The 68,133-nt window shown below is 44.7% G+C and overlaps 2 protein-coding genes across 2 annotated transcripts; one reads left to right on the top strand and one right to left on the bottom strand.

Moving 5' to 3' along the window:
• The first annotated feature begins 10,763 nt into the window (after window positions 1–10,763).
• Window positions 10,764–34,689, top strand: LOC142214615 (NACHT, LRR and PYD domains-containing protein 6-like). Its single transcript, XM_075283553.1, has 11 exons — window positions 10,764–10,819; window positions 14,511–14,605; window positions 15,938–16,393; window positions 22,342–22,505; window positions 23,329–23,500; window positions 25,476–25,541; window positions 27,503–29,201; window positions 29,922–30,092; window positions 31,302–31,472; window positions 32,690–32,860; window positions 34,602–34,689. Exons 1-11 carry the CDS (start codon window positions 10,764–10,766, stop codon window positions 34,687–34,689), a joined length of 3,309 nt encoding a protein of 1,102 aa, XP_075139654.1.
• Window positions 34,690–46,058: 11,369 nt separating this feature from the next.
• Window positions 46,059–62,652, bottom strand: LOC142214613 (high affinity immunoglobulin gamma Fc receptor I-like). The gene is made up of 7 exons (XM_075283552.1): window positions 62,622–62,652; window positions 60,405–60,425; window positions 59,865–60,122; window positions 59,492–59,752; window positions 57,414–57,698; window positions 50,398–50,679; window positions 46,059–46,198 (listed from the first exon to the last, which is right to left on the bottom strand). The coding sequence occupies exons 1-7, from the start codon at window positions 62,650–62,652 to the stop codon at window positions 46,059–46,061; spliced, it is 1,278 nt and encodes a 425-aa protein (XP_075139653.1).
• Between the last annotated feature and the right edge of the window lie 5,481 nt (window positions 62,653–68,133).

The following is a 68,133-nucleotide window of genomic DNA, read 5'->3' as shown; positions in this document are numbered from 1 at the left end:
GAAATGGCAGATGCTGCAGTATTTCTAACACCTGTTCCTGGTGCTCGGGCCTGGTCTGTGTTGTACCCTGCACCCTGCTTAACGCATCTGCCATATCCGAAGTTGTGCTGAGCGCATGCTAATGTTTCGTGTCCAGTGCAATGGATGGGATGGGATTTCACATAAGTCTGCCACCCATGGCCACTCATGGTTGAGCAACTGAGGGAGTTGACTTTGACGAACCCGAGGGTTTTGGAGTTGGAACTACATCAAAGGTCTGTGCTGCTCACACACTCTGCTCAACACATGATATGTTTAGTGCCAGCAGTGTGGAGACGTCGCACAACAGCCGTTGTTCCAGCAGGTACAGGCGTTGTAGGAGTGCATAGAGGCTAGCAGCGGCAACTATACACTTTAAAAACTATCCGCACAAGCGCCACACTTTCACCAGTAGCTCAGGAACATTGGGGTACCTTTTTCAAAAGATTAGCAGCAATGAGTTAAAAACGTGGCCCAGGCATGGAATATGTTGCAGGCTGCCAAGCTACAGAGCCAATCCCAGGTTACGGCCATTATCACACATGACAACATGCCTGGGCCCAGGTGCAGTGGCAAAAACCACATTGCCGTCTCATCGAGGATGGCATGACTCACTTTGTAGGCAGTGTGCTGTCTGGCCCCCAAGCTGATGAGCTTCAGCACGGCCCGCTGACGTCTCCCCACACCAGTGTTGCAGCGTTTCCAGCTCGTAGCTGGGGTCAATTTAACAGCGGAGGAGGGTGGTGTTTCAGCCCTCCTCCCAGGAATGTTGTGTGGGGAGACAAGTCAGGCCACCACATTTTGCGACCCGGTCCACGCCTCAACTACATTCAACCACTGTGCCCAAATTGAAAGTTAGCGTCCCTGTCCGCATGCACTTGTCCATTCGTAACTGGTCACATGGAACTTTAGGGCTAAGCGCTGAATTTAGGGACCGCCTCATGTTTGGGGGAAAGTGCTGGTGTGGACGGCACAGTGCGGTGGCGCAGTAGACACTCTGCCCAAAAAGGGCAGAGTGTCCCCCAGCCGGGATTCCAACATCTCCTGGGCCAGATTTCTTGAGATGAGGCCGTTGAAGCCTTGGGCATGTGGGTGGGTTGCGCTGTACTTTAGCATGAAATGAAAGGCTTGGGAGATGGGGAGTTGCTGGGAAGAGGCGCATGATGGCGCGGGCAAAAGGAGAAATGGCAGGAAAAGGTGAGGATAAGGGTGAACTCCCCAAAGTGTCAGAGGCAGATGTGGAGGTGTCCTGGCTCCTGGTCTGGACTGCAGCGCCAGCCCTGTCAACAGTGGAAGAGGCAGTGGCCGCCAGGCCAAACGACGATTATCCTGCGCTTGCTCTCACCCACTGAGCCCAGGGCTTGCCTTCCAAATGATGGCACCCGCAAGAGGTGGTGAGATTCCTCTCCGCAGATCTCCAAACCATCTTGGACTTGCAAATTGCACTAAATTTGTCATGTAACTGACATGTATATGATGAGTCTATCCATTGTCTGTTCATTTTGGTGAAAGTCAGCCTGTCAGCTGACAGACAGCTGTGCTTGTCAGTGATGATGTCACCGGCTGCTTGTACCCCCAGTTTTTGCTGCTTAGCTTGCCTCCACATCCACACTGCTTTTGCCCCTACACATCACCCCTATCCATGCCTGTGCCTCTAGCCATAAGTCTGCCACCCATGGAAACTCATGGTGCAGAAAGTGAGGGAGCTGACTCTGAGGAACCCTTGGGTTTTGTAGCTGGTACTCCATCAAAGGTCTCTGCTGCTCACACACCCTGCTGAACATACGGTATCTAGGGTTAGAGCGTGTGGTGACCTCGCACAACAGTAGGTGCTTCAGGCAGATGTAGGCCTTGCTGGAGTGTATTGCGGCTAGCTCCAGGTACTGTAGACTTGGGAAAGTGGGTGTCCAAGTGCCGCACTTTCACCCTTAGCTCAGCTAATTTGGGGTATGTTTTTAAAAATCATTGCACCACTACATTGAACATGTGGGCCAGGCATGGAACGTGTTGGAGGCTGGCAAGCTCCAGAGCCCTCCAACAAGCTAAAAAACCTGGCCCCAGGGGCAGCGGGGATAAACAAATTGCCATCTCATCCAGGATGGCATCCCTGACCTCAGAGGCAGTGTGCTGTCCGTCTCCCAAGCTGATGAGCTTCAGCCCAGCCTGCTGACGTCTCCCCACACCAGTGTTGCAGCGTTTTCAGCTCGTAGCTGGGGTAAATCTAACAGCGGAGGAGGAGGAGGGTGGTGTTTCAGCCCTCCTCCCAGGAATGTTTTGTGGGGAAACAAGTCAGGAAAATTCTTGAAACGGGAGAGTTTTGCATCTTTGCCCTTGCTGCCTATGGACATCCCTTTGCCTCTAGCCACCATTTTCCCTGCTTTGCTTGCCTCCACATCCACACTGCTTTTGCCCCTAGACATCACCCCAGTCCATGCCTTAGCTTGTACCCCCAGTTTTTCCTGCTTAGCTTGCCTCCACATCCACACTGCTTTTGCCCCTAGACATCACCCCAGTCCATGCCTTAGCTTGTACCCCCAGTTTTTCCTGCTTAGCTTGCCTCCACATCCACACTGCTTTTGCCCCTAGACATCACCCCAGTCCATGCCTTAGCTTGTACCCCCAGTTTTTCCTGCTTAGCTTGCCTCCACATCCACACTGCTTTTGCCCCTAGACATCACCCCAGTCCATGCCTTAGCTTGTATCCCCAGTTTTTCCTGCTTAGCTTGCCTCCACATCCACACTGCTTTTGCCCCTAGACATCACCCCAGTCCATGCCTTAGCTTGTACCCCCAGTTTTTCCTGCTTAGCTTGCCTCCACATCCACACTGCTTTTGCCCCTAGACATCATCCCTATCCATGCCTCTTCCCCTAGCCATAACTCTGCCACCCCTGGAAACTCATGGTGCAGAAACTTTGGTTGCTGACTTTGAGGAACCCTTGGGTTTTGTAGATGGAACTCCATCAAAGGTCTGTGCAGCTCACACACCCTGCTCAAGATATGGTATTGTAGGGTTTCAGCGTGTGTGAATGACGGACAACAGCCTGTGTTTGGACAGATGTAGGCCTTGCTAGAGTGTTTTTAGGCTAGCAGCGACTCCTGTGCACTTGCAAAAGTGGGCGCACAAGCGCCGCATTTTCAACAGTAGCTTCGGTACATTTGGGTATGTTTTAAAAAACTTTGCACCACTAGGTTAGACGTGGGCCAAACATGGAACGTGTTGGAGGCTGGCAAGCTCCAGAGCCGCTACCAGGTTCCAGCCATTATCACAGGCGTAAAAATGCCAGGCCCCAGGTGTAGCAGGGAAAAAAAAATGCCATCTCAGCCAGGATGGCATCCCTGACCTCGGAGGCACTGTGCTGTCTGTCCCCCAAGCTGATGAGCTTCAGCACCGCCTGCTGACGTCTCCCCACACCAGTGTTTTAGCGTTTGCCGCTAGTAGCTGTGGTGGAGGTTGCAGCGTCGTAGGGTTTCAGTCTACTCCTGCCATGAATTTTGGCCTGGGAGAGGAGATAGGCCACCCCAGTTTGCACCCGGGGAACAGACTCCACCACATTCACCCTGCCTGTCATTAAAGATAAGCACTGCAGCATCCCTGACCACAGGCGCTTGTCCAAGTGTCGGTGGTCAAGTGGACCTTGCAGCAAAGCGCGGAACTAAGGGCCCACCTGATGTTGAGTGACACGTGCTGGTGCAAGGCGGGGACGCCACACCGGGAGAAGTTGAGACGGCTAGGGACGGCATAGTGAGGTGCCACAGTTGCCATCAGGTCCGGGAAGGCGGGAGTTTCAACAAGCCGGAACGCCAACCTCTCCTGGGCCAGCAGTTTAGCGATGTTGGCGTTCTAGGCTTGCGTGGGTGGGTGGTTAGCGGTGTATTTCTGCCGGCGCTCCAATGTCTGAGAGATGGTGGGTTGTTGTAAAGAAGCGCCTGATGGTGCCTTTGATGGTGCAGGAGAAGGAGATAAGACAGAAACAGGGGAGGATGAGGGAGAAGTCAACAAAGTGGCGGAGGCAGATGAAGTGATGTCCTGGCTCGTCCTCTGGAGTGCATCGCCAGCACTGTGAGCAGAGGCAGTGGCATGAACGGCGGGCGACGTTTGTCCTGCCGTTGCTGCCTGCCACTGATTCCATTGCTTGGATTCCAAATGACGGTGCATTGAAGTGGTGGACAGGTTGCTCTTCTCAGGGCCCCTACTCGATTTCGAGAGGCAAATTGTGTAGACGACACTATATCTGTCCTCGGCGCATTCCTTGAAAAAACTCTACACCTTCAAGAAACGTGCCCTCGATGGGGGAGTTTTTCTGGGCTGGGTACAAAAGGGAACATCTTCGGACATTCCGGGTCTGGCCTGGCTTCGGCAAAGCAGCTGACCTCTGCCTCTGGACATGTCTCTGCCTCTAGCTACCCTTTTTGGTGCTGCACCTGCCTCAACATCCACACTACTTTCCCAGCTTGACATCTGCCTTGTCCAGGTGGGGTCGGTGTCCTCGTCGTCCACCACCTCCTCTTCCAACTCCTGTCTCGCCTCCTCCTCCTGCACAATGCGCATGTCAACTGGCTGCCCTGACAGCAACTGCGTCTCATCGTCGTCGATGAGGGTGGGTTGCTGGTCATCCGCCACCAAATCGACCGGAGATGGAATGGAGGAGACTCTAGTGTTTGAGCATCTGGACACAGATACTCGTCTGTTAGGTCCGTGGAATCGCGAAATGGAGGGGCAGGTTGCGGTACAGTCAAAGGAAGGGAGAACAGCTCTGGGGAGCAGGGACAGTTGGGGTTATTGTTCTGAGAAGATTGGGAATTTTGGGTGGAAGGAGGACAAGACTGTTGGGTAAGAGGAGGTAGAGGCTGACTGGCTGGTGGACAATGTGCTTTAAGCGTTATCCGACAGCCATTGCAAGACCTGTTCCTGGTTCTCGGGCCTACTAATCTTTGTACCATTCAGCCTAGTTAATGTGGAACTTTTGTGCAAAGCGCAGAACTTAGGGCCCGCCTGATGTTAAGGGACACACGCTGGTACAAGGCTCAACTCACCCTAAGTGCCAAAAACACTGCTGGTGCAAGGCTCTACTCATGCCAAGGGCCTCAATCTCTGCTGGTAGCTCAGCTTAAGGTCATGTAACTTTGTTTGGAAGGGCTCATGTTAAGGGCTAGAAAAGTGAATTTTGGAAGGTCTTACCACATCACACACACACACACACACACACACACACACACACACACACACACACACACACACACACTCAAAATGACAGTTAAGGGTGAGGGCTTTTGGAATTCCCATTGCCTATTCCATTTGTGGTTGTCATGGGGAACGTGATTTAAAGGGGTGGTTGTTACTGTTTGTTGAGCTTAAATTGGGGTTTGTGTCCATCCATTTGGGGAGTAAAGAAGGTTTCCAGGTATTTTCCCACTTTGATAGAGGTTTTTTTGAATGTGGAAAGTGTGTAGTTGTTAGGCAGTGATGTTGGGGTAATAGAGGGTCTTTGGTGTGTTAGATGCCCCCAGGCATGCTTCCCCTGCTGTCCCAGTGTCATTCCAGAGGTGTTGGCATCATTTCCTGGGGTGTCATAGTGGACTTGGTGACCCTCCAGACACGGATTTGGGCTTCCCCCTTAACGAGTATCTGTTCCCCATAGACTATAATGGGGTTCGAAACCCGTTTGAACACACGAACATTGAGCGGCTGTTCGAATCGAATTTCGAACCTCGAACATTTTAGTGTTCGCTCATCTCTAATAACTAGTAATTGCCGGGCAAAGCCATATAATGTGGAATAGCGATCCCTCCTGACCTCTCCAACACATGGCCGAAGAAGATGGGTACATAAATTTAAGTGTCGAGGGTGTATAATACCAGCGCAAGGCCACTTTAGTGGCTGTTTCTACATGTGAACTACATTTAAGGGATCTATGAATGAGGCGAAAAGCTTGACACCATTCATCCGACGAAAATTGAGTACGAAGATCCCGCTCCCAACACCTAAATGGAGGAGATTTATAAAAAGTAGTAGTATTCCCCAAGTTATCATATAAAAAGCGTAGACCTTTCATGTTAGTTGAAATAAATGTTAGTATTTTCTTGCAATATGGAATGGGGGGGACAGGGGATTTAGATAACAAATGCGAAATCCTAAGAAATTTGTAAAAATGAGAGGCCGGAAGCTGAAATTTCAACTGTAGTTCAGCAAAGGACAAAAGACGGCCAGTCGAAGAGTACAAGTGGGAGAGAAAAGTGATACCAGATGTTTCCCAGGAGGACAGATTAAGGTCGGGCATCATCCAAGATAGCAGTGAAATAGGAGTAGTTGCTGGAGTCCACTGCGACCTTAGGGATGATACGGCATGTGCATGGGACCAGGCTATCAATGAGGCAGTCATGGTAGGGGACAATGTAGGGGGATACTCATTAGTCCAGAAAGTGGACAATAGTAGTTCTTTTAAGGTCCCACATGGAATACAAGAATGTTCAAGGTGAATCCAGGGGACAGAGAAATCTGCGGTCCACCATCCGGCACACTGGGCAACCAAAGTAGCTATATAATAATTATATATCATTGGAACGCCTAAACCTCCACATAGTTTATGTTTAGACAGAGGACCTCTATTTATCCTAGGTCGTTTACCCTGCCAAATGTAGCGAGAAATTAGTCTTTGTAGAGATTCAAAGTAAGAAGCAGGAACAGTAATCGGCACAGTAAGAAACAAATATAGCAGCTTGGGCAGGAGAAGCATTTTAAAAGCAGCGACACGGCCCAGCCATGAAACTTCTACAGGCATCATCTTATCACAGTCGTCTTGTAACGTTTTAAGTAATGGGATATAATTGCTACCAAAGAGCGACCTGGGAGAGGGGGTGATATGAACACCTAAGTATTGAATTGAGTCTTGTCGCCAGTCAAAGCCATACAGCGAACGTAGGGTCTGGAGAGAAGTGGGTGAAACATTGAAGGAAAGGGCTTGGGATTTCGAGAGGTTCAATTTGTAGTAGGATAATGTTCCAAAGATATCAATCAAATGCATAAGGCGAGGAAGGGAGGAGTGTGGGTCTGTGAGCGTAAGAATAACATCATCTGCATAAAGAGATATCAGATGGGAGCGATCTCCCACCATGGCACCCCGCACCATCAAATCGTCTCTAATCAACTGGGCTAGAGGTTCCATAGATAAAACGAAAATTAAGGATGACAATGGACAATCTTGGCGGGTTCCATTCGTTATATCGAAAGCATCTGAAAAGGTGCCATTAGTAAATACTTTGGCTGAAGGATTGGAATACAAAGCTCGGATCGCTCCATCAATAGTCCCAGAGAAGCCCATTTTTCGCAGTACCGAAAAGGCATACGACCAACAAATGCGGTCGAACGCCTTTTCGGCATCCAGAGCCAGCATAAGTGCTTCACATTTGTTTCGAGTGAGAAAGTGGGTTAAATTAATGATACATCTAGTATTCTCGTAGGATTGGCGTCCCTTCACAAAACCCACTTGGTCATAATTAATCAGAGTAGGGAGACATTCAGCTAGTCTTGTCGCTATGAGCTTAGCATAGATCTTTAAATCCACATTCAAAAGGGAAATTGGGCGAAAGTTCTGGGGAGTAGATGGTTCTTTTCCCGGTTTGGGCAGAGTAACTATAAGGGCTTCCTGGTTTTCCCTAGGGAATTGAGCGGTGAGCATTGCAGAGGATAAAAAGGCCAATAAAGGGGCTGACAGAAGAGGGGAAAACGTTTTATAGTATTCATTTGTCAGACCATCAGGACCTGGAGATTTCCGAATTGGTAAGGAATTAATTACTTTAGTCAATTCCTCCGGAGAAATCGGGGCGTTAAGACTATCAAGTTGTATGGGGGACAGGGTGGGTAGAGCCATAGATTCAAGGAAGGAGTCAATCTTGTCTTGGGTGGGGACAGATTGAGAGGGGTCTTCAGCTAAATTGTATAGTTCTTCATAAAAGGACCGAAATCTATTAGCTATTCCTTTCGGATCATATAGTTTATGAGAACCCGTTTTATCCCATAAGTAGGGAATTCTAGACTTATCGTGTTTTCGTTTCAAACGGGACGCTAAAAGTTTACCAGCCTTATTAGATTGGGAGTAATACAAAGCTTTAGTTTTGCGCAAATTTTTCTCATATTGAAACAAAAGGCATTCGTTCAATTTCCTGCGGAGAGTCGACAGTTCATCCGCATTGGAAGCCGAAGGAAGGCGCTTATTAGCAGTGTCAAGAACTTTAATTGTTGCAATAAAGAATTGATGTCAGAAAGTCTGCGTTTTTTTTTCGATATGGCCCAGGCGAATCAAAGTACCTCTAATAAATGCTTTATGAGCATTCCACAAAATCGCAGGATTAGATACAGATGGGACATTAAATTTAAAAAATTCTCCCAAGTCGCTCTCCAGCTGCTTCCTAGTATGAGGGTTAGACAAAAGGTAGTCGCTACATCTCCAAACGTAATCCCTGCTCCCGCTATGCTTTTCCGCTAAAGTAAGAAGAATAGCCGCATGATCTGACCAAGTGATCTGTGATATTTCTGATTTCATTGCCAAAGGCAAGGTCGCTTGATCAACAAGGAAGAGGTCAATGCGGGAGTAGCTATTATGCACTGAGGAAAAACACGTATAATCCCTTTCAGATGTATGGTGAATACGCCAGACATCATATACGTTATGACGCCATAGTGAATGTGTGAAATTTGGATGACGGGATGCACAGCGGGAAGAGGTGTCAACCTGAGGGTCAGGAGCGATGTTAAAATCGCCCATAAGAAGTAAACAACCCTGTTTCTTCCTCATCACTATTCTCATAAGTTTATTAAAAAAGGCTATTTGATGCTGATTGGGGGCATATGCTGAGACCAGGGTATACGCTACACAGTTTAGGAGACAAACAACCACCACAAACCGGCCTTGAGGATCAGAATAAGTATCCAAAAGTTGAAATGCCACAGTATTCCTAATCCCCAATAATACACCCCTGCTTTTAGAAGAGTAGTGAGAATAAAAAATATGGGGGTAATCGGGACGTTTGATGCGCAGGGCATCTTGCTCCAATAAGTGTGTTTCTTGAATGGCAATAATGTCACAGTGTTGGTCTCGTACCTCACGTCACATCGAGGCCCGTTTTTGAGGGGAGTTCAACCCTCTGACATTCATGGATAACAGCTTAAGAACCATGGTAAATAAAAGGATTCGCTACATACGCCATCTCACCTGTGCCACAACCTGCAAAATAGCGTGACCTGCAGTCCTCCCACCTTCCATCCAGAGTCGCTACAGAGTTAGTGCCTAGATAGGGGAATATAACAAAAGAACAGGGGTAAAACATGTAAACAAGACCTATATGGTCGCGGTGAGAACAAAGCATCGCTATGTTTCTAAACTTAAACACAGCGGACCAGCAGCTGTTGCAAGAATAGGGGGAAATAGTCCAAACAGCAGCGTGAAACGAAAAGACACACAGAGTCAAGCAGACCCAGCCTTAAGTATGCGAGTCCGTGACAATATTATTGTGTGGTTTACGTACAGAGGTCCATCCATCAGATAAGGGATTCAGTGAGGACTTCTTCAAAAAGTCAGACAGTGGGATGTTCCATTGATGCAATAGGGATTTACCCTCTTCCAGCGAGCGGATCACATGGGTAACATCATTTTTAACAATCACAAGGTGAACAGGAAAGCCCCATTTATATGGAATATGGTGTTGTCGCAGGGCGAGAGTGACCGGCAAAAGTTGGCGTCTAAGTTGTAGGGTAGTAGCAGACAAGTCTGAAAAAATAGATATATCCTGGAAGGGATCAGGCAAAGAATCCAGGTTGCGGGAGGATTGGATTATGAGTTCCTTTGTGCGGTAAAAATGAATCCTAGCCAGTACATCCCTAGGGACAGTGTCAGGAAGATGTGTCGGTCTAGGAACCCTATGGGCTCTATCAATAGTCACATCCAGGAAGTCTTGATCTGGGAGTAGCGTAGTAATCAATTTCTGCAAAAAAGGAGTTAAGTCCTTTTGGGTGATAGATTCCGGTATGCCCCTAAATTTCAGGTTATTTCTACGGGACCTATCTTCCAGATCTGCCACTTTAGCACGTAAAAAGGTCACTTCCTTCTCCACATCGTAATGGGCATCAATTAGGTCGTTGTGAGAGGCGGCGAATTCCGCCATTTTAGTTTCCATATGCAAAGTACGCTCTTTCATCTCACTTAAGTCATGGTTGAGAGGGGCTACCATACGAGACATGTCAGCCCGCAAAGATTTGTAAAAGGCAGTTAACATTAATTTCATGGAGGCCTCAGTGAGTGAGTTGGTAGAAGCAGGGATATCAGCCAATAAGTCTCCATGATCATAGGATTCCTCTTGCCCTCCAGCAACATGAGCTTGGGAGTGAGGTTTGTGTCGCAGCTTAAAGGGACTGCCAGGGGGAGAGGTCTGGTGAGCAGCGCCCCGCGGTGAGGAAGGAGAGGCGCCATTTTGTGAGGCCGACCGTCTCCTATCGTCGGTATTACCTGCTGGGTTTTCCTCCAAAGACGGCTCAGATGAAGGCAACAGCTGAGGAAGAGCAGTCTCCGGCAACGCCCCCCGAGGAGGAGAGGAAGGATGCTGTATGACCGAAGTCGAGCCCTGAGGAGACGAGGCCTTGGAGTTCCCGCCAGAGTGAGAGCCTGCGCCATCTTGGATAGCATCCCCTCCATGGGTGAAATAGAAGTCCGTCAGTTTTCGCGGTCTAACACCAGTTTTCCTCCTCTTAGGCATGTCAGAGGTGAAACCCGTTACCCAAGCCAGGATGGATTCGGAAGAAAAGCACGGGTAAGTCGCTGTGAAAGTCGCTAAACAGGCTGTAGTCACGGAGCTCAAAACCTATGCGGCCATCCCGCTTCACCGCCAAGCTCCGCCCCCCCCCCCCCAAATTCACTTTTAAGGTCCTTAACATGAGCCCTTCCAAATTAAGTTCAAGGCCCTTAAGCTGAGCTCCCAGCAGAGATTGAGACCCTTCAGGTGACTTCAGCCTCTACCTGCAGAGTTTTTAACTTAGTTCAGCCTTGCACCAGCAGAGATTTGTTGGTTCTTTGGGTGAGTTGAGCCTTTAAACATCAGAGATTCAGATTTTGTCCCTTAGAGTGAGTAGAACCTTTAAAAAGCAGTGTTTTTGGCCTTTGAAGTGAGTAGAGCTTTTAAAATACAGTGCTTTTGGCCATTGGGGTGACTAGTAGAGATGAGCGAACACTAAAATGTTCGAGGTTCGAAATTCGATTCGAACAGCCGCTCACTGTTCGAGTGTTCGAATGGGTTTCGAACCCCATTATAGTCTATGGGGAACATAAACTCGTTAAGGGGGAAACCCAAATTTGTGTCTGGAGGGTCACCAAGTCCACTATGACACCCCAGGAAATGATACCAACACCCTGGAATGACACTGGGACAGCAGGGGAAGCATGTCTGGGGGCATAAAAGTCACTTTATTTCATGGAAATCCCTGTCAGTTTGCGATTTTCGCAAGCTAACTTTTCCCCATAGAAATGCATTGGCCAGTGCTGATTGGCCAGAGTACGGAACTCGACCAATCAGCGCTGGCTCTGCTGGAGGAGGCGGAGTCTAAGATAGCTCCACACCAGTCTCCATTCAGGTCCGACCTTAGACTCCGCCTCCTCCGGCAGAGCCAGCGCTGATTGGCCGAAGGCTGGCCAATGCATTCCTATGCGAATGCAGACTTAGCAGTGCTGAGTCAGTTTTGCTCAACTACACATCTGATGCACACTCGGCACTGCTACATCAGATGTAGCAATCTGATGTAGCAGAGCCGAGGGTGCACTAGAACCCCTGTGCAAACTCAGTTCACGCTAATAGAATGCATTGGCCAGCGCTGATTGGCCAATGCATTCTATTAGCCCGATGAAGTAGAGCTGAATGTGTGTGCTAAGCACACACATTCAGCACTGCTTCATCAAGCCAATACAATGCATTAGCCAGTGCTGATTGGCCAGAGTACGGAATTCGGCCAATCAGCGCTGGCCAATGCATTCTATTAGCCCGATGAAGTAGAGCTGAATGTGTGTGCTAAGCACACACATTCAGCACTGCTTCATCAAGCCAATACAATGCATTAGCCAGTGCTGATTGGCCAGAGTACGGAATTCGGCCAATCAGCGCTGGCTCTGCTGGAGGAGGCGGAGTCTAAGGTCGGACCTGAATGGAGACTGGTGTGGAGCGATCTTAGACTCCGCCTCCTCCAGCAGAGCCAGCGCTGATTGGCCGAATTCCGTACTCTGGCCAATCAGCACTGGCTAATGCATTGTATTGGCGTGATGAAGCAGTGCTGAATGTGTGTGCTTAGCACACACATTCAGCTCTACTTCATCAGGCTAATAGAATGCATTGGCCAGCGCTGATTGGCCGAATTCCGTACTCTGGCCAATCAGTGCTGGCCAATGCATTCTATTAGCTTGATGAAGCAGAGTGTGCACAAGGGTTCAAGCGCACCCTCGGCTCTGATGTAGCAGAGCCGAGGCTGCACAAGGGTTCAAGCGCACCCTCGGCTCTGATGTAGGAGAGCCGAGGGTGCACTTGAACCCTTGTGCACCCTCAGCTCTGCTACATCAGAGCCGAGGGTGCGCTTGAACCCTTGTGCACACTCTGCTTCATCAAGCTAATAGAATGCATTGGCCAGCGCTGATTGGCCAATGTATTCTATTAGCCTGATGAAGTAGAGCTGAATGTGTGTGCTAAGCACACACATTCAGCTCTACTTCATCGGGCTAATAGAATGCATTGGCCAGCGCTGATTGGCCAGAGTACGGAACTCGACCAATCAGCGCTGGCTCTGCTGGAGGAGGCGGAGTCTAAGATCGCTCCACACCAGTCTCCATTCAGGTCCGACCTTAGACTCCGCCTCCTCCAGCAGAGCCAGCGCTGATTGGCCGAATTCCGTACTCTGGCCAATCAGCACTGGCTAATGCATTGTATTGGCGTGATGAAGCAGTGCTGAATGTGTGTGCTTAGCACACACATTCAGCTCTACTTCATCGGGCTGATAGAATGCATTGGCCAATCAGCGCTGGCCAATGCATTCTATTAGCGTGAACTGAGTTTGCACAGGGGTTCTAGTGCACCCTCGGCTCTGCTACATCAGATTGCTACATCTGATGTAGCAGTGCCGAGTGTGCATCAGATGTGTAGTTGAGCAAAACTGACTCAGCACTGCTAAGTCTCTGCATTCGCATAGGAATGCATTGGCCAGCCTTCGGCCAATCAGCGCTGGCTCTGCCGGAGGAGGCGGAGTCTAAGGTCGGACCTGAATGGAGACTGGTGTGGAGCGATCTTAGACTCCGCCTCCTCCAGCAGAGCCAGCGCTGATTGGTCGAGTTCCGTACTCTGGCCAATCAGCGCTGGCCAATGCATTCTATTAGCTTGATGAAGCAGAGTGTGCACAAGGGTTCAAGCGCACCCTCGGCTCTGATGTAGCAGAGCTGAGGGTGCACAAGGGTTCAAGTGCACCCTCGGCTCTCCTACATCAGAGCCGAGGGTGCGCTTGAACCCTTGTGCAGCCTCGGCTCTGCTACATCAGAGCCGAGGGTGCGCTTGAACCCTTGTGCACACTCTGCTTCATCAAGCTAATAGAATGCATTGGCCAGCACTGATTGGCCAGAGTACGGAATTCGGCCAATCAGCGCTGGCCAATGCATCCCTATGGGAAAAAGTTTATCTCACAAAAATCACAATTACACACCCGATAGAGCCCCAAAAAGTTATTTTTAATAACATTCCCCCCTAAATAAAGGTTATCCCTAGCTATCCCTGCCTGTACAGCTATCCCTGTCTCATAGTCACAAAGTTCACATTCTCATATGACCCGGATTTGAAATCCACTATTCGTCTAAAATGGAGGTCACCTGATTTCGGCAGCCAATGACTTTTTCCAATTTTTTTCAATGCCCCCAGTGTCGTAGTTCCTGTCCCACCTCCCCTGCGCTGTTATTGGTGCAAAAAAGGCGCCAGGGAAGGTGGGAGGGGGAATCGAATTTTGGCGCACTTTACCACGTGGTGTTCGATTCGATTCGAACATGGCGAACACCCTGATATCCGATCGAACATGTGTTCGATAGAACACTGTTCGCTCATCTCTAGTGACTAGAGGACTATATAAGAGGAATATAAGGAGGAGTATCAGAGAAGTATAAGAGAAGTATAAGAAGAGTTTCAGAGGAATATAAGAGAAATATAAGAGGAATTCAAAAGAAATGTAAATAAACTAAAATATCTGCCTGACTATATGCCTGTCATTCTAAAGACACCTCTATTAGTCAAATATTACAAAATCGAGCTATGCCAGTCTATTGTCAATCTAGACAAAAATGGTGACCATTACAGGCTACCTTTGTGTATATTTAAGAAAATCAAAGGAAAAAAATGGGGTTTGTTTGAGCGCTGCTTGGAAGATCAAAGAGTAATGAACTCGGCGATTAAAAAGATACATTTTATTCCACATAAAGACTCCACTCAGTTACAATGCAGATAAGGCAACGCATTTCGACATTGAACCTACGTCTTTGTCAGGCCAACAGGCAGGAAAAATAGGGGAGCAAATGACACATATAGGTACAGTCCTATGAAAAAGTTTGGGCGCCCCTATCAATCTTAATCATTTATTACTATTTATTCATGCTCGGCGACCATCAAACTTAACTGAACTTGAATTGTTTTGTAAAGAGGAATGGTCCAAAATCCTTTCATCCAGGATCCAGGAACTGATTAATAGCTACAGGAAGTGACTAGAAGCAAAAGGAGGATCTACTAAATATTAATGTCACTTTTCTGTTGAGGTGCCCAGACTTTTGCACTGGTCAAATTTTGGTTTAATGCATATTGCACATTTTCTGTTAGTACAATAAACCTCATTTCAATCCTGAAATATTACTGTGTCCATCAGTTATTAGATATATCAAACTGAAATGGCTGCTGCAAACACCAAAATAGTTAGAACTAACAATGATTAAGATTAATAGGGGGGCCCAAACTTTTTCATAGGACTGTATACCTAGGCTACTAGATATACGTCTGTGATGAACCAAATAGCTGGCTGGATAGTACAGTAATTCGTAAATCACCCCTGAGTGAATCGTATTACTGCTCTATTTCACACCTATATTGGCTTTATAATGCCGCCTTAATGCCTTGTGTGCTGAATAGGTATTTCCTTGTTTGCTCAAGGTTGGTGTTATTGTTGCCTATGAAGCTACTATGGTTATTTACTAAGTAACCTCTTTAGCATTTTTAATTCCTTCTCTAAACAGAGGAAATTCCCATATATACACTTGAAGTATATATAAGATGTCTATACTTCTGAGATGAAGGTGCTAGGGTGGAGGATCACTGATATAGCAGGGCGACTGAACGACAGTTCTGAACTGACTAGGGGGAAGAGTGGTCGTCAGACACATGCGGTTATAACAGCGATAACGCTCCCCCACTAATACTGCAATTCATGGGAATCAATAGCCCTCAGGGGCTGGAGAATATCTACTATCATGCTGTTTTAAGAACAGGGAGTGGCGCTGAAGTACAGGAGAGGTAAGTAACATTTTTATATGTGTTCACCTCTACTAGACCTCTGCTAATTATACTCTGTGGTTTGACAAGAGTGTACCCTAAATATTTCGAGTTACTTCCGAACCCCAAATTTTTGCAATATTTGCAAATAACACCATAGAGGCCACTATGGAACATTATACTGTGTGTAGGGGTCTGCCTTAACAGTGAGGAGGATTAGCAGTCCAATGATCGCCAATTTTATACAATGGTAGAACCCATTCCAGGATAGGAGGAAATGGAGATTGCCACAAAATAAAAGTGTTTAGAACCAATTAAGTAGAAACTGAAATCTTCTTCTGCCTTAAAGATTATGAATTTTTTTTTATACTATCTCCCCAGGCTCAGGAATGGGTGATAAAGTTTCCAAAGATCATAAGCATTTTTCCAAAGATGCTAAGGACTCTTCCAAAAGTGGCAATGACTCCTTCAGAGATGGTGAGGATTCATCCAAAGAGGGTGAACATTCTTCCAAAGATTATAAGGACTCCTTAAGAGATGATAAGGATCCCTTCAAAGATGGTCAGGATCCCTTCAGAGATAGTCAGGATCCCTTCAGAGATGGTCAGGATTCCTTCAGAGATGATAAGGATTCTGCCAGAGATGATAAGGATTCTTCCAGAGATGGTCATGATCCCTTCAGAGATGGTCATGATCCCTTCAGAGATGGTCAGGATCCCTTCAGAGATGGTCAGGATTCCTTCAGAGATGATAAGGATTCTTCCAGTGATGGTCAGGATTCCTCCAGTGATGGTCAGGAGGAGTCTTCTAGAGTTGATAAGGATTCTTTCAGATATGGTAAGAATGTTTCCTCTTCTTCCGTCTTACAACAATCTTAATCATGTTAACCCGAATCAACCATAACATTAAACCCACCTATTTTGTAGTTTCCCGTCACACCATCAATATACGTCTGACCCATTGAGTCCTGGACTCCACAAGACCTCTGCAGGTGTCCTGTCATATCTGGCAGCCAGACATTAGCAGCAGATCCTGTGAGTCCATTTGTGACCATTTTTTGCAGTGTGACCGGGCGCTGAAGTCTGAGACATCTCACATCTGCTGTGACAGATGCTGGTGCTGTCTATACTGGAATATGAAGTCCTCAGGTTGTCACCCTTTAATAGACATCTGAAGATTTCCAGGTCACTTCTCCAGAATAGTTGATGACTGGAGGGAGAAAGCAAGTGCTGAAAAGTAGCCAGGTAGGAAGGTGACTAGAATAAGCACTACAAATCCCAGGTGTCACATCTAAAGGTGAAGGCAGTGGTCACTAATATCCCGGAGCTCAAGTATGGACAAATACCAGTATCAGACACAGAATCTAGAGGTCACAGCAGGAGAATAGTCAGGAATATACAGGGGTCAGGCTCAGGATCACTACAAATATCAGATATTTGACAGATTACCTGAAACTTTTATATATTTTTCAGTGGATGTCCTAATTTAGCATTAATAAAAGCTAAGTATTATCACTTTTTGTAAGGAACTGTGAAACTTTGTTCATCTGAAGCAAATCGACATTTGTTCGGTTTAGTTAAAGACTGAACAATTTGGAATATTCAGGACAAACTTGGTTCTCCACCTCTAATAGCAACCAAGTGACCAGCGCCATCTTGTCTGTAACCTAACCTGCCAGGAATATACATGACAAGTTCATGGTTCTTTTCCTCAAATACAACATTCCCAGAATCTTATATACAGTGTTGGCCAAAAGTATTGACACCCCTGCAATTCTGTCAGATAATACTCAGTTTCTTTCAGAAAATTATTGCAATCACAAATTCTTTGGTATTATCTTCATTTAATTTGTCTTCAATGCAAAACCACAAAAAGAATTGTCAAAAAGCCAAATTGGATATAATTCCACACCAAACATAAAAAGGGGGTGGACAAAAGTATTGGCACTGTTTGAAAAATCATGTGATACTTCTCTAATTTGTGTAATTAACAGCACCTATTACTTACCTGAGGCACCTAACAGGAGGTGGCAATAACTAAATCACACTTGCAGCCAGTTGAAATGGATTAAAGTTGACTCAACCTCTGTCCTGTGTCCTTGTGTGACCACATTGAGCATGAAGAAAAGAAAGAAGACCAAAGAACTGTCTGAGGACTTGAGAAGCAAAACTGTGAGGAAGCATGAGCAATCTCAAGGCTACAAGTCCATCTCCAAAGACCTGAATGTTCCTGTGTCTACCGTGCGCAGTGTCATCAAGAAGTGTAAAGCCCATGGCGCTGTGGCTAACCTCCCTAGATGTGGACGGAAAATAAAAATTGACAAGAGATTTCAACGCAAGATTGTGCGGATGATGGATAAAGAACCTCGACTAACATCCAAACAAGTTCAAGCTGCCCTGCAGTCCGAGGGTACAACAGTGTCACCCCGTACTATCCGTCGGTGTCTGAATGAGAAGGGACTGTATGGTAGGAGACCCAGGAAGACCCCACTTCTTACCCAGAGACATAAAAAAGCCAGGCTGGAGTTTGCCAAAACTTACCTGAGAAAGCCAAAAACGTTCTGGAAGAATGTTCTCTGGTCAGAGGAGACAAAAGTAGGAAAAGGCATCAACATAGAGTTTACAGGAAAAAAAAGAGGCCTTCAAAGAGAAGAACACGGTCCCTACAGTCAGACATGGCGGAGGGTCCCTGATGTTTTGGGGTTGCTTTGCTGCCTCTGGCACTGGACTGCTTGACCGTGTGCATGGCATTATGAAGTCTGAAGACGACCAACACATTGTGCAGCATAATGTAGGGCCCAGTGTGAGAAAGCTGGGTCTCCCTCAGGGGTCATGGGTCTTCCAGCAGGACAATGACCCAAAATACACTTCAGGTCAGCACTAGAAAATGGTGGTGAGAGAAAGCCCTGGACACTTGTAAAGTGGCAGCAATGAGTCCAGCCCTGACTCTCATAGAACACCTGTGGGGGAGGAGAGATCTCTTGGTGGCAGTTTGGAGAAGGCCCCCTTCACATCTCAGGGGGGACCTAGAGCAGTTTGCCAAAGAAGAATGGTCTGAAATTCCAGCAGAGCCTTGTAAGAAACTCATTGCTGGTTAGCGGAAGCGGTTGTGCGCAGTTATTGTGTCTAAAGGTTGTGCTACCAAGTATTAGGCTGAGGGGGCCAATACTTCTGTCCGGACCATTTTTGGAGTTTTGTGTAAAATGATCAATGATTTGACTTCTTTTTCATTCTCTTTTGTGTTTTTTCATTGCAAGCAAAATAAATGAAGATATTACCAAAGAGTTTGTGCTTGTAATAATTTTCTGGAAGAAACTGAGTATTATCTGACAGAATTGCAGGGGGTGCCAATACTTTTGGCAAACACTGTACATATCGGTATACAATAGAGGTTCTCACCCCTTGGAGATAAGACCGCCCCATGGCACCTGCCATCTAATTTGGCTATGACTCATAGGTAAGTAACCGCATATATATAAGTGCCTGCCAAACACTGAGTCATGTGATCACGTAATTTGGCAATAGTGATACAGCTATTTGAAGTCATCCTCCCTCTTTGGCAACTCCTATATCTGTATATACTGATGATACAAAGTGGGGCAGATTTATTAGCTGTTAGACTAATGTCTGATGATGATCTGGCGTAATATTAGACTGTTTAGACCTATTAGATTAAAATACTAAATAACTAAGGCCACACCTGTTTCCCACAATTGTCACATCCCCTTTCCTTTGAGGCCACGCCTCTTTTGCACAGAAGTTGAAAAAGTGTATAAAAAGTGTATAAAACACTTGATAAATGTGTTGCATATAGGGCTGGATGATTAATCAAAAATAACTGAAACCAGCTACAGGTAGTCCTCGGGTTACGACGGTCTCGGGTTACGACGTTTCTTGGTTACGACTAGAGATGAGCCTGCTGCAGAACCTGATTTGCCGAATGCTATACTCTCCAAATTTTTGGATGGGCATGTGAATTCTTCTTTGGTAACTATGGCCCCTGCCGCACTAAACACCCGCTCTGATGTAACACTACTGGCCGGGCAGGACAGCTTTTCCAGCCAGGGCAAACTCAGCTAGTTGCGGCCATAAATCCAATTTGGCTGCTCAGTGGATCTTCCATGATGGGTAGCAGGGTGCACGCTAAGTATACCACTACCTGCTGGTTCAAGTTCTGCTCTGTGTCTAGCTGCTGATGAGCAACTTCTTCACTATGCAGGTGAAAAAAGCTGCTCATCCACGACTCTAGGCTCAGGCTGCTGCTGATGGAGCCCAAACTGGTCCTGCCACCCCCACCCCCTTCCACAGTTGCCATGTCAGTGCAAGTTGAGGGCTCAGGATTCCTGTGGTCAGACATGCAAGAGGATGGACGATGGATGGCGCAGATAGGCAGTGGCCAACTTGCCATATAGCATGTCTCTTTAGTAGTTCAGTTTCTCCTCCCTCTCAGCGGGTATAAAAAAAATCCCCCATTTTTCCCAGGTAGTAAGGGTCTAACATTGTGGCGAGCCAGTAGTCATCCCAATTGTGATCGGCTACATTGTCCTAATGTCTGCAGGTCACTGATGTCCTCTTCCTCATAAGCTAGGAGCCTGACCACTTGCAACATCAGCTCACATGCCACTCTTCTTATCACTACCACTGGAGGAAGCGGCGGATGTCTCCTCCAGATCTTGGCTGGGCACTAGCTGCTGACTGTCCTGTTCCTCACTGTATAGTGGATCTGAGCTCACAGCATACAGTAATTCTCTGGCTGAGGGAACAGAAAAGGACAGAGGCAGGTTCAGGACACCTAAGGGTATAGGGCCTGCTCACTGGCCATTCCAACTAAGGGTTGTGTTTGACGAACCCACCGACTCTTGGCTGGGGGTGTCGGATGTGACTTGGGGTGAAGTGGATGTCTGAATCAACCATTCTTCAACCATTGGGTTTCCTGCGCCAGAAACATTTAGGCCTATGGCCCTCCTCTGTGCATGGCCTGTTGCCTCTCTGTCTGACATACTGAGAAATGGCCTGTAATTTTATACAGGGAACAAAATGGCGAATATGTCCCTAATTTGTTTTCCCACTGATAAACACCCTTATGTAAATGGTAGAATATACGCTAATCGCAGAGATTAGTGACTATTACTAAGAATGATTAATTTTTGCCACGACTGTCTTGAGAAATAGCCTTTAATTTGATAGTGGGAACAAAACAGTGAATATGTCCCTAATATGTTTCACCGCTGATAAACACCGTTAAATACGTGTTATAACAGATGACTGCAGAGATAACTGGATAAGAATTCAGTTTTCTTTTGCACAATAGTAGTAAAGGCCTGTAATGTTATGCTTTGAATGAACAGTGAATAAGCCCCATATAATAAACGTCTTGATAAAGTTAAGTGCAGATATTAATAGATAATAATCCACTGTTTTCTGCTGTAAAAGGCTTGTTGTGTTCCACCTTGAACACACAGGTATGAGTAATGAGCAGCAGTATAGCGGCAGTTAGCGCTGCAATGTGTATTAAGTATGTTTCTGTTAATGCTGCTGCAACCACCCCAAATTCTTCTTTGATTTCCTCCCTATACTTTTACACTTGCAATCCTCTTTCCCTGAACTTCTATCCGTTTTCTACCACTGTCCTTAGCTCCTGCTGATGGCTGTCCATACAGTAAGTGCGATGTGAAATGAGTGTACCTAAAATGGCCACTGTTTTTTATAGGGCTTTGACATCACCGGGGCGGCTGGCTGCACACTTGGCATTATGGGTAATCCCAGGTTCCCAGAGGTCCCTGCCCCTTGTTCTAACATGTGCAGTGGCCATTTTATTAAAAAATGTGATTCAATGCATCAAAACATGAGGAAATCCAGATTCTTGGCGAATAGATTTCCTGAAATTCAGATTGAACTCCACTTCTGCAGAATTAATTTGCTCATATCTACCAACTACCAACCAGGCTAACCAATGTGATTTTGTTTATATCTATTATTTTGGTTCAGTTATTATGGTTATTACTCACCTCTCCTTGGCTCCAGCACCGCTCCTTGCTGTCTTCAGAGCTACTGCCTGATGTCAAGGAGCATTACAACGCTACATGACCCATGTGACTGCTGAGGGCCAATCACAGGCCTCAGCGGTTCCTGGCATCAGGTTCGGCCATGTTTGGTCTAAGCAAAACCCCGGTGAACCACGTGAGACAAATCTTGTGAGACTCGCCTAACAAGGTTCTAGTTAAAAGGTTTCTAGTCAAAGACTTTAGAGCCTGTTTTCTGCTATAAGGGGGCATTCACATGGAGTAACGCCGGGCGTGTATCACAGCCGTACACGCCGGCGTTACGGCAGACTGCCGAACACTTCCCAGTCACTTCAATGGGAGCGCTCGTAACAGCGGCGTTTACGAGCGCTCCCATTGAAGTGAATGGGAAGTGTTCGTCAGTCTGCCGTAACGCCGGCGTGTACAGCTGTGATACACGCCCGGCGTTACTCTGTGTGAATGCCCCCTAAGGAAGTAAAATTTCAAAAAAGAATATTACAAAACTGGTCACAAAATTGTCCCCTACACAATAGTAAAATGTAGATGTTGGTTCACTTTTTTTTTAGGTCTATCGTATATTTACATGTATATAAATACAAAAATAAAATAAAAAATCTCTCCTGTAAATCCATCCTAATAGTGCTGAGAAATTACAGGGGTTGCGGATTCTCATTAGTAGAAGGACAGGACTATTCTACATACAATACTGTCGTCTTCTGCATGCCTTAGAAGATTTCATTCCTGTGTCTCCTTTATTTCCTAGATGATAAGACCCGGCAGTTTCATCAGCAGCTTTGTCAGTATAAAGATCATGTACTGAGGAAGACATATAAATATTTCCAGGATGATCTGCATTACATTGTGGAGAACTTGAGTCCTCGATCACTTCTCAGTGAGCTGAAATCCAGAAATATTGCAGATCTTGAGGTGAGAAGACCTATCGGTATTACATACAAGAGCCCCATATGATATTGTGTTATAGGAACAGGTTACTCCAGATCTCCATCTTAATGGCCAAGTTCCAACTTTGCCAGTTCTTTTTCCATCGTAGTTAAATGCATACAATTAAACCTCTCCAGAAGACCACCCCTTTGAGAAAAGCCCCCCTCTTAAAGACCAGTCTCTTCAGAGTCTCTTCAGTGACCTATAGTCCTCCCAATATACTGTATAGAAGCTGGAATCTCTATAAGTAGACCACCCCATTATACAACCAAAGTTGGAACCCTTTTAAAAAGACTACCTATTGAATTTACATAGACTATGAGATGAATGGGGAGGCAGGTCTGTGCGGTGCCATCGGACCTCCATCTGCAGCAAGTAGGAACAAGAGACTAACACCTCTGGCTGAGCAATGGAGACTGCAATCTGCTACTGAGATCCCGAGTATACATGTCAATTCTTACAACTGAGCTACAAAAAGGACAGGTTTTATGTAAACCCCACCTCAAAATGAGCATTCTTGGGGCATTTCAGGAGGGTTTCAAAATTCCGATTTTGGCCTATTCAGCAAGTATGGTCAAGGGTAACGGCGAAGGAGGAAAATGAAAAGGGGAGCCATGTTGGGTTGTTGTGAAACAATAGGCATGCTGAAAAATTGGGTTGTAGGGAATAATCTGATTGTTATTTGTGCTACAGGAAGGATTTTCTCTACAATCATTTCATTATAGGGAAAACTGACATGGAATATAAGTGTGTTAACCCTTTGTATTCTGTATAATGACCTTTCATGTGTGACTTTCCTGTTTCTTAGAAATACCTCAGTCTAGAAAATGATAGAAAAACATTGGCCCGGACTTTAATACAGGATATTTTCTATGGAGGAAGAGAAGCTGTGATAGCATTGTGGGCTAGTCTTCATGTCATACAGAAGGATCAGGGTACCCCCGGCCTGCGCGCTGTACTGGAGGAGCTCTGTCATACAGGTAACATTGTGTATGTGATGTGTCTGTCATACAGGTAAACATTGTGTATGTGATGTGTCATACAGGTAACATTGTGTATGTGATGTGTCATACAGGTAACATTGTGTATGTGATGTGTCTGTCATACAGGTAAACATTGTGTATGTGATGTGTCCGTCATAAAGGTAACATTGTGTATGAGATGTGTCCGTCATACAGGTAACATTGTATATGTGATGTGTCATACAGGTAACATTGTGTATGTGATGTGTCATACAGGTAACATTGTGTATGCGATGTGTCCATCATACAGGTAACATTGTGTATGTGATGTGTCATAAAGGTAACATTGTGTATGAGATGTGTCCGTCATACAGGTAACATTGTGTATGTGATGTGTCATACAGGTAACATTGTGTATGTGATGTGTCATAAAGGTAACATTGTGTATGAGATGTGTCCGACATACAGGTAACATTGTGTATGTGATGTGTCCGTCATACAGGTAACATTGTGTATGTGATGTGTCCGTCATACAGGTAACATTGTGTATGTGATGTGTCTTTCATACAGGTAACATTGTGTATGAGATGTGTCCGTCATACAGGTAACATTGTGTATGTGATGTGTCTTTCATACAGGTAACATTGTGTATGAGATGTGTCCGTCATACAGGCAACATTGTGTATGTGATGTGTCCGTCATACAGGTAACAGTGTGTATGAGATGTGTCCGTCATACAGGTAACATTGTGTATGCGATGTGTCGTCATACAGGTGACATTGTGTATGTGATGTGTCCGTCATACAGGTGACATTGTGTATGCGATGTGTCTGTCATACAGATAACATTGTGTATGTGATGTGTCCGTCATACAGGTAACATTGTGTATGTGATGTGTCCGTCATACAGGTAATATTGTGTATGTGATGTGTCCGTCATACAGGTAACATTGTGTATGTGATGTGTCCGCCATACAGGTAACATTGTGTATGTGATGTGTCATACAGGTAACATTGTGTATGTGATGTGTCCGTCATACAGGTAACATTGTGTATGTGATGTATCTGTCATACAGGTAACATTGTGTATGTGATGTGTCCGTCATACAGGTAACATTGTGTATGTGATGTGTTCGTCATACAGATAGCATTGTGTATTCGATGTGTTATACAGGTAACGTTGTGTATGTGATGTGTCTGCCATGAAATAGGGGATTATATAAGTTACATATAGATCTCCCCTCTGGATCAGTCACATACAGTAGTGTATACACAAGGAGGATTCTGCTCAGATCAGAAAAAAATCCCTGGTAGTCTAATAGTTCTGTATATACCACCGAGTTATCTCCATTTTTGGGCTCACACTCCTTGCTGATAATATGCTGGGTATGTATGGTCAGCAATATACTTTCTTATCTGCCTGTACCCAGCGGGCTGATACATTACTTCCCATATTAAGATATCTGATAATATTTGGCCCATTTTAGCACTTTCTTATTTTTGTAACCCTCACACTCAGTCTTATGGTTTTATTTCATTGTATTCTAATATATATTGATGTAATAAAGTTGTATTGTTCATTTTATTTTGTGGATATATTGAGGTTTGGGTTACACACACTTATATACATAGGTTGATATGTCGCTATATTCTATATATGTAGTTATGGGGAACATAGTCTACGGCTCTTCTGTGTCCTCGATGCTCAGAGCTCATCTCCTGATTCTTCCCCCTTATATACAAACTCTTCAATACTTTTCTGGCTCCAGGATAAAATGTGCCTGATAACAGCCTTGGTAACATCAAGACTGGATACTACATCATTGGAATTCAGTGATCTGGGTACAATGGAGGAGCAGGGGCCGGGGGTGTTCTTCTCAGTTTTACCTTTAGGAACATTACACCTTGTCCCGGTCACTGTATAATCCCATAGTTATATTATATCTGTACATCTATACACTAGAATATCCTACTAATCTGTTGTGTCTCATTAGGTGACGCTCTGGTGGAGCAAATCCTACTGGATGAATATGGTCACCGACTTACCCCAGAACTGACAGGTAAGTGTATATTATATATACAGTCTCTATAAAGCTAAACTAATACAACTACAAGCAGATAAAGCAGATGGACAGCGGGAGAAGGTTCCAGTCATTAAGGCGTCCTGCTAATACACGTTACTTTCTGTGTTATAAAATACAAAAATTGTGAGGGGTCTTGGTATTTTTATGACATTCTGCATTGTGTCCTCATTCTTGATAGGGGGAGAAGACAAGTTGTTGTTCTGCTCCCTCCTTAGGAGGACTGAGGAGGTGGAAGCTGGAGTACTCTGGTCAGACTTGCCGATACAAGTTATTCCTAGTGCCATTTTGTATTCAGGAGACGGGCCCAGCAACCTGCTGACTGTTATGGATCTAGTGTGAGTGACAGAAACTATGAGGATAATTTTGGATGTACATTATAGCTACAATTCAACCTATACACCACTGGCCATACTAGATACCCTTTCTGGAACCTGCACCCTGCACTCTGGACTTTGCAGATGTTTTATGGAGTTTTACAGGAGGTTTGAAACAAACTGTTTGAAGAGAAGACTGCACTGAGGCCCAGGAGCTTCAAGTTACACCTCTCGTTGCTAAATTTTTCCGTATTTTCTTGGAAGAATTCTTGAAAAGCCTATGGGATAATCCGGCACCTCTACTTCATTGTCATTGACCCATTTCTTTCCACCAGTAGCTGAAGGATTGTTGTACTTCTTGAGAATGAATATTACATTTTTGATTACTTGGCTGTCTCCTATCAGTCATAGCAGGACATGTGCTTCTGTAACATATAATTTACTGCCAGGACTTTCTGCACTGTCAACCATGTCTTCTTCATCTTCATCCTAGCCAGAGTCTTCCTCTTCTTGATGAGTTGAATGAGAATAATCAGGATTTTTTTGTTTCTGAAGAAGGCACAGGCGGAAGGCATGACTGTTAGTAGAGGAGGTAGTAGTGGCAGGGGCTTTGATTCTGAAAGTCGTGCTTTTAGGGGCACTGGGGACAAATCTAGGAATTGAAATAATGAGGTTGTGCAAGAATTTTATGGCCATGAAAAAAGTGGTGAGCACAACGACATTGACATTGATCATTCTGTTGGGGATGGCATCTGGCAAACGGGTTAGGTTGACAAGCTGACATCAGAAGGAGTAGGTGATGGCAGCAGAGATGATAATGATTACAGCCAATAGGCAGCACAAAAATGTAAAAAAATACCCTTGTCAGATTTATAGGAAGCTTAAATGGTGGTGCAACAGGCAAACATGTCTCCAGTGCTTCTGGTGTTGGTGGTAGCAGCTAAGTGAGTTCATCTCCCGTTATAATTTTTTTCTCCATTATCAATGTAATGTCTCTGCCTGTTCGGATCTCTGCACCACCCTCCGCTCGCATGGTGTCTCAACACTGCTCTATTACCTCTTCTCTGTAATTGAATTTCTGCCACACCCATTTCCTGCACCTTGGTTTTCCTCTGCTCCTCAAATAGTTACTATCAGCCTTACCTGTGATTGACAGCCTAGCTAACCAATCCAATCAAGTCTGGGGCGGGTTCTGGACTTCCTATAAACAGGTCATCAGCCCACACAGTTTTGCTGGTTATTGTGACTTGTTTTGGCTAAGCTATTATCTTTCTATTGTATTACTTACTTCTGACCTTTGGATACAGTTGTGACTACTCTTTTGGATTTCGATTTGGTACTGCTTTGTCTCTCTGATTTTGACCCTTTGCTTGCTGACTCTGCTTTTGTCTTGTTTTGTCTTGTTCTGTGTATCACTTATTCAGAGAAGGGACGGTCGCTAAGTTGTCCCTGTCATTAGGACAGTTGAGGCAAGTATATAGGGTCAGGAACTGGGTCACGTTTAGGACTCACTGTCTCTTTCCTGTCTTTCCCTTCCTTGCTGGTTTCTGCATCAGCACTAGGGAATTGTGCAACAAAATATTTTTTGGCTTCTTATCTTCACCTTTTTTTTTTTTTTTACAGAAATCCAGAACAGTCACAAGAAACATTTACATGAAAAAACTAAGACACTTACAGAGAACAAACCTCCAAGATGTAACCAGGAAGAGGAAAGTTTCCCCTTCTCTACACGTTACGTGAACCTCATCATTGTCTCCACTGATCACTTTAGGGAACGTTGTAAGAATGAGCTCATAGAGATCGGGGTAAGACATGAGAAATATTTGAAAAAAAAACTAAATGAATTACAGCGCATTCTACCCAACAAGATGTTTCGTTGGTGCCACCGATCCAGACTTGTACCACATATGGTAATGGTGAGCGGAGTGCCCGGTGTAGGGAAGACCACACTGATGCAGAAGGTTGTCTATGACTGGGTGAAGGGCGATCTCTATCAAAGATTCTCTTTTGTCTTTTTCTTCAAATTCCGGGAACTCAACAGACTGAATAAGGTTAGTCTGGAGACCATGATCCTTCATCAGTACCCATATCTGGAGGAGCAGCTGGAGAATATCTTACAAGATCCAGAGAAACTTCTCTTTATATTTGATGGATTAGATGAAAGCAATCATACAATGGATTTCACATCACGTCACTTGTACTATCATCCTAAACAGCTCGGACATTGTGGTCAGATTGTGGTTAGTTTGGTGAGAAAGTCTCTTCTTAATGGTTGTTCTGTCCTAATGACCAGTCGCCCAACCAGACTGGCATCAATTGATTGTAAAGTTTTTCAGAGAATAGTAGAAATCATTGGGTTTCTTCCAGAAGAACGAAAGATTTACTTTGAGAATTTCTTCTCCAACCGTGAACTGTCAGAAAAGGCTTTTACTTATGTGAAGCAGAATGCCACCTTGTACACGTTCTGTTACCTCCCGTCCTACTGCTGGATCATCTGTACTGTATTATCCAAGGCCTTCCAGACAACAAGTAGTGACCAGCAGGTGACATTATTACCCAAAACGGTGACACAACTCTTTGTCATATTTGTCGCCAACATTCTGTCCAATCACTGCCTGGAGAAAAGTGACGCTCAGAAGATCCTGCAGTCCATCGGATGGATGGCAGAACATGGAGTCATGAACCACAGGGTTATTTTTGAGGAAATAGATCTGGATTCTTTCCATGTGGACAATAAGTCAAAGCTCTTATCAAGTTTTCTAATGGAATCCGAGGAACCTGTGATCTATTCCTTCTTACATCTCACTGTTCAGGAATTCTTCTCTGCCTTGGTCCATTATATTGATTATTCTCCTGAGAAGTTACAGAATTCACTAGAAGCTGCAAAATCCTATCGTGATGGGCGTGGTGAGATATTCCTCCGTTTCCTGTGTGGTCTATCAGACGGCACCACCAGGTCAATACTAACTGAATACCTGGACAAACAAGCAGCTCAGGCCTCCAGAGATGTTATCACTTGGTTGAAGAACTTCATTCTAGAAGAACAGAAGCTGGGGGAAAGTGAAGACAAGAAGCGACGTCTTCTCGGGACATTCTACTATCTGTTTGAGTCCCGGAATAAGGATCTAGTACAGGAATCACTACATTCATACAGAAGATTGGACCTTTCTGGTGTTCATATTTCAGCTCTAGACTGCACAGTGTTAGCATTAATCATGGAGACCTGCCCAAATATAGAAGAACTCGATCTATGGGGATGTTCCTTAGACCCTGAAGGATTAGAGAGACTTGCACCAGGGTTACATAACCTGCAGAATCTGAGGTAAATACTAGTTATATTTTATCTTTCTGTGGTATTAAGGTTCTGAAAAACATCTGATAAACTTATTGTATTGTACATCATGTCTGTTAGTACGGGTCCTATTATGTAGTAGATGGGGTCAGATTCCTGCGGTGATGTTAGCGAGAACTGGACTGAGCAGTAGATGGACGATGGAGGGTCTTGTGTATATATAAGTGCAGATCTACAACATCTCATGTGTAACTTTTATTAATATATCACCATAAATGTCCCTACAAGATGAAATGTATAGAAGGGGCTTTAGAATAAATTACAGATGAGGAAGATACTGTCTGCTGAGCTGTGTATCTAATCCTCTCATGTGTGATACTGTATTCTGAGCTGTGTATCTAATCCTCTTATGTGTGATACTGTATACTGAGCTATGTATCTAATCCTATCCTGTGTGATACTGTATACTGAGCTGTGTATCTAATCCTATCCTGTGATACTGTCTACTGAGCTGTGTATCTAATCATATCCTGTGTGATACTGTGTACTGAGCTGTGTATCTAATCCTCTCATGTGTGATACTGTCTACTGAGCTGTGTATCTAATCCTATCCTGTGTGATACTGTATACTGAGCTGTGTATCTAATCCTATCCTGTGTGATACTGTATACTGAGCTGTGCATCTAATCCTATCCTGTGTGATACTGTCTGCTGATACATCACTCACATCTCATCCTCTTATTCTTACAGTTTGGTCGATAACCATTTACCAGACATTTCCTGCACCCAGTTGGCCTTTGTAATAAGGAATAACCAGTCCCTGAAGATACTTGACCTGTCCTATAACCGTCTGTCTGGTCCTCACTTCAGTGACTTGATGGCCGCTCTGTCCAGTCCAGACTGCAGGATAGAGGAATTACAGTGAGTATAAGAGATGTGTACAGGAGGAGACATGTGGGGACATGTGGGGACAAGTTATACATGGATTTTATTCTATTTTATTCTCCTCCGCACCATTGTTATGTCTATGAGATAAACAGCTGACTGCACCTTCATATGTGACGTCTATACTGAGCTGTGTATCTAATCCTATCATGTGTGATACTGTATACTGAGCTGTGTATCTAATCCTATCCTGTGTGATACTGTATACTGAGCTGTGTATCTAATCCTATCATGTGTGATATTGTATACTGAGCTGTGTATCTAATCCTATCATGTGTGATGCTGAGCTGTGTACAGTGGCGTAACTAGGAATGTCAGGGTCCCGTGGCAAACTTTTGATATGCCCCTCCCCCAGAGGGGTACATGGGCGTCCAGGCTGTATGTGAACAAGAGGGTGACATGTGGTGCTGGGTATGTATGAGCAAGAGGGGGGAATGGAGGTGCAGAATGTGTGCAAGCAAGAGGGTGATGTGGAGAGGGGAACCGCCCATTCCACTACACTCTTTCTCACCCACAGCCTGCAACACCCATTCCCTCCTCTTGCACACAGTCTGAACTCCCCCATTCCCCCTCTTGCTCACAGTCGGAACCACTATTCCTCCTCTTGCTCACAGGCAGCCTGCAGCAACCTATTCCCCCCATTGTACACTGACCTGTCCAATCCTGAATAACCCTGCCCACACAAGACTCTGATCATATCTTAGTAGGCTAAAGGACCTTTGATGACATCATGACACTCATATAGACATAGGATAGACACCAGCAGAAGGAATCAGAGCTTGGGGACAGTGGGCAGGAAACAGAAGATTCTCCTGCCCACTGTCATCATGCAAGTGCTGGGAGACAGCAGGCGGCTCCTGCTTGTGTGCAGTAGTGAAGCCAGCAATTGCTGTGGAGGAGGCAGCTCCTGTGGAAAATGCCGGTTGCTGCTGCATCCATCTTCAGGCAGTACCCTGCGGCATCCGGCGCTGCAGTAAATAGGGCCCGTTACTCCAGTAAGTATCGGCTTATTAGATAAAAAAATCTGCAGCGGTAGTGGCTGCCGCAAGGCACCCTGATGTCCCGGACCCTGTGGCAGCCGCTACCACTGCTACCCCGTTATGCCCCTGGCTGTGTATCTAATCCTATCATGTGTGTTACTGTATACTGATACATCACTCACATCTCATCTTCTTATTCTTACAGTTTGCGTAGTAATAATTTACCAGACACTTCCTGCACCCAGTTTGCCTCTGTAATAAGGAATAACCAGTCCCTGAATATACTTGGCCTTTCTAATAACCGTCTGTCTGGTCCTCACTTCAGTGACTTGATGGCCGCTCTGTCCAGTCCAGCCTGCAGGATAGAGGAATTGCGGTGAGTATAAGAGATGTGTACAGGAGGAGACATGTGGTACATGGATTTTATTCTATTTTATGCTCTGCATTCATTGTTATGTCTATGAGATAATTGTGAAAGGGAAAAATGAGGATTTCTACACAGTTTATACGGGGCCACTGACTAATAACTGGTTCAAATTGAGAATCAGCTATGAAGAAAAAAAAAAGAAAAAAGAAACAGCATTATCCAGCGCATCGATGGCGGTATCTTGGCCAAATTGCCAAACAGCATCATGTGAGAGCCATGACAGTGGGAAGAATCTGAAAAGAAGTCTGTTTATCCATTCAAAAGCCAAGAGGAGGACGTCCAGGCAAAATATTAGAGTCAACAAATCGGCCCATCACAAGTTCTATCAATTCTGGAGCTACAAACACGGCAGTAGAGGGGGCTTGTATACTTCGTAACAGGGAAATAGACTTTCATGCAAATGATGCTTGTTACATAATATCATCATAAGAAGCATTGGCTCGAGTTTGCAAAAAATAAGAAAAGTGGACAGTAGAAGAATGGAAACGTGTGATATGGGGAGATCAGACAAAAATCAATAATATGGGCTATGATGGGTGAAAATGGGATTGGAAAAAACAAGGGAAAAGGGGCTAATGGATCGAAAAATTGAAGGCACTGTCAAGTTTGGTGAGGAAGCCTGTTGATATGTGGTAGTTTTACAATCAAAGGCGTGGGATACTTGACCAGGATCAATTGTGGTCTTGGCCAGTATGCACCAACATTGAGAACATGTAGAAGAAACCTGGGATCAGATTTCTGTCGATACATACTTGAATCTGATCGAGAACATGTCCAGAAGGATTCAGGCAGTGTTAAACACCAAAGATGGATTTATAAAATAGCAAAAATTAAAATTTTGATTTATAGGAGCAAAACAGTAACAATGCAGTTATATGACAAAAATATGCATAACTAGTTCTATGCTAGTTACAAGTCACATGAGATAGCCAAGAGAATTGTCAATAAAATTATAGTAGTCTCACATTGGAAGCGGTAGAGGATAGTGAGATCTGGAGCCTGAAAGTCACAAATTCTAAACATTGTTACCCTTTTGCTCATCAGTATAATACTTCCTGTTGAGTTGTGTATCCAATCCTATCATGTGTGATACTATCGCTTGAGCTGTGTATCTAATTCTATCATGTGTGATACTGTCATTACATCTCATCTTCTTATTCTTACAGTTTGTATAATAATAATCTACCAGACACTTCCTGCACCCAGTTGGCCTCTGTAATAAGGAATAACCAGTCCCTGAAGATACTTGACCTGTCTAATAACCGTTTGTCCGGTCCTCACCTCAGTGACTTGGTGACTGTTCTGTCCAGTCCAGATTGCAGGATAAAGGAATTAGAGTGAGTATAAGAGATGTGTACAGGATGAGACATGTAGGTACATGTGGATTTTATTCTATTTTATGCTTCCCACCATTGTCATGTCTAAGAGATAAACTGCTGACTACACCTTCATAGCTATAGTAGAAAATTAAGTATTTTTCCCAGAAAATTATTGCAATTACGCATGTTTTGTTATACACATGTTTATTTCCTTTGTGTGTATTGGAACAACACACCAAAAAAAAAAAAATATAGAAAAAAAAAAGGCAAACTGGACATGTGGCAAGTAACAGGTGTGGACAATAAAAAAATCACTCCTGAAACCAGATAGAAAGAAGAGCAGTTGACTCAATCTTTGCATGGTGTGTCTGTGTTCGCCACACTAAGAATGGAGAACAGAAAGAGAAAAGATCTGTCTGAGGACTTGAGAACCAAAATTGTGGAAAAGTATCAGCAATCTCAAGGTTACAAGTCAATCTCCAGAGATCTTGATGCTCCTTTGTCCATAGTGCACAACATAATTAAGAAGTTTACAAGCCATGGACGTGGATAGAAGAGAGAAACTGATGAAAGGTTGCAATGCAGGATAGTCCAGATGGTGGATAACCAGGGCCAATCAAGTTCTAAAGAAATTCCAGCTGTCCTGCAGGCTCCGGGGGCAATAATGTCAACTATCCGTCTACATTTGAATGTGAAGATTACCAAAAGATTTGGGGTTGCAATGTAGGGTGCCAGTGTCAGAAAGCTGGGTTGGGGTCTTAGGTCATGGGTCTTCCAGCAGGACAATGACCTCCACCAATACTTCAAAAAGCCCCCAAAAATGAATGGAAACAAAGCACTGGAGAGTTCCAAAATGGCCATCAATGAGTCTGGATCTAAATCTCATTGAACACCTGTGGAGAGAAAATTGCTGTTGGGGAAAAAAGAAGGAGCCCCCCAAATATGAGACATGGAGCAGTTTGCAAAAGAAGAGGGGTCCAAAATTCCAGGTGAGCGGTGTAAGAAGCTTGTTGATGGTTATAGGAAGTGATTGATTTCAATTGCTTGTTCCAAAGGGTGTGCAAACAAATACTAAGCTGAGAATGGCAGTAAGTTTGTCCGGCCCATTTTTGGAGTTTTGTGTTAAATTATGTACTTTTTGGCTGTTTTTCTCTTTTTCTTGTGTTGTTCCAATACACACGAAAGAAATAAACATGTATATAACAAAACACGTGTAAGGGCGGGTTCACATCTGCGCCCAGTCCCCGTTTTAGCTAATCTAGGCAGTTTCCATCTTCTGCCCAGCAAAACTGGACAGAAGACAGAGACTTGAATGGGTTTGCAAAGGTGACTGACTGTGTGCGTCTTCTGCCTGTCCACAGGGAAAACATTTTTTTTAACTGGACACAAAGTCCTGCAAGTCTGACTTTGCTATACTGCTGGTCCAGAGATTTCAATTTGTCCTGAAGCCAATTCCACACAATATCACAACATGCTAAAAAAGCCTTAGGAATAATATCATATAATATGGTAATAAAATGACTTTTACTCACCTGGTAGATCCTCCGTGACTACAGCGCCGCTCTGGTGGTCGTGTCCTCTTTATTATCTGTCCTGCAGTGCTGACTATGTACATGTAACCCTTATAGCCCATCACCAGCCCCTGGGAAGATTGTACAGAGTCATCTTCAGCAGATCTAGTCACTGACTAATCTGAGGTCAGAAGGAAAGCCTCACAATACAAAGTCACTAATACTGCGCTGTCTGTTTTATGTTCCAGTCTGAGGTGCAACAGATTGTCTAAAGAGGAGAAGAAAGAAATAAGAAAACTGAAAAGACGCAAACTATATATGAAGATATATAACTAAATAAACCAGAAGCTGGATGTCTAAATGTCTAAATCTGAGCAGATAACAGGACATTATGGTGAATACTTCACAACTCCAGTATTAGGAGCATCTCCTGGTGCATTATGGGTAACATCACTCATCTACACATTACACACAGTGTAAGCACCCTGATAATGATCGGGGAAAGCCTGATTCACCGAGCGCTATACATATTGTTAATGGAAAGACATGCCGGAACCCTTTCCAATAGATGCCAGCCCAGGGGAGGTGATTAAAAATAACAAATACTTACCTCTCCTAGGACTCCAACGGTTCCCAGCATCCTCTTTAGGGCTCTCCTGGCCTGTGACTGAGGTCACTAAGGGGTCACTACTGGCCTCTGGGGTGAGTGACCACAATTGCAGACAGAAGGAAATCGAAGATGCTGCTGCAGAAAACTGGACAGATCGAGGATGCCATGGGCCTCCGATAATTACACTCTGGGGTCTAAGGAGAGCCCAGTGTATAATAATAGCACCAGAACAAGCCTGAGTGCCGAACCTCATGAGTATTCATTAAATTTTGTGGGGGTCGCCCGATGCAGCACAAGGTGGAATCTTGGGAGAATTTTATACTATTTGGGGCTACTGTGGGGAGCATATTATACTGTGTGAGGGCAACTGTGGAGCATTATACTGTGTAGGAGTTACTGTGGAGCATATTGTACTGTATGGGGGCCATTGCGGAGAATATTATACTGTGTGGGCAGGTCTCTGTGGAGCATATTATACTATGTGGGGACCATTGTTGTGCAAATTGTACTGTGTGGGGACTACTGTGAAGCAAATTTTACTGTGTGGAGGCCACCATGGTGTATACTTTATTGCGTGGGGACTACTCTTAAACATTTCCCTTCTCTTAAATCCACCCCTAATATATATATATATATATATATATATATATATATATATATATATATATATATTGGATGTGTATCTGTTGGATCTTCTGATTTTGAATGTGTGTCCTTTGTGTATGGAGCAGTAATGCCATATATATATATGTGTGTATGTATATATATATACATATATATTTATATATATATATATATATATATATATATATATATATATATATATATATATATATAACAGCGCAGGGTCACGCAGCACGTTACTCCGTGTGAATGCATCCTTACACTAATGGTTCAACTCTGCTACACTACTCTATTATACTGTGTGGGGTCACTGTGGATCATATTGTACTGTGTAGGGGCCATTGTAGAGCTTATTGTACTGTGTGTGGGAACTTGTGGAGCATATTTTACTGTGTGGGGGCCATTGTGGAGCATATTGTACTGTGTGGGGGCCACTGTGCAGCATTTTATACTGTATTGGACTACTGTGGAGAACATTATACTGTGTAGGGCCACTTCACTATTTATACCACTCAGTATCTGTTTTATAGCAGACATATGATATTATTACAGAGTGTAATTACATTACACGGTCATTATAAAACAGATACTGTGCAATGTAAATAGTGAAGGGGTCAAAGCACTTGCAAAAGTACCATTGTCTCTTCAAACAGTTGATTAGCAGGGGCTCCGGGTGTGGGATCCCCACTGACTTTTAGGACCCTGCAGATCAAATGTTTCACCGAGCATCCAGCTCATAAAATTGTTTCCATGGTGGGCACTGTGCTGCTCACTCCCATATTCTTGATAACCACAGTTCTGGGTACTATAGCTGTATCTCTTTCAAATATCTGAGATAAAACTGCAGCACCCATAACCAACACTATTAGGAGTACACTGTAGGGAGGAAGCCCCAGTAAAAATTTCCACAGAGCCTACAAGAGTTTAGTTAAGCCACTGTCTCTAGCTGCCATCTGTGTAATAAGCTCAATGTGTTTTATCCTGTAAAATTCACACAGACCAAGACACAAACTGTGTGAAAACTAGAGATGAGCGAAGTTTTCAAAAATCCACTTTGCCAGATTTCCCTAAAAGATTTGGTTCTATAAGATTTGATAGTCCTGCTGCCAAGAGCAGTGTAATATAGTATATGAACATTAATTCATAACAGTCGTGAAGCCATTTACCGGGACCTATGAGTTAATCCAGGTTACAAACTATCTGTGTGACAAATTTCATTCAAATCTGTTCAGCGGTTTTTGTGTAATTGAGTAACAAACATCCAAACATACAGTACATTAGTAGGATGACAGCTTTATAACAGATAAGTGCTTTATAATAGCTGCTTTATGGCAGATAACTCCAGAGTTTTGTTGATAACACTTTCCCTAGCTCCTGCTCACGTCTCTCCCTCCTATTTTTATTTTCAACCACTTTCCCTAGTGTCTTCTCACATCTCTCCCTGCACTAAGTACGATGTGAAATGCTTGAACCTAAGATGATGGAAGGTGTTTATAGGGCTGTTACATCAGAGGGCCGGCTGGATGCTGATTGGCTGCACGCATGGCAATGTGGGTGATCCTGCATTCCCAGAGTTCCTGACATGTGCACCCGCCATTTTAGAAAAAATGCAATTCAATACCACAAAACGTGAGGAAATGCAGCTTCGATGTGACTCGAAGATTTCCTGAAATTCGGATCAAATTCCACTTCGGCATCTTAGATTCGCTTATCTCTAGTGACAACTAGATCATCTCTGTGATGTTCTTATCATCAGCCCCCAGACAGACTTATTGTGTGATCCGTCTTACACAAATAATGTTCAATGTAGACTTGTTTTATATAAGGTGTTCTTCCTATCCCATGTTATTACATATCAGCCATAAGAGGTGACACGGCTTCCCGCTCATGTAGTATAATAGTGCCGTGTGTGTGGATGAAATAAACTGCTTTTACCATTGTCATTGTGTGTGTGTGTGTGTGTGTGTGTGTGTGTGTGACATTGTTTCAGAGGCTGAGAGTCTACTTTCTGTATGGTGTTAAACCAGTAGGTCCTATTATACTGTACTATTCATGGGTCCAGCTAAGGACTTTGTATGTTCTCCCTGTGTTTGGTGGGTTTCCCCCGGGAACTTTGGTTTCCTCTCACACTCCAAAGACATACTGATAGGGAATGTAGATTGTAGATGTAGATGTGAGCCCTGTATGGGACAATGACTGACAATGTCTGTACAGTCCTGCGGAATATGATGGCGCTATATACATAAGAGAAATAAATCTACATATAACATACCTTTCATGTTCTCTGTGATGGGGGAGTTGTATACCGTATTGCACTGAATTCAGGAGCCTTTCAGCTTTGTCACTATAGGTGGTGGTTCCAGAGATATTGTTAGTTTCAGCTAACTACATGACGGCACTGTCAGAGGGGCCGTACGCCATTTTGTTAATAATGGCAGTAAAATGGAGAATGGCTGTAAAAGTTACCTGCAGTGTAGACCAGATAGCGTGCAGGGGATCAACTCCTGTCTATTCCTTCATCAGGGTTCATACAAGGAGCAGAGAGAAAATGATTGGGTCAAGGATATATTATAACAAGACACATAAAGAAAACTTTGCTGTTATTAATATTGCTAAAATAAGGACACAATTCACACACACACACACCCTAGTGCTACCAAGTGACAGTGTTTTTGAGAGACTGACCATATATGGTATGCGGTTCTATGTATCCTTCACACTATTCCCATTCAAAATTATCCTCAGTTTGCTTATAGGTCCAATATGATCTACAATTCAGGGACCAACACAGCACAAAGCAAGACAGACCTACTATAGCCCGCATGTTATATCTCTGGGGGTAATATATACACAATACGTGGAGGGAGGGAAGGATCATAGGAAACACCTACAACAGAATGTCCCATCCCGGGTGCCTCTAAACCCCTTGTCTATCCTGCATAGAGATCGGGGGAAAATATATGTTTGGGATCTGAATTCACACCAAAGTACCAGCATGCGCCGCTACCATTAGGATAGTCATATGAGAAGCTCATACATATACCGGAGCATTGTTATAGATCTAAATTCATAGTGAAATGCCAGCATACATCTCTCCCATTAAGATAGCCATATGAGCAGGGCCGGATTTAGATGAAAAGAGGCTCTAGGCTCTGCCACTTATGAGGCCCTTTCACCTCCCATTTTCAAGTTTGTAAATTACATGAGAGATAATAAAATCCATCATTACTGTGATATATATCAGGGGACACTGACTGAATGGACACAAGGACTTTATATAGCTAAGTCATTAATAGAGGACTTACCGCAGGTGCAATCACCATTTTTTCATTTCTATACGAGGGGGGACCCAAAAGTTTCCAGAATGAGGCTGCTGCGCGCGCAGTTTTTGTAGTACGTGATTCTGCAGCTAGTTATTTGTTCAACCACGCCTTCTCAGTTAGTGCGCCAAGCGGCATTGATGCAGAAGGTTTCGTCTAACCGGAGTGAATTTTCTTGTAAGAGCTGTTTTGTCCAGCCGTCGTTTTTCTTCATGGAGAAGTTTAGTAGCTATGAGTAGCGTGCGGCTGTGAAGTTTTGCTTTCTGCTCGGGAAAAAAGCATCGGAAACCGTTCAAATGTTGAAGACCGCTTACAAGGATGACGCTATGTGTCAAGCTCAAGTTTACTCGTGGTTCACCCGCTTTAAAAATGGTGAACTGTCAATGGATGATCAACCGCGTTCTGGACGTCCATCAACTACCCGAACGGACGAAAGTGTCCAAAAAATCAATGAGCTCGTGCGTAAAGATCGACGACGAACCATTGAGGAACTCGAAGAGTTGTCTGGAGTGAGTTGGAGCTCGATTCAGGGCATTTTATCAGAGGATTTGGGCATGTCCCGGGATCGCTGCAAAGTTTGTGCCGCGGCTCTTGACTGATCAACAGAAAGAGCGTCACATCGAAACATGCTGTGCCATGAAAGAACATGCCGAAACCGACACAGAATTTTTTTCTAAAATTATTACAGGAGATGAGTCTTGGTGCTATGCTTATGACCCGGAAACCAAACAACAATCAAGCCACTGGAAGACACCATCCTCGCCCCGCGCCAAAATGGCTTGTCAAGTGAAGTCCAATGTGAACACAATGGTCATTTGTTTTTTTTGATGCAAAAGGGATTGTGCACTCGGAATTCGTTCCAGCAGGTCAGAATATCAACCAGGTTTTCTACTTGGGGGTTCTCAAGAGGTTGCGCAACAGTGTGCGGCGAAAAAGGCCCGAAATGTGAGTCTGGTGATTGGTTTTTCCACCACGACAATTCCCCAGCCCACAGCGCCATCTCGGTGACCACTGTCATGGCAAGAAACGGCATGGCTGTCTTGCCCCACTCACCCTATTCACCCGATATGGCTTAGTATATGGATAGTGACTTTTTTTTATTCCCATGAATGAAGAGGGACTTATAGGGGAAACGTTTCGCTGACGTGGAGGAGGTGAAGAGGAAAACGACGGAGGCGCTTGCACACTTCAAAGTTCATAGTTGAATTGCCAATGCCAGAAAGCATCTAAATAAAATGGCCAACAAAAATGCTACTGAGCATGCACGGACCATTCTATCACTAGAGATCTTTACTACTACAAAAACATGGCCACCCTTGTAGTCTATTGTGCATGCTCTAATACAAAACCATTAAAACTTTAGTAAAAGAACGATCGACAAGGCAAATAGTAATAACACCACAGAAATTAAATGGGTAAAGATGGATAAAACCTATATACCAATTGTACTAGTGGGAATAAAAAAGTGTACTAATCATAAGACGCAAATAAGATCATGTAATAATAAAGTGTAAAAATGTAGATAATTCATCATATAGTGTGTATGAAGGATCAATACAAATCGAGCCTAATATAATAAAATATATATAGATACAATAAATCAATGATATAAAAAAATAAATTAAATAGTGCAAAAAAGCGCAAATGTGCCCGAGTGCGCAGTCAGTGGCGTAACTACCACGGAGGCAGCTGCTACAGCTGCCAGCCTGTAACGGGCCCTATTTACTTACCGATCCTGGCTGGGCCGGGATCGGTAAGTGACACCGCGGGCCCCGCAAAGACTATTATTATACTCGGGGGGTTTTTGCAGACCCCCAAATATAATGATCGGAGGCCCGGGAGAGGTAAGAAACATAAAAAACTGTGTTACTTACCTCTCCAGGCTTCGGGCAGGCTTCAGCCTAGTTGTCTGACGTCTCTGATGTCCCATGCCAGCGTCCCGGGTCATGTGACATCCGACGTCATTGAAGAATGCCGACGGCAGAGGCCAACAGCGTAGCAGCCGGGGGACAGGTAAATAACAGCAATTTTTAATGTTTTTATTCCCCCGGGTCTCCGATTATTATACTATGGGATCTGAAAAGACCCCAGAGTATAATAATTGTTATGGGTGTCCACAGTGGAGCATAAAACTGAGTGCAGGGGCTACTAAGGGACATAATACTGTGTGCAGGGGCCACTAAGGGACATAATACTGTGTACTGAGGCCACTATGGGGCATAATACTGTGTACTGTGGTCACTATGGGGACATAATACTGTGTACTGGGGCCACTAAGGGACAAAACTGTGTGCAGGGGCCACTAAGGGACATAATACTGTGTGCAGGGGCCACTATGGGACATAATACTGTGTGCAGGGGCCACTATGGGGGATAATACTGTGTGCAGGGGTCACTATGGGACATAATACTGTGTGCAGGGGTCACTATGGGACATAATACTGTGTGCAGGGGCCACTATGGGACATAATACTGTGTGCAGGGGCCACTATGGGGCATAATACTGTGTGCAGGGGCCACTATGGGGCATAATACTGTGTGCAGGGGCCACTAAGGGATATAATACTGTGTGCAGGGACCACTCCGTATTTTCTCCTTATTTTCGGCTGTCTTAGTGTTCACTGTTTTTAGAATACTGTAATTTTAATTTGGCTAACAATTTGAATGTAGGCACCTCTTGATCTTGAGGCCCTAGGCTGAAGCCTAGTTAACCTAATGGTAAATCCGACCCTGCATATGAGTAGCTCATGCATATGTGTGAGTGTATCTGTTGAACATCTGAATTCATACTGGAATACATGCTTGTGGTGCATGCCGGTATTTTGGTGTGAATTCAGATCCCCAACATATATTTTTCCCCCCATCATTATGCAGGATAGATAAGGGATTTAGAGGTTTAGAGGCACCTGGGCTAGGACATTCCTTCCCTCCATCCACGTATTGTGTATATATTACCCCCAGAGATATAACACACGGCCTATAGTAGGTCTGTCTTGCTTTGTGCTCTGTTGGTCCACGAATTGTGGATCATATTGGACCTATAAGCAGACTTAGGAGCACAGTGGCTCAATGGTTAGCACTGCAGCCTTGCAGTGCTGGAGTCCTGTGTTTGAATCCTGGCAAGGACAACATCTACAAGGAGTTTGCAAGTTCTCGCCGTGTTTGCGTGGATTTCCTCACACACTACAAAGACATACAGATAGGGAATGTAAGTTGTGAGCCCCATATGGGACAATGTCTGTAAAGCGCTGCGGAATATTATGGTGCTATATGAGTAAGCATAATAAATAAGTAATTTTGAATGGGAATAGTGTGAAGGATATATAGATGACTTACGTATTGCATAACACACATGGTCTGTCCCTCAATAACACTGTAAAAATGACAAATCCATAAGAACAGTGAAATGTTACCTGACACGTCCATAATGCCAATGAGTTACTTCTGCAGCTCCAGCCTGAATCTTTCCACCATATTTGTCTTGGTGTCGGCTCAGTAACATCTGTCTGTCAGGATGACTGTAATGGCGGCGTCTGCATCAGTATCATTGTGTGAGGTAAAGTCTGTGGGCTGAGGTGCAACCAATCACAGCGCAGCTTTCATGTCTCAGTAGCAGAATACAAAATGAGAGCTGCGCTGTGATTGGTTACTATGTACTGTGCCTGATTGCTATGGGCAGATAAGACCTGTATTCTCTATGGCAATGTCTAACAATAAGGAGTTTTCTTCTATAATAATCCTGTAATGTGACAGAAATACGAGGTAAAATGACATATTTATGTACAAATCACATAAAGCCACCATTTTACAGTAATATCACAATGTATTGGGGATATTTTACCTCAGGTTTATCCTGACAAGTCTTTCCTGAGCCTTTTGGACCATAAACCTAAGTATTTCCGGATATTTCCTTGGTGTTTCTACCTGAAGACTTAACCCCTGAATGTCTGGATCCCTACAATGTCTGTGTTACTATGAAATTTTACAGAAATACGAGGTAAAATGACATATTTATATACAAATCACATAAAGCCGCCATTATACAGTAATATCACAATGTATTGGGGATATTTTACCTCAGGTTTATCCTGACAAGTCTTTCCTGAACCTTTTGGACCATAAACCTAAGTATTTCCGGACATTTCCTTGGTGTTTCTACCTTGAAGACTTAACCCCTGACTGCAGTGGCGTAACTAGGAATGGCGGGGCCCCATGTACGGCTCGCTCGGTTCATTCCGAGCCATACACGCGGGCGCTTCCCCTTCACTTCAATGGGAGCACTCGTAGTGAAAAAAGCAGCCCATTCATTTCTATGGGGAGCGCTCGTATGCCGGCTCCCATAGAAATGAATGGGATCTGCTTTATACGCCGCTGATTCTGTGTTTTACGTTCAGAATAAGCTGGCGTATCCGTAGTCTGAATGTCCCCTTAAGGGTGTATTCACACTACGTAAACGGCAGCTCCCGCAGTTTGTCAAATTTACTACAACTGATTCAAGAGGCTTTTTACGATTGAAAACTGTTTTTATTAAGTACAACATACAAAGTAGAAGGATCATATACATCAAAATAATGGCATCGTACTAAATTATTGATATACAAAGCATAAAAGAATAAGTAACAACGCTTAGAGGAATGGGGGATGGAACGCGTGGGGGGAGAAGGAAGAACTAAGACCGGTGTGGTGGAGCGAGAGTAGACAATTGATATCTATGGGTTGTTGGGTTAGTGAATTGGATCTAGACAGATTGGCCAAGTGTAATGTGCAAGACTCAAGTATTGGGCGAATTCTGAGAGAGCGTTCAGATGAACATTGATAAGAGTAAAAAAAATTCAACCTGTGTTTGTTTGAGAGCTAACCATGGTGACCATGACTTGAGGTAGGTCGGCCTGGACATTGTGGTCCAATGTGCTAGTTCCTCCATCCTATAGATGTCATTCACTTTATCGACCCATTGAGTGAAGAAGGGGAGACAACAAGGAAGATAGCTAGGTTTTCTTTGCGGGGATGAAAGACATCATGGGGGGAGTCAAAGTAAGACATGTTCAGGTTTGCAGGGTACGGTCATGGAGAAAATCCTATTTACAGAGTCGAGTACCTTGTCCCAAAAAAGCTTGATCACAGGGCATTGTCACCAAATATCAAGGAGATCTCTCAACCCGCTAAGGCACCACCAGCAGGTATCAGGTACAGAGGAGTCTACACTATGAAGCAAAGATGGCGTCTTGTACCATCATGTAAGCAGTTCATAAGAATTTTCACGGGTACAGACACAACGTGAGAAGCCATGGGCATTGACTAGGATCTTTTTCCTATCACATGGAGTAAGAGAGATCTCCAAGTCATTTTCCCATTGTGACAGGAATCTAGGGCAGGGGTCCGCCATCAGGTAAAGAAGGAACTCAGAGATGGGAGCAGGCTCCCTTTAGTTTCAGGGATTTTTTTGAGGAAGTTTCTAGCCAGGACGGTGGAATTTCAGACCAGTATTGTAACAAATAAGAGTCACACGTAGAGGAGTAGTCCTGTGGCTGCATAAAGTTTGTCGAGGCTAGACTTGTTCTTTGTTACAGTCAGGATGGAGTAGGAGTTTCATCTTTTGCAAAGAAGGACGATAAAGTATGGTGCTGCAGTCTGATCTAAAATGTGGGTTGAGCAAAACATTTAGGGTCAACCAGTTTCAGGAGTAGGTCTAGGGGAATTGTGGGTCTAGATCAGGGGTCCTCAAACTGCGGCCCGAAGGCCACATGCGGCCCGCCAAGCACTTCTGTCTGGCCCCGCCGACAACGCCGGCAGGCGTGCGTTTATAATGAAGCTCCTGGGGAGCTCGGACCAGGCCATGGAGCGCACTTCACTTTACCTATTGGAGGGCACCGCTCCCGATGTCTGTGCGACCTGCTCTGCCTCCGGTCCACTGTTTAAAAAGTTTGAGGACCCCTGGTCTAGATTGAGAGAGTAGGGGGTGAGATTTTTGTAGGGCAACGATTGAGCTATATAGGAGAGAGCTTTTACTTGGGGTGGGTGCTTGGATGCACCATGAGTCTGTCCGATAAAGTGCAGAGGGATTGCTCAAGTTGTATGGCGAAATTGTCACTGGACGGACTCGTTCAAAGGATCCAGTGCTTTAGCTAATGGGCATTATAGTATGTGTGCGGGTCGGGAAGTCCCATTCCTCCTCTAGTAGGTGGTTGTAGGAGTTGAGTGTAATTATTCCTTGGGCATTACTGGTGCCATAGGAAAGTGGAGAATAGACGTCTCGTTTTAACAAAGAAGGATCTCGGGAGCCATATGAGCAATGTACAAAGCAAATACAGCAATTTAGGGAGGATATAGGTTTTCAAAAAGTTTTTGTGGCCTAGCCACAACACGTAAGGTATCTTGAGACTAGTAAGTTGCTTCTGAATAACATGAAGCATGGGTATATAGTTGAAGACGAATAGCTTAGTTGGATCTCAAGATACGAGGATTCCAAGGTACCTAATGTGTGTTTGGGGCCAGTGGAAGAGAGAGGTCAATTTCAATTAGGATACTGTGGGTTCATTAAGTGTAATATTCAAAACTTCCAATTTACTAAAGTTTATTTTGAAGTTGGAGACTATTCCGAATGAAGAAAACAAAGTTGGTGATATGGTTAACTAGTGTACAGGGTTAGTGGTCAGGACCAAACGCAGCCGTTTTATATGTGAAGTCCCCTACTGTAAGCTCTGCTATCAATGGGTCTTGCCTAATGGATTGTATTAGAGTTTCCATGACCATGATGAATAGGGAAGGGTAGAGAGGGCATCCCTGTCTCGTTCTGTTACTGATCCGGAATGGACATTAGAGTATACTGTTCTCTCTAATTCTAGCACTAGGGCTTTAGTAGAGAGTCAAAATGGCTTTGATGAAGGCTTTGGGAATGCCAAACCTACTCAGTGTGCCAGTGAGGAAGGAACAATTGACCCTGTGGAACTCAATAGGACTAAAGGTATCTTAGCCCATCTGGCATACTCTAGTTTCTCTTCAGACCAGATACTTTTTAGACACCTTAATGATTTGCATGAAAAAGTGATGCGGCTTTGTGGGAAAGGGTCATGGCTTTGTGTGAAGTAGGAGAGGATCTCTGTATTATATCATTAGGATGAGGCAGTGTCATCTAGGGATCCAGTTGTACATTATGGTGTAGGGCGGTCTGCTGGCTCCATAGACTTCATCCATTGTATATGATGGAAGACAAATAGTGCAGCAGCTATTAATACACCAGTAGATAATGTCAGACGGATTATATTCTGCCGGGTATACCCAATAGTGTGGCCTGAAAGAAAAGTTTAATATGTTTATTTTCAAAAATAATTAAAAAAAATCATAATATGGTAAGAACTAGAAAAATATCCAAGCACAAAATATTATACCCAACTATATAATATCATATCCAACTAGATATTATACCCAACTAAATAATATCGTATCCAACTCTATCATATCATACCAAATATCATATCCAAGTAAACATTAAACCCAACTAGATATTTTATCCAACCATAACATATAATACCCATCTAGATAATATCATACCCATTTAGAGAATATTATATACAACTAAAGATTGGGCCCAACTAGATACTGTTATCATTGAATAGCTTGTCCAGCTTGTAAAGATCCAACTAGAGGGGGCGCTCTGCTTGATCTGATCATCTCTAATAACACAGGACTTGTTGGAAAGGTCACTATTGGTGAAAACCTTGGTAATAGGGACCATAATCTAATCCAGTTCCACCTAAATTGTAAAATTCAATTTTAAAAAGGACATTTTTCCCACGTTATGGGTATACTTCAAGATAAGTATAAGGGACACTCCTTCCACCTGGAGGGAAAAAAAGTTTAATCTCAAGAAACGACAAAACTCCACTATAAGAACTGGGAATCTGTGGAATAGCCTACCCCAGGAGCTGGTTCTATACTGTAAAGACTGAGGAGTTTCGGATATCACAAGAAAAGTGAGAAATGCAGTGAAAAGGCTCAATAGAAGCAACAGAAGGTGAGTATAAATGTTTTTTTTACAGCTTCCCCTGGGCCTCCTTCTATTATACTCTGGGGTCTGAAGAGATTATATTAATGTCGCTTTTCACTTTGACATAATTTCGCTTGTGTTTACCTTTAAAGAGCATGAAATTAGATAGATAGGTTCCTAGGAGCCCTGACAGTATTCTACACTATGTTTTAACCCAATTTATTGCGAGGTTCGTACCAAAATAAACTGGAAACCTGAGTCGCCGAACACAAACACAACATGAGTCTTGGAAGGTTCGCAAGAGGTTCTCTGTGCACAAATACTTAAAAAGATAACTTGAATAACTGAGACAGTGTACAGCAGCCTTTTAACTGTCATAAAAATTATCAACACTTTGGAAATTTTCAGCCTAAAATGAAAGTGTATGGCATGATTGGCCAAATTCCACTGATCCTTGGCTATTTTGTGCAAATGCAGTTATTTTTCTTTCTAAATTGTCACCCCGATTGTGCAGTTTATGTTAATGATAGGATTATTTGTCTAAATGATTCCACCATTTAGATCAGAAATGCAGACGAGCTGCCATAAACTGCACACAGTGATAAATAGCTCACTCTGAATCAGCCCAGGGTCATGCAGGACATATATAGATGACTACTGACTTATACTCTGAATAAACTGATACCTGATATGTAACCTCTAAGGTCAGAGTAAAACCTTGTTTTGTTGACATGTCTTCCTCTCCCTGCCCAAGCCTCCCCAGTTCATAGACTTCAGTATAGATAATACATGTGAGTTATGTGACCTGTTTCCATCTCAATGTGGCTATACGGAAGTTTTCAGAGTGACAGTCAGTTTAGCTGAAGAAGGGAAACAGCTGGATAAGAGCAGAAAGAGACATTTCTCTATAAGATATATTTCAGCGTTCAATCATATGATAGTTAGAGATGAGCGAACAGTGTTCTATCGAACACATGTTCGATCGGATATCAGGGTGTTCGCCATGTTCGAATCGAATCGAACACCACGTGGTAAAGTGCGCCAAAATTCGATTCCCCTCCCACCTTCCCTGGCGCCTTTTTTGCACCAATAACAGCGCAGGGGAGGTGGGACAGGAACTACGACACTGGGGGCATTGAAAAAAATTGGAAAAAGTCATTGGCTGCCGAAATCAGGTGACCTCCATTTTAGACGAATAGTGGATTTCAAATCCGGGTCATATGAGAATGTGAACTTTGTGACTATGAGACAGGGATAGCTGTACAGGCAGGGATAGCTAGGGATAACCTTTATTTAGGGGGGAATGTTATTAAAAATAACTTTTTGGGGCTCTATCGGGTGTGTAATTGTGATTTTTGTGAGATAAACTTTTTCCCATAGGGATGCATTGGCCAGCGCTGATTGGCCGAATTCCGTACTCTGGCCAATCAGTGCTGGCCAATGCATTCTATTAGCTTGATGAAGCAGAGTGTGCACAAGGGTTCAAGCGCACCCTCGGCTCTGATGTAGCAGAGCCGAGGCTGCACAAGGGTTCAAGCGCACCCTCGGCTCTGATGTAGGAGAGCCGAGGGTGCACTTGAACCCTTGTGCACCCTCAGCTCTGCTACATCAGAGCCGAGGGTGCGCTTGAACCCTTGTGCACACTCTGCTTCATCAAGCTAATAGAATGCATTGGCCAGCGCTGATTGGCCAATGTATTCTATTAGCCTGATGAAGTAGAGCTGAATGTGTGTGCTAAGCACACACATTCAGCTCTACTTCATCGGGCTAATAGAATGCATTGGCCAGCGCTGATTGGCCAGAGTACGGAACTCGACCAATCAGCGCTGGCTCTGCTGGAGGAGGCGGAGTCTAAGATCGCTCCACACCAGTCTCCATTCAGGTCCGACCTTAGACTCCGCCTCCTCCGGCAGAGCCAGCGCTGATTGGCCGAAGGCTGGCCAATGCATTCCTATGCGAATGCAGAGACTTAGCAGTGCTGAGTCAGTTTTGCTCAACTACACATCTGATGCACACTCGGCACTGCTACATCAGATGTAGCAATCTGATGTAGCAGAGCCGAGGGTGCACTAGAACCCCTGTGCAAACTCAGTTCACGCTAATAGAATGCATTGGCCAGCGCTGATTGGCCAATGCATTCTATTAGCCCGATGAAGTAGAGCTGAATGTGTGTGCTAAGCACACACATTCAGCACTGCTTCATCACGCCAATACAATGCATTAGCCAGTGCTGATTGGCCAGAGTACGGAATTCGGCCAATCAGCGCTGGCTCTGCTGGAGGAGGCGGAGTCTAAGATCGCTCCACACCAGTCTCCATTCAGGTCCGACCTTAGACTCCGCCTCCTCCAGCAGAGCCAGCGCTGATTGGCCGAATTCCGTACTCTGGCCAATCAGCACTGGCTAATGCATTGTATTGGCTTGATGAAGCAGTGCTGAATGTGTGTGCTTAGCACACACATTCAGCTCTACTTCATCGGGCTAATAGAATGCATTGGCCAGCGCTGATTGGCCGAATTCCGTACTCTGGCCAATCAGCACTGGCTAATGCATTGTATTGGCTTGATGAAGCAGTGCTGAATGTGTGTGCTTAGCACACACATTCAGCTCTACTTCATCGGGCTAATAGAATGCATTGGCCAATCAGCGCTGGCCAATGCATTCTATTAGCGTGAACTGAGTTTGCACAGGGGTTCTAGTGCACCCTCGGCTCTGCTACATCAGATTGCTACATCTGATGTAGCAGTGCCGAGTGTGCATCAGATGTGTAGTTGAGCAAAACTGACTCAGCACTGCTAAGTCTGCATTCGCATAGGAATGCATTGGCCAGCCTTCGGCCAATCAGCGCTGGCTCTGCCGGAGGAGGCGGAGTCTAAGGTCGGACCTGAATGGAGACTGGTGTGGAGCTATCTTAGACTCCGCCTCCTCCAGCAGAGCCAGCGCTGATTGGTCGAGTTCCGTACTCTGGCCAATCAGCACTGGCCAATGCATTTCTATGGGGAAAAGTTAGCTTGCGAAAATCGCAAACTGACAGGGATTTCCATGAAATAAAGTGACTTTTATGCCCCCAGACATGCTTCCCCTGCTGTCCCAGTGTCATTCCAGGGTGTTGGTATCATTTCCTGGGGTGTCATAGTGGACTTGGTGACCCTCCAGACACGAATTTGGGTTTCCCCCTTAACGAGTTTATGTTCCCCATAGACTATAATGGGGTTCGAAACCCATTCGAACACTCGAACAGTGAGCGGCTGTTCGAATCGAATTTCGAACCTCGAACATTTTAGTGTTCGCTCATCTCTAATGATAGTCCATCAAGCTCTACATTTTATCCAGAGGCAAAAGTTGCAATGTACAATAAGTTATAATGTTGTATATTTATTCCAAAAACCTTCTGTACTTTCCATTTTGTCATGTACAATATTTCACAAGGTGAGAGCTGATCGGTGGCTCCAGACTGAATAATGTGCTGGTTTAATACATGTATTTTACCATGTGGATAACCTACCTTGTACCCATATGTTGCACCCATCACTGATCTTCATTGTCGGGCTGATTGAGGTTCTTACATGACATGTATAATTCCCAGAATCCTCCAGCTGAGCAGACTGAACCTCATATTTATTAGATGGAGAAGAATCCTGAATCTTCCGTCCATCTCTATAGAAAGCAAACTCCAGTCTTGTGGTCGGTCTGTACGGACTAAGAGTCGTGTTACATGTCAGGGCCATGGGATCTCCTTCAGTCACTACATTGTTGGTCAGAGTAATGATTGGATGTGAGAAGATCTCTAATAATGGAAGGTATAGATGGGAGAAAGTATTATTTATAGTGATTTACACCAAAAGTACATTCATTCATGTTCCAGATACAGTAAGAAGTATAGATGAGCGAACAGTGAAATATTCGATATTCGATTCGAATAGCCGCTCAATATTCAACTATTCGAATGAATATCGAACCCCATTATAGTCTATGGGAGAAAATGCTTCATTTCAGGGGATCCCACCATTCGACTCAGGAGGGTCACCAAGTCCACTATCACACCTCAGCAAATGATACCAAAACCTCTGCAATGCAACTGGGACAGCAGGGGAAGCATGTCTGGGGGCATCTAACAAGCCCAAGTCACTGTTTTACCCCAACATCACAGCCTAACAACTACACACTTTTCACACTCAAAAAAACCTCTATCAAAGTGGGAAAATACCTGGAAACCTTCTTTACTCCCCAATTGTATGAACAGAAACCCAAATTTTACGCTAATGAAACCTTATCAAGCACCCCTTTAAATCACGTTACCCATGACAACCACAGATGGAATAGGCAATGGGAAATCCAACAGTACCCACCCTGAACTGTCATTGTGTGTGTGTGTGTGTGTGTGTGTGTGTGTGTGTGTGTGTGTGTGTGTGTGGAATTCATCACAAGGCTGACAGACCCAACTCCAAATGCTGCAGCACAAGCAACCAGCAGTCAGACTAAGATTGTCTCTTCTTCAAGTAAGACACAAGATTCTTTGGAACCAGAACAGGAAACCCAGTGATTGCCATTGTAGCAGTGCGTAGGCCATCTGTCAGAGCAGTTCATTCAGAGATTGAATTGGAGAAAAATAAGGACATTTACTGTGATCGAGTCTTCATGCATATTAGTGGGCATGGACAACCTAACGTACAAGATCCTCATGCTGAGCTGGCCTCATTACTGAACACGATCAACCAGGATAATCAGGGCTGGAAACAGCCATCACATCTTCCCGAAAGGAATCACCCTCGGTTTGGAAAGAAGGCATCTAAACGTTGCACCTTTAATTGAGTTGAGCATTGCACCAGCAGAATGTTAGGCCCTTTGAGTGAGTTAAGCCTTTAACCAGCAGTGATTTAGTTTTTGGTCCTTTGGGTGAGTTGAGCCTTTAAACAGCAGAGATTAATTTTTGGCCCTTGGGGTGAGTTGAGCCTTGCACCAGCAGTGTTTTTGGCCTTTTGGGTGAGTTGAGTCTTTAGCCAGCAGTGTCTTTGGCCCTTGGAGTGAGTTCAGCCTTGCACCAGCAGTGTTTTTGGCCCTTTGAGTGAGTTGAGCCTTGCACCAGCATTGTTTTTGGCCCTTGGGGGGAGTTGAGCCTTGCACCAGCAGTGTTTTTGGCCCTTTGAGTGAGTTGAGCCTTGCACCAGCATTGTTTTTGGCCCTTGGGGGGAGTTGAGCCTTGCACCAGCAGTGTTTTTGGCCCTTTGGGTGAATTGAGCCTTTAAACAGCAGAGATTTAGTTTTTGGTCCTTTGGGTGAGTTGAGCCTCTAACCAGCAGAGTTTGGGGAATTAGGGTGGATTGAGCCTGGTAGGATCAGAATTGTGCAGCGCTCATGGTGGAGGAGTATGAGGAGGAGGAGGAACTGGAGAGGTTGAGCACACACATGAAACTTCATGTCGGGGTGCTTGACAATGGTGGACATGAAAATGATGGCTGTTCATTTTGATGAAAGTCAGCCGGTCAGCACTGTCAGGTGACAGCCGGCTGCGCTTATCTGTGATGATGCCACCGGCTGTGCTGAAGACCCTTTCCGATAGCACGCTGGTGGCAGGGCAGGAAAGGACTTCCAAGGATTATAGCGCAAGTTCATGCCACAGGTCCAACTTCGACACCCAATACGTGTAGTGCGCAGAGGGATCGGAGAGGACAGGGCTGGGGTCGGCCAGGTACTCCCAAAACATGCGCCTATACATGCCCCTTCTGGTGGCACTAGGCCCCTCAGTGGCGGTAGTTTAGCACTCCCCCCTACTGGTTTCAAGTCGAGATATTATTTTTATACCAGGGTCGAGGATTTCAAAAATCCAGTATTGGTTGCTCTCAAGGATTTAGACAATGCGTTTGTCACTTGAAAAGCACTGCAACATGAATTCAGCCATGAATGCCAGAGTGTTACTTGGCATGTCTTCGCTGCCCCCACCGGAATGGTCACTTTCCATTTCCTCCTCTTCCTCGATTTCGCTCCATCCGCGCTGCAACAATGGGACATACTGAACTTCCCCGCTAGCCTCCTGTGTGACAATAAGATCTGCCACTTCATCATCCTCCTCGCTCTCTTCCTCCCTCAATATACGCTGTGAAGCGCCAGGAGTGTGCCCTGACTATCCTGCTGGGATGGTTCTGCTCCTATGCCCAAATCCTCAGCCTACAATGCGTTATCCCTGATGGCGATGAGGGATTCTTGCATCACACACAGGATCGGGATTGTGACACTCACTAGTGTGTCATTACAGCTGACCCTTTTGGTGGACTCCTCAAAGACACGTAAGATCTTGCATAAGTCTGCCATCCATGGTGCAGAAACTGCAGGAGCTGACTCTCAGGAACCCTTCGGTTTTAGAGATGGTACTCCATCAAGGGTCTCTGGTGCTCACACACTCTGGTCAACATGTGGTGCATCGAGTTCCAGCATGTCAGACGTCGCACAACAGCCGGTGTTCGGGCAGATGGAGGCATTGCTGGAGTGTTTTGAGGCTAGCAGCGGATACTGTAGACTTGCGAAAGTGGGTACACAAGCACCGCACTTTCACCAGTAGCTCATGTAAATTGGGGTACGTTTTTAAAAACCGTTGCACCACTAAATTGAAAAAACGTGGACCAGGCATGGAACATGTTGGAGGTTAGCGGCGGCAAAAACCATATTAATGTCTCATCAAAGAGGGCATCCCTCACCTCGGAGGCAGTGTGCTGTCTGTCCCCCGGCCTGCTGACATTTCCCCATGCCAGTGCTGCAGCGTTTCCAGCAGGTAGTTTGGGTCGATGTGATGGCGGAGGAGGGGAAGAGAATGGTGGTGGTGGTTTAGAGCCCCTGCCAGGAATGTTGGGCGGGGAGATGAGGTAGACTGCCCCAGTTTGTGCCCCGATCCCAGCCTCAACTACATTCACCCAGTGTGCCGTCAGTGAAATGTAGCCCATCCCTGTCCACATGCACTTGTCCACGCGTCGGTGGTCAAGTGGACCTTTGTGCAAAGCGCGGAATTTAGGGCCCGCCTGATGTTGCGTGTTGCATGACACGTGCTGGTGCAAGGCGGAGACGGCACAGCAGGAGAAGTAGTGATGGCTAGGGACGGCATAGCGAGGTGCCGCACTTGCCATCAGGTCACGGAAGGCCTGAGTTTCCACAAGCTGGAACGGCAACATCTCCTGAGCCAGGAGTTTCGAGATGTGCTTGTTTAAGGCTTGTGCATGTGGGTGGGTAGCGCTGTACTTTTACCTGCGCTTAAACATCTGGGAGATGGTGGGTTGCTGTGAAGAGGCGCATGATGGTGCAGGAGAAGGAGCTGAGGCAGGAAAAGGGGAGGATGAGGGAGAAGTCCCCAAAGTGGTGGAGGCAGATGTGGAGGTGTCCTGGATGGTGGTCTGGACTGCAGCGCCAGCACTGACAACAGTGGGAGACGCAGTGGCGGCAATGCCGGATGACGATTGTCTTGCGTTTGCTCTCTCCCACTGAGTCCACATGGCAGTGGTCATAAGGTTGCTCTTTTCATAGCTCCTACTCAGTTTCGAGTTGCAATGTGTGTAAACCGCACTATATTTCTCCTCCACGTATACATTGAAAAATCTCCACACCACCGAAGACCGTGGCCTCGATGGGGGAGTTTTTCTAGGCTGGCTAGAATAGGGAACATCTTGGGCCTTGCAGGCTGTGGCCTGGCTTCGGTGAAGCAGCTCTCCTCTGCTTCCGGACATGCTTCTGCCTCTAGCCACCCTTTTTGGTGCTGCACTTCCCTCCACATCTACACTGCTTTCCCGCTTGACATCCCCCCCGTCCAGGTCGGGTCAGTGTCCACGTCGTCCACCACCTCCTCTTCCAATTCCTCTCTCGGCTCCTCCTCCTACACACTGCACATGTGAACAGGCTGCCCTGATGGCAACTGTGTTTCGTCATCGTCACTGAGGGCGGGTTGCTGGTCAACAACAACAAAATCAACAGGAGATGGCAGATGCTCCATTGTTTGGGCATCAGGACACAGAAACTCATCTGGTAGCTCCTGGGATTGAGGACGTGGTTTACAGAGAGAGGGACAGTGAAAGGACCCAAAAACAGGTCCTGGGAGGTGGGAAAGGTGGGATTACTCTGCTGGGAAGATTGGGCATGTTGTAAAGAAGGAGGGTCAGACTGTTGGGTAGGAGGAGGAGTTGAGGTAGAGGCTGACAGGCTGGTGGAGAATGTGCTGGAAGCATTATCTGCTAGCCATTGTAACACCTGTTCCTGGTGCTCGGGCGTGGTTAGTATTGTACCCTGCACCCTACTAAATGTAGCCATGAAGCCGGGGACTGTGTGGAAGTGCAATGCTTGCTGCTGCAGAGGAGTAGGCACGGGATGTGCTGTAGCTTGACCGCAACCTTGCTCCCCAGCTGCATTTCGACGCCCCCGGCCTCGTCCCCATCCACGTTCCTTTAAGCTAGCCTTACGCATTTTGAGATGTATATAAATGCGAATTTTATGGTGTATACACCGAGGAAAGCTAGATTGAGCATATATGGCCTGATGGATTTGCAGTGTATACCACTTAGGTTTTTAGGGAGTATACAACGAGGAAAGCCGCAAATGAGACAAACATAGCGGCCACTATTCTTTTAAATCCGAGGTCACCTGATTTCAGCAGCCAATGGCTTTTTCCTATCTTTTTTCAATGCCTACAGTGTTGGCCAAAAGTATTGGCCCCCCTGCAATTCTGTCAGATAATACTCAGTTTCTTCCAGAAAATGATTGCAAGCACAAACTCTTTGGTAGTAATATCTTCATTTATTTTGCTTGCAATAAAAAAAAAACACAAAAGAGAATGAAAAAAAAAGTCAAATCATTGATCATTTTACACAAAACTCCAAAAATGGGCCGGACAAAAGTATTGGCCCCCTCAGCCTAATACTTGGTAGCACAACCTTTAGACACAATAACTGCGCACAACCACTTCCGGTAACCATCAATGAGTTTCTTACAAGGCTCTGCTGAAATTTTAGCCCATTCTTCTTTGGCAAACTGCTCCAGGTCCCTGAGATGTGAAGGGGGCCTTCTCCAAACTGCCATCAAGGGATCTCTCCTCCCCCACATGTGTTCTATAGGATTCAGGGCTGGACTCATTGCTGGCCAATTTAAAAAGTCTCCAGGGCTTTCTCTCAAACCATTTTCTAGTGCTGACCTGAAGTGTGTTTTGGGTCATTGTCCTGCTGGAAGACCCCTGACCTCTGAGGGAGACCCAGCTTTCTCACACTGGGCCCTACATTATGCTGCAAAATTTGTTGGTAGTGTTCAGACTTCATAATGCCATGCACACGGTCAAGCAGTCCAGTGCCAGAGGCAGCAAAGCAACCCCAAAACATCAGGGACCCTCCGCCATGTTTGGCTGTAGGGACCGGGTTCTTTTCTTTGAAGGCCTCTTTTTTTTCCTGTAAACTCTATGTTGAGGCCTTTTCCTACTTTTGTCTCCTCTGACCAGAGAATATTCTTCCAAAACGTTTTTGGCTTTCTCAGGTAAATATTGGCAAACTCCAGCCTGGCTTTTTTATGTCTCAGGGTAAGAAGTGGGGTCTTCCTGGGTCTCCTACCATACAGTCCCTTTTCATTCAGATGCCGACGGATAGTACGGGTTGACACTGTTGTACCCTCAGACTGCAGGGCAGCTTGAATTTTTTTGGATGTTAGTCAAGGTTCTTTATCCAAACTTGTGTTGAAATCTCTCGTCAATTTTTCTTTTCCGTCCACATCTAGGGAGGTTAGCCACAGTGCCATGGGCTTTAAACTTCTTGATGACACTGCGCACAGTAGACACAGGAACATTCAGGTCTTTGGAGATGGACTTGTAGCCTTGAGATTGCTCATGCTTCTTCACAATTTTGCTTCTCAAGTCCTCAGACAGTTCTTTGGTCTTCTTTCTTTTCTCCATGCTCAATGTGGTCACACAAGGACACAGGACAGAGGTTGAGTAAACTTTAATCCATTTCAATTGGCTGCAAGTGTGATTTAGTTATTGCCACCACCTGTTAGGTGCCTCAGGTAAGTAACAGGTGCTGTTAATTACACAAATTAGAGAAGCATCAGATAATTTTTCAAACAGTGCCAATACTTTTGTCCAACCCCTTTTTTATGTTTGGTGTGGAATTATATCCAATTTGGCTTTTTGACAATTCTTTTTGTGGTTTTCCATTGAAGACATTAAATGAAGATAATACCAAAGAATTTGTGATTGCAATCATTTTCTGGAAGAAACTGAGTATTATCTGACAGAATTGCAGGGGTGCCAATACTTTTGGCCAACACTGTATGTTGTCGTCGTTCCTGTCCAACCTCCCCTGCACAGTTATTGGTGCAAAAAAAGCACCAGGGAAGGTGGGAGGGGATACGAATTTTTAGTGTGTATGCCGCGTGATATTTTTGATTTGAATCGAATATCTCGAATAGCCTGATATTCGATCTAATACCTATTCGATCGAACGCTGTTCGCTCATCTCTAGTGAGAAGTTCTCCCATGTAGAAGACATGACCATTGTCTATATTCACCTTCTATCTGGATTATTGTCTCTGCACTTCTCTTCCTTACTCTCCCATCTGTAGTTTCCACCTCACATGAATATTTCCCAGAATCCTCCAGCTGTACATTGTAGACTTCATAGGTATCACTGACACCAAATCCCTGAACAATCCCTCCTTCTCTGTAGAAAGCAATCCGCAGTTGTGTATTGTGTCTGGGAGGAGGAGGGAGACTTGTCTGACATGTCAGACTCATCTTATCTGTAGTAATAACTGGTTGTGGGGTCACTGATATTGTTGGAGTCGTGAACAGATCTAGAAAAGGAGCAAAGTGATAACAATATATTACTGGGGAGATTTATTAGATGACATTGCACAACATGGTGACCACATCTTCTGGGCACTAGAATTATACAGTGTATGGAGCCAGAAGCAGAAGGCTCTGTACACTGTGTATTGGATGTTCCAGGTACTGCAACTTTTGGTTCTATTCACAGAAACCTCCACAGAACCAGAAACTTCTTTAATCATGATCACACAACCCTCCATCAGGTCTTTGTGGCTCTGGCAGCTCGGCGGCTCACTGGTTAGCACTAGGGTCCACATCTGATTAGAACTTGTGTTGGTTCCCTTGAGGTGGGTTTCCTTCCACATACCAAAAACATACTGATAGGTAAATTGGCATCCCTGATTCATTACAGGTTGAACCAGTTCAGAAGTAACCACACCTTAAATTGTCTTAAGACGTAATGTAGAATTATATTAGGACTCCAAGGAACCCATGTATCCAATTTTAACAGAGAAATTAAATATTAAAGGGGCTCTATCATTGGGAAAAGTCATTTTTATCTACGTACATCCTTGTATAGCCTTTAGAAAGACTATTTTACACATACCTTTTGTATGTAAATTGCCTCAGTAATTTTTCAATAAGTCCGATTTTATTCATATGCTAATTTGCCTCCTCTGTGCACTCCGAAAGTGTCTGTGAGCACCCTCTGCTATTCTCTATGTGGGTGAGAGCAGAGAGGCTGCTGATGATGATGATTCGTCTCCCTGCTCTCATACACATAGAGAATAGCAGAGGGTGCTCACAGACACTTCCGGAGTGCACAGAGGAGGCAAATTAGCATATGAATAAAATCGGAGTTATTCTAAAACTCTTCACTAGCCCCCACAGTGTATTACCCACATTTTTGTCCCCACACTGAATAGCGCTCCCTTTACTCACCTGCACTGTATATTGTCTGGTGAGAAAGATATTCAGCCTGCCCTATTATATTCTATTCTATACTGCACTGCCATGTACATATGTCACATCTACCGCCACTGAGCAGCTAGATCTCTCCTGCAGCTGTTCTATTCTATTCTGTTCTATCTCTCCTGCAGCTGTTCTATAGTGCTAAAATTTGATGAGCCGCTTTAAAAAGTGGTGAGCAATGAAAGCACACGGATCCTGTAGACTGTGGGGTCCATATGTTTTCCGTGCAGTGTGCACATGAGTCATGCGGAGAGGAAAGTACTTCAAGAACTACTTTCCTCTCCACATGTCTCGTGCGGACACTGGGTGGACAATACGTATAGTCTATGGGGGCCGTGTGCTTTTATGGCTCATCACTTTTTAATGGGTTGGGTATTCTGTTTGGGGGGTTCCTGAAGCGCACTTCTTTCTTATTGTTTGCCTCAGGCAGCAGAGAGGTCGGTTTATCCTGACTGGGATTCTGCACTCTCTCTCTCAGAATATTAGAGTTTGCCAAGTGTAGCGCTCGGTCACCTCTGGCAGCTCTATAAGGAATACGTGCAGCGGCCGCTTACATATGTGACTGTACTGACACAGGGGACTGGGACAACGCTTTGGGAATTCCAGTGGTTGGAACCTCAGTGATCAGCCAGTTATTTATGGCCTATAGTGTCCTCTGGATAAACCATTACTTGTTATTGTGGCCCAGCCCCTATAGTTACATATACTACACAGGTTTAGCTGCACAGTTTCATCCTCTACATCACAAATGGGGGAATCTGAGCCAAAATATGGAAATAATCTACAAAATATAGACCATAATGTACAATCCTACAAATAATTCCTATATAAATGATCCTGGATTTACCTTGTACAAATACAGAAACGTCATCTTCATGTAGGTTATATCTTCCATTATAATAGACTTCTTTCATACATCCGTATGTCCCGGCAGTCGTCCTGGTTACATTACTAATATAATATTCTGCACTATCTTCCCAGTCTCTAATGTTCTTCTTATCTTTGTAAAATAATGTCTGTCCTCCTTCGTATCCAGGATAGTGGTGACATCTTATATATATGTCATCTCCTTCATAGACATATAGAGGGGTCTGCAGGATGACATAACCTGTAATATACAATGATATAAGATGAGGAGACATATATGATCTCTTATCAGTCTGTGTGTGATACAACTTGTTACCTTGCCTGTATATTTATGATCTGGTAGATTTACTCACGATTACTAACCTCCAGTCTAGCGGGGTCACTTATTTCTCCAGGTCTGGTCTGACATTGGTAATATCCACTGTGTGATGTTTCGGCATATTGTATTATATAGGATTGTCCATTGTATACTTCCTCGCTGTCTCTGTACCATATATAATCCATCCCCTCTCCTATAGTAGATCCCACATCACAGGTCATTGTTATCTGCTCTGATGTAAAGATCTTCTTGTAGTCTGGAGTGAAGGTCACCGCAGGTCTGATGGCGGCTCCTATAAGACATCATGGATCATACAGAGGAGTTGTAGACATAATGAATGTTATAAGAGACACAAGTAACTCTTCTTTAGGTGTATGAATTGAATTGCTTATCCCAAGTCTGTCTTTTTGTGTTCTATGTGTATATTGTTATTGATAGTAAACTCTCACAATAGTAAAACCTCCAAGTGTGACCTTACACAGAGGATTGTGTGACACAAGTGACATCACTATTCTCTGTATATAGGGGTCAGCACTATAGGATAAAGCATGAAAGGACAGATGTGGTCACTTACCTTCTTGTATGAGAACGAGCCCTATAAACAGAATAGAAGAAGAGTTATTAGATATAATATATTTAGTACATTGGTGGATATTGGAGCACTATTAGTGTAATGTATAACTAATAGATGATTACTGTAACCCTATAGAGTTATCCTAATAATAGAAGCAGTGACAACCTCGTCCCAGTCACACCAGTCTTAGGGTCCTATATAACAGCCTAACCCATTCCACATCTTACCAGCAAGTTCCTGAGGAGAAATATGATATTTTTGATAACTTGGCTTCCTTATCTTAGTCACAGCAGGATATTACACCTGACAGCAGTGGTGCAGTCACCTTCAGGCTGAGGCCCCATATGGTGGAAATGCAGCAATTTTTGTTGCAGATTTTGCTGTGGGTTTTTTTTTTTTTTTTTTGCGCCAAATTCAGGAGTGGTGTGAAAACTTATTAAAAATATAATGGAATATCTTAGACCTTTCCCTTCTGTTAAATCCATTCCTGACCGTAGCTCAATAGAACACAGCAAAATTTGGAGCAAAAAAAACGCTGTGTTTCTGCACCGTGGGGCCTCAATCAGGGTCCTGTGAGTTTCTCCTCCTCTGCTGTTATAACATGCAATTCTCTAGCCAACGTTTCTACTTTGTCATATCTTATCCATGTTACAGTAAGTCACTCAGATTGCCAGTAGTCATGTGGTACCTGGTGAGAAAGATATTCAGCCCGATATCTCCTGCAGCCTGCTCTGTTATATTCTATTCTATACTGTACTGCCTCGCACATATGTCACATCTACCACCCTGATTAACAAAAACATCTCCTGGACCATCACAAAGTATTCCTACCAGTTTGTGCCACAGTATTGCATGATAATATACGTACTATATAGGTAACATATAGTCATTTTTAGTGCACAGTGACCTCCATGTAAGTACTGTCTGAGGCAACTTATATAAAGGCTCAACTCTCAAAAGTACCTGACCAGCGCTTTTTCGAACTCTCGTTCTGTGATTGGGCCTCCATTATTAAAATTGTAGACCACACCTTCCCATTTGTAGATCAAAAAAATCTACTTATTTGGCCCACACACAGTATAATGTCCTCTTGATTGACCCTTATGGTATATTATCCCCTATACTGACCCCCTCACTGTATAACATGCCCTTTATTGGTCTTTACACAGTATATTGCCCTCTTCTTTTTGCCCACACAAATTTTACTACCCCCTTTTTGGCCCCACACAATGATATGTGAGTTTTAGATTCGACCTGAATTATCCAGTTCCAGGAGAGGTGAGTATAAATGTTTGGTGTGTTCTCTCACCTCCCTCGGTGCCGCACAAGTTCGGCCGCTACCTATTAGATTATTCCATCAGGTATTGGCCGATGTGTTACTCACTGATCCCTACTCCTATTGTGTCTGGCCTCCACTTCTTCTGAAGGGTGTGGACCCTGATGAACACTGCAGCGCCCTCTAGAGGAAGAAGCAGACTGGACACGAGCAGGGATCAGTGAGTAAAATATCAGTGGCAACCAGTTGGAATAATCCAATAGTTAGTGACCAATCCTAAAAATGCTGTCCCACAGTTTTTGCCAGGAGGCGCAGTCTGAGGATATTGCTATAGGTCACCTCATGGCGAGTGCGGTCACATGAATATGTCACAATTGCTGTGTCTTTCTAATTCCACCCCAATATGAAAGTTTCTCCACATTCCCGTTACATTGTACAGAATATTATATAAGAACATTAGGATGTACAATGTGTCCCAAAATAAAGTCCTCAAATAATTAGAAAATGAGGAATAAAATAGAAAAATAAATAAGTTTTGGTTTTTTGAAGGTGAGGAATAAGTGATGGAAATGAAAGTATCAGTGGTAAAGGGTTAATAATCAGAAATGGAGATTTTATACAAAGATAAATAAAATGTGTGAGAAAACTAAGAATTATAACTACTTATGTAAAATATATATATATATAGAGAGAGAGAGAGGGAGAGTTGTAGAATAATCCAGTATATAATCATATAATGACTAGTATGTATATAATACTACTGCTAATACTGATGTATACCTGACATTAGACCTGTGCACAGCCGTATAGAGGACATAGGAGGGGAGACTTGGGGTGTAGCCCGGTAACTTGTAGTAATGTCCGGGATTTATAGGAGATTATTAACCCCTTCTTATAATTCCCCATCACAGACTGAAAGACATGAAGATCATTGTACTTACAGAGTAATAAGACGGACATCTCTGTGGACATGATGGATGGAGACAATGCTGCCCAGACTAAATAGAGAGATTTCTGTCTATTCTGCAAGTTACAGGAAAGGGACAGGAAGAAATATGGGGAAGTGTGTGCAGAACCATAACATACAGTATCGGGGCTGATATTAGGTAAGATGAGGCCATGTGTGATATTTTCTGTGACACCTCCACATTGATATGGTGTGTGGTCATACAGTAATACTAAGTGTTATACACTATGGTGCACTACACTGACCATACCCTGCATATATACTATACCGTACTGTACATTGTCTATGTAGAACTGTCACACAATAAGTAAATGTCAGTAATGAGACATAAATAATCCCGACACATAGAGATGAGCGAACAGTAAAATATTCAATGTTCGGTATTCGTTTCGAATAGCCACTCAATATTCGACTATTCGAACGAATATCCAACCCCATTATAGTCTATGGGAGAAAATGCTTCGTTTCAGGGGATCCCACCATTCAACTCAGGAGGGTCACCAAGTCCACTTTTAAACGTCAGCAAATGATGCCAACTCCTCTGCAATGCAACTGGGACAGCAGGGGAAGCATGTCTGGGGGCATCTAACACACCAAAGACCCTCTATTACCCCAACATCACAGCCTAACAACTACACACTTTCCACACTCAAAAAAACCTCTATCAAAGTGGGAAAATACCTGGAAACCTTCTTTACTCCCCAAATGGATGGACACAAACCCAAATTTAAGCTAAAAAAACATTATCAAGCACCCCTTTAAATCACGTTGCCCATGACAACTACAGATGGAATAGACAATGGGAAATCCTTCAGTCCCCACCCTGAACTGTCATTGTGGATGTGTGTGTAATGTGGTAAGACCTTCCAAAATTCACTTTTATGGCCCTTAACATGAGCTCTTCCAAATTAAGTTACAGGCCCTTATGCTGAGCTCCCAGCAGAGATTGAGGCCCTTCAGGTGACTTCAGCCTCTACCTGCAGAGTTTTAGGCCCTTGGAGTGAGTAAAGCCTTGCACCAGCAGAGTGTTAGCCCCTTGAAAATTCTTTGCCCCTAAAACGGTGGTTCCAGAACCATCACTCTCATTGTGTGGGATTGATGCAGTGGATTGGACTGAGGACCCAGACATTGACCTTGATTTTGATTGGGAAATTGATAACATTTTGGCATCAAGTCCTGGGGGTAACTTATTTAGAGGGCCGCAAAGGTGGAGAATTGGCTGAAACCACTACTACCGGTAATGGTCCTCTAATATTGGACTCTACATTACCTATACAGGGTTCTGATCAGGTGTTAATAGTCCAAACAACATGCTCCAGTACTTTAGATGTAGATCAGAAACCACTTTCCCTTCCGACACCAGATTTAACAAAGCTTCATCATCATCATCCTGCTGAGATGGAGCCACTAAAGGAAACCTTGCCTTCAAAGGCCTGTCCTGGAGCTGCGACTGAGCCAAAGCTAAACACAAAGTCCTTTGGAACTGAACAAAATTCAAAGTGTCAAAACACTTTAAAGACTGTTGAAAGTAATGGGATCCAGAATGAGGAGTTCATCACGAGGCTGACAGACCCAACTCCAAATGCTGCAGCACAAGCAACCAGCAGTCAGACTAAGATGGTCTCTTCTTCAAGCAAGACACAAGATTCTTTGGCAGCCTGCTTTGTCTCCCCGCCCAGTATTCCTGGCAGGAGTGCTGAAACACCACCCTCCTCCTCCGCTGTTGAATCAACCCCAGCTACTGGCGTGGGGAGACATCAGCAGGCTGCGCTGAAGCTCATCAGCTTGGGGGACAGACAGCACACTGCCTCCAAGGTCAGGGATGCCATCCTGGCTGAGATGGCAATGTGTTTTTCCCTGCTGCACCTGGGGCCAGACATTTTTGTCATGTGTTATCACACATGACAAAAATGTCTGGCCCCAGGTGCAGCAGGAACCTGGTAGTGGCTCTGGAGCTTGCCAGTCTCCAACACTTTCCATGCCTGGCCCACGTCTAACTTATTGGTGCAACGTTTTTTGAAAACATACCCAAATGTACACGAGCTACTGGTGAAAGTGCGGCGCTTGTGCGCCCACTTTCACAATTGTACAGGAGCTGCTGCTAGCCTCAAAACACTCCAGCAACAACTCCATCTGCCCAAACACCGGCTGTTGTATGAGGTCCCCACATGCTGAAACCCTAGATAACATGTTGAGCAGGGTGTGTGAGCTGCAGAGACCTTTGGTGGAGTTCCATCTCCAAAACCCAAGGGTTCATCAAAGTCAGCTCCCTCAGTTTCTGCACCATGAGTTTCCATGGGTGGCAGACTTATGTGAAATCCTATCCCATCCTTTCCACTGGACACAAAACATTAGCATGCGCTCATCACAATTCCGGATATGGCAGTTGCGTTAAGCAGGGTGCAGGGTACAACGCAGACCAGGCCCGAGCTGTGGTTATGTGCGATTTGAAGTAAGGGGACAGTGAGCAATTGGAAGAGGAGTTAGTGGACGACAAAGCCACTGACCCGACTTGGACAGGGGTGATGTCTAGCAGGTAAAGCAGTGTAGATGTGCAGGCAAACTAATCAACAAAAAAGGTGGCTAGAAGCAGAGGCATAGACTGGGGTGATGTCTAGGGGTGAAAGCAGTGTAGATGTGGAGGCAAGCTAAGCAACAAAAAAGGTGGCTAGAAGCAGAGGCATAGACTGGGGTGATATCTAGGGGCGAAAGCAGTGTAGATGTGGAGGCAAGCTAAGCAGCAAAAATGATGGCTAGAGGCAAAGGCATGCAAAACTACCCTGTTGCAAGACTTATTCCTAGGTCTGGGACACGTTAATGGCCCCCCTGGCCAAATTACTGCTACTGAAGGGCCTAGTGTCACCAGGAGGGACAAGTATAGGTGCATGTTGTGGGAATACCTGGCCGACCACAGCTCTGTCCTCTCCGATCCCTCTGTGCTCTACAGCCTGCACTTATTTTCTCATCTTATTTTCTGTACTACACTTCTCTTGTCAGCTTCCGTTGGGATCTCAGAGGTGGTGGCCTCAATGCTGAAAAACACATATGAGTTCCCTTGGCAATATGCATTAAGAGAACCCTGGAGCAACCAAGTGTAGTCAGCTAGCATAGCATCGAGCATGGCTATATGCAGAGAAAGACGTTGTACCACTTCCAGAGATGGTAACTTCAGTGCTGCAGTTGGCAATGGACGGTGTAACGGGATTAGCTGAGGGATCGCTGTCTTGACCACTTTTTGGCACAAAATGAAAGTCCAATCCAGGCAAGTATGGTGCAAGGATATGATTCAAGGACACCAGCACGTGTCTCTGACACATTCGGGAGTTCACCCTCATCCGCCCTTTTGGCCTGCACCATCATGCGCCTTTTCCCAGCCACTCCCCATCTCCCAGGCGTTTCATTGCAGGTTGAAGTACAGCGCAAGCCACCCACATGCCCAAGCCTTTAATGGCCTCATCGAAAAACTGCTGGCCCTGGAGATGTTGGCGTTTATGCTTCTGGATATCCAGGCCTTCCGTCACTAGATGGCAGCTGGGGCACCTCCCTATGCTGGGCTTAGCCGTTACTACTTCTCTTGGTGTGCTGTCCCTGCCTTGCGCCTGCACGTGTCCCATAACATCAGTCGGGCCCAGAGCTCCGCGCTTTGCTGCAAGGTCCACTTGACCACTGACGCATGGACAAGCGCCTGTGGTCAGGGATGCTGCTTATCTTTAATGACAGGCAGGGTGAATGTAGTGGAGTCTGGGCCCAGGGTGCAAACTGGGGTGGCCTATCTCCTCTCCCAGCCCAAAATTAATGGCAGGAGTTATCTGAAAGCCTACTGCGCTGCAACCTCCACCCCAGCTACAAGCTGGAAACGCTGTAACACTGGCGTGGGGAGATGTCGGCAGGCCGTGCTGAAGCTCATCAGCTTGGGGGACAGACAGCACACTGCCTCTGAAGTCAGGGATGCCATCCTGGCTGAGATGGCAATGTGTTTGTCTCTGCTGCACCTGGGGCCAGGCATTTTTGCGTATGTGATAATGGCCGGAACCTGGTAGCAGATCTGGAGCTTGCCAGACTCAAACACAGTCCAGACATGGCCCATGTTTTCAACTTGTTGGTGCAAAGGTTCTTTGAAAACTACACAATTGTGCCTGATATACTGGTAAGTGAGAAGTAGCCTCTACTAGGCAGAAAACATTCATAGCACACTCCTGTCATCTTCGCACCGTTGGCTGGTGGAGGAAGACGAGGGGGATGAAGTGGCATTTCATGTCACTGTCCCACACGAGGCTTGAGGGTGCACTTCAGTGCATCCCATTGCTTCAGCACGCATGGTGTGAAGGGGAGTGGAAAATGGAGGAAATGAAGAGTGACCCTTACAGTTGGCGGCAGCAAAGTCATGCCAACTAACACACTGGCACACATGGCTGACCTCATGTTGGGTTGCTTTTCAAGAGACAAAGGCATAGTTCACATCATGGAGAGCAAACAATACGGGATTGAACAAAAAATTGGATTGAGCTGATATAGCATGACTGAATTTCTGGGTCTCCCACCTAGGTTTTGGGGTTACACACTGTGAACAACTGGATTGAGCGGACATAGCCTGACTGAATTTCTGTCTCTCCCACCTAGGTTTTGGGGTTACACACCCTGGATATCTGGATTGAGCGTACATAGCCTGACCTAATTGCTCTGCATCCTAGTTTTGGGGATACACAGCCTTAAAAGCTGCTTTGCACATATATAGCAAGAAGTAACTGCAGTGGATTGCTGCTATGTTTCAGCCCCCCCCCCCCTCCAAATTCAAGGCTTTTTCCAGCGATATGAACTTGTAATTGCTGTGGTTTCTGGCTATTCTGTGAGCGGACAGCCAAAAATGAAAGCTGTTTCTCTGCTATATATGAAGTTGTATCTGTTGTGTGTCCCTGTTTTCCACCATCCGGGGAAAGCTGGACTGATGTCCCTACAGTGTATAGCTCTGAGAAGAGCTGTTGGTTTTCTTCTTTAGTTCTTGCCTGTCTATCTGAAGCTAATCGCTATCTAGCCCTCAGCAGATATGTCTCACTCCCTATGTCTGACCGCAAAAATGGCGAATAGGGCGGCGACTGTTCTTATAAATGGGAGGTCACATGTTTTCGGCAGCCAATGGGTTTTTTCAATTTTTTTTCACTTCCTACGTTGTCGTAGTTCCCGTCCCACCTCCTCTGCACAGTTATTGGTGCAAAAAAACGCGCCAGGGAAGGTGGGAGGGGACACGAATTTTTACTGCGTATGTGGCCTGGTATTCGATTGTGAATGAATACATCGAACGCCATGATATTCGATCGAATACTTATTCGATCGAACGGCATTCACTCATCTCTACCGACACACAGAGACCAAGTAACAGCTCCATAAGTAACGTCATCTACTAAGATTGTTATAGAATGTACATGTGGGAGAGATAAGGAGCGGCGCTCACCCCGGATGTATAACATCTTCAGGCTTTATCCAACATG

Source organism: Leptodactylus fuscus, chromosome 7 (genome assembly GCF_031893055.1).
Source record: "Leptodactylus fuscus isolate aLepFus1 chromosome 7, aLepFus1.hap2, whole genome shotgun sequence".
NCBI lineage: Eukaryota > Metazoa > Chordata > Amphibia > Anura > Leptodactylidae > Leptodactylus > Leptodactylus fuscus.
Note: the sequence above shows the minus strand (reverse complement) of the source record. Positions and strands in the feature narration are given on the sequence as shown.

Bases quoted from the DNA above. Each gene is read 5' to 3' on its own strand.
- LOC142214615 (XM_075283553.1), top strand. From the start codon at position 10,764: ATGTCAGAGGTGAAACCCGTTACCCAAGCCAGGATGGATTCGGAAGAA. The intron at 30,093-31,301 runs GTGAGTATAAGA...TTATTCTTACAG, and splicing joins TGCAGGATAGAGGAATTACA to TTTGCGTAGTAATAATTTAC. The intron at 32,861-34,601 runs GTGAGTATAAGA...TTTATGTTCCAG, and splicing joins TGCAGGATAAAGGAATTAGA to TCTGAGGTGCAACAGATTGT.
- LOC142214613 (XM_075283552.1), bottom strand. From the start codon at position 62,652: ATGTCCACAGAGATGTCCGTCTTATTACTCT. The intron at 60,123-60,404 runs GTAAGTGACCAC...GATGTCTTATAG, and splicing joins GCTCGTTCTCATACAAGAAG to GAGCCGCCATCAGACCTGCG. The intron at 59,753-59,864 runs GTGAGTAAATCT...TGTATATTACAG, and splicing joins TAGACTGGAGGTTAGTAATC to GTTATGTCATCCTGCAGACC.